Source organism: Ixodes scapularis, unplaced genomic scaffold (genome assembly GCF_016920785.2).
Source record: "Ixodes scapularis isolate PalLabHiFi unplaced genomic scaffold, ASM1692078v2 PGA_scaffold5__190_contigs__length_132052651, whole genome shotgun sequence".
NCBI lineage: Eukaryota > Metazoa > Arthropoda > Arachnida > Ixodida > Ixodidae > Ixodes > Ixodes scapularis.
The window spans coordinates 116,444,914-116,517,002 of record NW_024609880.1 but is presented as its reverse complement, the minus strand read 5'-3'; the positions used below and the strand labels follow the sequence as shown (position 1 = coordinate 116,517,002).

Genomic DNA, 72,089 nt, shown 5'->3' with positions numbered 1-72,089 from the left:
TTGGAGAAACTGCCGGTAGAAGGAATTGATTTTTCCCGATTCTAAACCTAGTTTTTCTTAAAGTCACAAAATAAAACTGCGGACAAATGGAATACGTATCTTTCTGACAACCTTTTTTTACAATATTCATGATTTAATCGCTAGAGCTGACAGTGCCAGCGTTTCCAGAGTTGCAAAGTTCAATGTTAGGTTTAGTTAACCCTTGTCCCCAATACAAAAGACGATGAAGCTCGTTTTCTGCTACAGTAAACGCCCGCTGACACAGGTGAACCTGGACGGTTTTGTTATTACCATATTAAGAGGTATAGAAACATCTGCCAATCGCCATAAACACATTATTCTGTTCAACTTCAGACATAAGGGCGATTGTTCAAGAGAAGTCCATTTGACATTGTGATTTCTCACTACAGTCATCACATTTAAGATAGGGCAGCTAGACTGTCACGTGATTCTGATGCTGGGGTCAAGGTGTTAGGAAAGGACCATAGACCGTGGGGTGCATCCCTAATGGCTGTCTCTGCACATCGTTGCAGACTTCTCCGAGCTGTAACTGCAGCCATCGGTTCCGTGGACGCCTAGATCCCTGGATTACAAAACAGAGAAGATGGAGATTCGTGGGCACGTTGCAACAATGTCTGTATCAGAAGGTATACATAACGCGCTTAGTAGAGACCATTCCAACTGCAGGGACGTTAGAAATTCCCATTGCACAAGTTCGAAGTCCTAACTGAAATAATGGAAACTATCGGGTACGTTGAAAGTTGCTAATTGTCGGCAGATTTAGTGCATTACGAGTGCTAAATGGCAGACGAAATCAACGGACCAGACATTTCTGTCTTGCTTTAGCGAAGGGACCTGATGAACTTCGATATGCTACAAAACCTAGAGACGGTTCAAATATTTGCTTGTATCCGTCACTGAATATATATATATATATATATATATATATATATATATATATATATATATATATATATATATATATATATATATACATATATACATATACAGGGTGTCACAAAAGAAAATTTACACGCTAAAATGGCTCGCAAAAATCAAAAACTGGACGGATCTTGTTGCACTTTCCTCAAAAATGTCTTTAACTGGTCACATTGTTGTGCTAAAATTTCAAGTCGGAACTCCGAGTACAAAGAAAATAAAAAAAAAAAAATGATAACTGATTTTTTTCAACGGCGGAGCGGCAGCTGTCGGGTAGACACCGAACGACGGCCATGTTTCTTTGCCATATCCAGAGATGGCGCTACGGATTCACTGAACACTGAATGAACGGAAAAGCGCGCATTTATCCGAGTTTTGGGTTGCGTGGGATATTTGCCAAATTAAAGTCGTTTGGGTTTTCAGTTAAGTTTCACTGCGCAGAAAGTTTCATGCCACAAATACGAATAAATAAAACCGCCAATGTCTGCTGCAGAAATGACGTACCTTCGTCTCCTACGGTTCTTGTTTCGTGCATCGTCTGCTTTCGCAGCTTGACGTTCGTGCTCCTGCCTCAGTGCTTTAACTTTATTTGTTATCGCTGTTTTTTCTTTTCTTTTTTTGTTCAACGCATCACCATGCGACAACTGAGCTCCAAGGAGAGGTTCCAAGTGGTTCTCTGGTATACAACAACTGGAAGCTTCAAGCAAGTCCGAACAAAGTGCCGGGCCGCCTTCAACAGAAGACCACCCTCTCGGCCAACCATGATCAAGTGGGTGACAAGCTTTGCCCAAGACGGGAACATGGCAAAAGACTCCGAACCTTGTTGAAACGTCGCCGAAACGAAGAGAGTAGCAAGCCGTTCTCGACGCTTTCGACGCGCAGCCCCACCTCTTGATCAGGCGTGCTGCTCGTCAGCTCAACCTTAGCCGGGGCTTCGTGTGGCGGGTGCTTCGATGGCGAATGTACCCGTTCAGAGCGCAGCTCCTGCACGAACTGAAGCCGGAGGACTACGCACGGCGAGTGCAGTTTTGTAAAGACGAGCTGGCGCGGATTCGGGCCAACCCCAGCCACCTGCAATTCCTCGTGTTTACAGACGAGTCTGTTTTTCATCTCGACGGCCGCGTCAACAAGCAAAACTGCAGGTTGTGGTCTGCCACGAACCCGCACTGGTCGACCGAACATGCAGTTCAGTCGCCAAAAGTCGTCGTGTGGTGCGGCATTTGGCGAGAGGGTGTCGTCGGCCCGTTTTCGGTCGATTCGACGGTGACCGGTGACACGTACCTCAAGATGCTGGAGGAACAGATTTTGCCGGAGCTCGAAACAGCACATATGCAACGCGAAGTTTGCATCTTCCAGCAGGATGGGGCCCCTCCCCACTATGCGAGCAACGTGAGAGCCTGGCTCAACAACACGTTTCCCGGGAGATGGATGGGCCGCAGCTCTCCGTCCATGGCTTGGCCCCCTCGGTCTCCAGACCTCACTCCTTGCGATTTTTTTGTCTGGGGGTACGTAAAGGCCCAAGTCTACGCCTGGCGATCGAGGACCATCCCTGAGCTGAGAGAACAGATCATCGACGCATTCGAGACGATCAGTGACGACATGCGGGAGGCCGTCTTCCAGGACTACGAGAGGAGGCCTGAAAAATGCATCGAAGTTCGCGACGGGCACGTCGAGCTGCGAGTCTAACCGTTTTAGAGCGCAGCTCTTAGGGGCCCGTTCCCGACTTGAGCGGCGTCGGCGTCGGCGTAACCAAGGTCGCCCCAAGGTCACGCGACCCCCAAGGTCATCCCAAGGTCACGTGACCCCCAAGGTCACGTGACCCCCAAGGTCACGTGGCCCCCAGAGGTCACGTGCCCCCAAGGTCACGTGACACCCAAAGTCACGTGACCCCCCGAGGTCACATGACCCCCCCCTCAGGTCACGTGACCACACCCCAGGGTCATGTGACCCCCTCGCCGAGGTCACGTGACCTCCCCGATGACGTCATCGTCACTGATGACGTCACCGGCATCCGCATCGTCATCGTCATCATCACTGGTGACGTCATCAGTTACGTCACTGATGACCTCACCGGCACCCGCATCGTCATCGTCATAATCACTGATGACGTCATCAGTGACGTCACTGATGACGCCACCGGCATCCTCATCGTCATCGTCATCATCACGGCCGACGTCATCAGTGACGTCCCTGATGACGTCACCGACATCCGCATCGTCATCATCGCTGATGATGTCATCGGAGTCCGCATCGTCATCGTAACTGATGGCGTCATCAGTGACGTCACTGATGACATCATCGGCATCGTCACGTGACCCCCCAAGGTCACTTCACCCCCCCCCCCCAGTACCCTTCCCTCCTCCTCCTCAAGAGCTGCGCTCTAATTCGGTGTTACAGGGAGTTGTAAACGGCTCTCACTTTTTGTTTTGTTCTTCCGAGTGCATGTGCGCGTGAATGAGGCTTTTGACCAGAACTAGGGAGACTGCGGTTCCGATTTCAACGGCTCTTTTCAGAGCCACGAAATCGCTGCCTTATCGGGCGCACTCCTGGCGACCTCTCGTGTCTCATTCAAACGTCAAACTGCGAAAGCAGACGATGCACCAGACAAGAACCGTCGGAGACGAAGGTACGTCATTTCTGCAGCAGACATTGGCGGTTTTATTTATTCGTATTTGTGGCATGACACTTTCTGCACAGTGAAACTTAACTGAAAACCCAAACAACTTTATTTTGGCAAATATCCCACGCAACCAAAAACTCGGATAAAAGAGCGCTTTTCCTTTCATTCAGCGTCCAGTGAATCCGTAGCGCCATCTCTGGATAAGGCAAAGAAACATGGCCGTCGTTCGGTGTCTCCCCGACAGCTGCCGCTCCGCCGTTGAAAAAATCAGTTATTTTTTTTATTTTCTTTGTACTCAGAGTTCCGACTTGAAATTTTAGCACAACAATGTGATCAGTTAGACATTTTTGAGGAAAGTTGCAACAACACCCGTCCAGTTTTTGATTTTTGCGAGCCATTTTAGCGTGTAAATTTTCTTTTATGACACCCTGTATATATATTATTATTATAATTATTATTAATTATTACTAATACTAGACGAAAAACGGATTCTTAACTTCCGCTGTTTGAAGGCTTTGGTGGATATTAAGCGATTTTTTTTTAATATTCAGTCATAATCCACGAGGGCTTGCTTCCGCTGCCCAAGCGCCCGCGGTACAATGAGGGCTTTTCGGGCATCGCATACGCGCTTCAACAAGGTAATGCAAGGGGAGTCCGCGTGCGGATTTCTAGGCATCTTTTTCACCTTAAATACAATAAAACAATTTACTGAATATTTAAAACCTGTTCACAGTATACTTCCCCCATTTATAAGATATAAAAGAAAAACGTGCGAGGCATGTTTTTGCAATCAAGAAACGAACGAACAAAAGGCATTCAATGGGTCTCAAGCGTCACTCAGTCTCTTGTCATTTTTCAAACGACCTTTACAATAACGAGGCGAGAAAACAACGTAATAATGCAAATTCACTCGTGGCATGTCACAAATCACCCGAAGGTGCGAGGTCACCGAAAACAAACTTTTAATACAGTAAGAAAATTGCTGTCACTATCACGCGGTATGTCGTTTTTTCTCACCCCAAGCTTTATACATTTAATCGATTTACTCTCAGTGGTCAGAACAGATGCAGAAAGTGTAAAACCCTTGAAGCGGCCGAGGTACAACTGTTAAGCAAAGGAGGCGACTTGAACATAGATTCGTGCGGTGGTGCTAAATTAAACTGGTCTATCCCTTACTATTTAAAACCCATAGGCTTCTGTAAATCACTGCCTACGAAAATTATAGAAAAGTAAATAAATCGATAAAAATAAAGCATAAGCTACAAAAAACAGTACAGCAGCGTACCGAGTGCAACCCCAACCTGACCGCGAAAAACTTTATACTCCGTGTTTTCCTTCGAGCCCGGAATTCTGGAGAATCCGTGTAACGCTCCGTTTAACCGTGCACTTCCGCCGGTTGGAAGGCGTGCTCTTTTGCTCTGCTCGGTGACCTCGGCGGTGGAAAAGGTATACGAGACGTTAAGAGGAGCCCTCGAGCAATCCTGCTCTGATAGCGAACCTCAGTCATGTGCGGACGTTGCCTCTAGTGGGTCAACAGGGCGCCTTCAGCGATGACTTACCCCGGTTCGTGGTGTCGGTTGCGGGACTATGGAGTGCGAACAAGGCGAGACGTGTGGCTCTTACAATGCCACTTCTATGAATGAGCGGGCTCGTGTATGGAGCATCCCTCGCCCTTTTCTTGTGGATTGTCACGGGTTTCCGAAGTGTTTTTTAGACGTGGCAGACGGATATGTTATACGTGCATAATTAAATTTAGGCAGTGGTTCTCAAACTGATGGGTGCCACCCTCATCTCTTTGAAAGGTAGTAGTAGTTATTCCTTTGGGAGCGTAATTATACAGATAAGGTATTTTTGCAGAATATTTCGGCGGTCGATGTTAGCTATAGGACAAGTGATGTTCGCGGGGAAATGTCCAAAGAGACTGAGTTTGTACGTCATAAAAATAAAGTCACATTAAGTAAAAATAATGCCTAATAATTGTTCGTCATTCTTTTTGACAGTGCCAGGCATAATTCTTCTTGACAGTATTTCCAGGCATAATACTTGTGCCTGCGGTAATTTTTATGTAGTCGCTACGAGTGACACACTCCTTCATGCTGTTTACATGCTGTCTTTGACAATGAAAATACATCGACGTAATACAAACCTTCAGACCCCACCTAAACATGCAAAGAAATCAGTATTTTTGAGGAAAAAAAAGCAAAACATTTTTGTCTGTGCAAAGAATATGGTAATTTAGCGGCAGGTCTCTGGGCGATGGGTTTTCGCATTAAGTATAAATGGCTCGTGCGACAGCAACCATACACCGGAAATAGTCTGAATTGTTTATAAAAAAGCTTGTCTGTCCTTTTCGTTTGTTTCTTCTAATATATATTCATGTTTTCTTTCCTGTCTCTCGGTTTAAACACCATGATTAAATCAAACCAGTAATCGTAATTTTATTGTCTAGGGAGAACACTAATGTAACCTGACGACAATATCGTGCGTAGCGGCGAATGGCCACTTCAAGCAGAGCTCGCGTGTCCTGAGGCGGTTCAAGAATGAATTGGATTCCTTCGATGGCCTGATCCATTTCTAAGGACCTTTGTGCTTAAGTGTGAGCCTCCTGTCTCTTCTAGCAGGTAGAGCGTACACTTTTTATGATTCATGTTGGGAGAACGAACATGAACGAAATATACATTTACATATTTTTTTCAGTGAACTTCAAGAGACGCAAGCCAAAAGAAAGAATCAACGGTGTGGGGGCGCTTTCTCGAATGCCAACTGCGTGGAAACGTCTTAATAATTGAAAACAAAATTGTGCTGAACTGAAGAGATATTGTCTTAAGATGTTAGAGGTCGTCTAGGTTCTCGTGCTCTTCTTGACATTCCAGTTTGTGGGCTACGCCAGGCACGTAGCCAAGATTTTGTTTCGGGGGGGGGGGGGGGGGGGGGGGGCCGCCCATGACAAAATGCTGTATGAGGGGAGGGGGGGGAGAGGAGACCCCAGAAAAATGGAAGATTTCGGGGAGGGGGGGGGGGGGGCCCGGGGCCCCCCTGGCTACGCGCCTGGGCTACACCATAGTCACTGTCAACTTTAAAAGCGCAGGGTGCTGCGAGTTCCACGAATGACGTTATCGCAAGGCAGCCAACGCGATTGCCGCCTTCGCCAATAAAACGACGAAGAGCGAATCGCGAAGCAGCACGCGTGAACATAATAGTCTTTGCCCTGCGCTTCCTTAATTAAGCTCTCAATTACTATAGTTTCGTTTACCTTACTCAAGCGTGGGATGTGTTTGAAGCAAACCTGCTGCAACGTTGCATGCTCCTATTTCCTGCATGATCTATCAGTATTTATTGTATAATTATTGATTCACAAACCAGATTTTGCCAAGATTGAAAAATTAAGATTTTGCAAATCAGATCATTTGTGAGTTTTTTTTAATAAAGGGCGAAGAAAACGAGAAAATTAAGGAAGGAGGAGCGATTTAGATTAGCAACGAAGAAAAGGTAGGTTGGCCATTTTCATTTGGGAAAAATAACTTTGGAAGGCGCAGTAGAATATAAGTCTAACAGAGCGAGACGCGAGTGCCAAAGAATAACTTATAAGTGGGATCGCTGTAATATGTAAAGTTCTCGGATTTCTTGAGAGTGCATAACACTGATACCTTTCACCCAACTAAAAATACTGTTATTCTGTGCTTATTTGGGTTGTTAAGTAGCTTGTTTTAGCGAGTTCTGCAAGCATTTTCTAAACTGGTTTTATCACTGAGATTCATTCATCGCTGCATATACGTATAGCTCAACATTGATAGAATTTACAGTCGGTTGTTTGAGTAAGGATTTCTGCGGTCTTTCCTTGTTATATAACTTCCACTGTCGAATGACCACAGCAATGGTTTGAATATGCAGACAGTGACATGTGTTGCCCTTATTTATATGTGTGCGTGGGCGCGCATAAACGTCGTGTTCTATAAGGATTCATACGATGGTGAAGACCTGCAAGATGAAGTTTCCAATGCCCCGGTGAGAGCTACACGGCAGCCCAATAAAACCTAGAAGGAGAAGACGTCTCACATTCATTCTATGATATACAGTGAATGCCATACAGAATCCAGGTAAGCGCGAGGTGTCGCCGTCACGTGGAATAAACATAAAAGGAAGAATATGGGATCCGGACAGTTCGGTGCAGGACATTTCATTGTAGGACAATTCGATGTGGACATTTCGGTGCACGGACTTTTCGGTGCACGGGTATCTCAGTTAACGAACTTTTCGGTGCACGGACATTTCGGTGTTTTTGCTCGCTGTGAGAAATGTGCGATAGGCTAAAACAAGTTGAGTTGTTACTTATCTGACCCGACAATTATATTTTCCTAGCAGGCGTATGGTCAATGCATAGTTCGGTGCAAACATGTGTTTGGATATTGACATTCGTATCTGGCGACTACCCGCCACGATGCTTTAAATTCTAAACAATGTGAATTTCATACAGCTTGTCGTAACTTTTAGTAGGTCACGATTGTATAAAATTGTTCACGTGTCTGGTTTCATTACTGAAGGTATGATCTTTTTCGAAAGTAGCTCGAGTTTATAGCCCGTCCAAATGCAATTGAAACACATAAAGCTGATTTCACACACTTCAAGATAATCCTAGTTTTCCTAATAAAGCAAAAGTTGGAAGCCAGTTAGTTGTCTTCAGAAGAAATAACATGGAAAATGTAATATGAAACCCTTTTATTCACAAAACGCGTGTGCCACGAGACCTAGAACGAGACGTTGCGGCAACACCCCTAACGAAGCGTCTAGCATCGGTCGTACTCCCCAGTTAGTGTCTGTAGGCGCTCAGTAGCCTTCGGATATTTCGATGCCTGGCTGAAGTGCTGGCTCATCTCGAGTTTCCCAAGCCGGTGAAGTTTTAGGGAATGTTCTGATTGTAGCCCCTGCAAAAATCTCCAAAGGGTTGAGTGCGAGCACTGAACATGGGCCTGGAATCCTCGGTGCCAGGCTTCCACTGAATTGGTCGTCTTGGAGTCGCCCCGGAGCACGGTGTCGTAGCGGTTCCACAGTTCAATCGGAAACTGCGCTCTTTTCTGCCCAGCGCCGTGGGCCGCTCCACGAAAACATCTTCAAAACAGTTCACCACCGGGAGCAGTTCTGTGTGGAGATTGAACACCAGCTCGGTGAAGAATTGTTCCACGTCGTCCTGGGGAACCATTGCCAGAGCTGGGATCACCCGTGCTTCCAAGTTGATATCGGGGTCGAAAGTATAAAATTACTGGAGACCTACCGACTGAACTCTGCGGTAGACACATTATGACAGACGAAAAAAAAAAAAAAAACTCCCACGCACGTTGGTCCTTGGGTAGACCTGCTCTGAATGCGTTGATGACCGCGAGTTCGTAATCCACTATCACAGTCTTTGGCTCGCAGACTCCCCCACACTCGGCGTTGAGAGCACTCAGAGCTCGCGTATACGTCCTACAGTCTTTCCGCGTTAGCAGCATGTATGCCGGAGGCAGGATGGAACCAGCCACCTCGCAGTGCAGGCTGTAGAGCTGGAAAAACAACTCCAAGGCCACCTTGAACGCGCCGTCGACGAACCACTAAAGGGGTGTCCAAACAGGACACTACGAAACCCGCGACTCCGGCAAATCGTGCCGCGCTCTGCCGCGATCCGCTTCCGGCCGTCGGAGGGAAATTTCCCTCCGTCAATTCTTCCCGGGGGGAAACTTCCCCCCGTCAAATCTGCCCCTCGCTTCCTCCACGGCGGCCTTGCTCTGCTCATCACGTGGGTCCGGAGAGCCACTCACACGCTCTGTTGGCTGTCGGTCAATCGCTCAAGGCCTCCGCTCACAATACGGAACCGCATCGGACGCCATCACGACGAAAGTGAATCTCGACAAAGAAAGCAGATCCGAGGCGGGCGAAACGCACCCTTCGACGCAGGAATGTCCCAAATCCACCCAAAGCCGGACCTCCTTGGCCTTCGAGCCGAGGCGGCGGCGGTACGCGAGGGCGTTGGCGAGGTGAGACAGACGCAGGTGGCGTGTGACGTCAATCTGAAGAGGAGAGCAGTCGTGATCGTAAACATTTTCACGACTCCTGCAAACATTTTCACGACTCCGACAAACCGTAAAAATAGAAGCCTCCGCTTCAATTTTCACGATTTGTCGGAGTCGCGGGTTTTGTAGTGTCCTGTTTGGACACCCCTTTAGTCGTTCGAAGAGCCTCCAGCATTTGCGGGCTGCAGAAAATAACAAAGCGGTCCTGTTCTTGCACATCGGAGTCGTACAACAGAAACCTCGACCCGTCGTTCTTCGATGCATACTTCGCAAGTATGACGACGTCGTCTAAGCGTAATGGCAGAGGCAATGGCCGTTGCTCCCTGCCCGAACCCTCTTGCACATAAAAAGGTGGCAATATTACGGTTATAGCACGCTTCCTCCGGTGTCGTTTCCCCCGTCCCGAATACCACGCATTGCTTCCCCCAAGTATCAGAACCCCCATCGTCTATATACAAAATAAACATTTTGTATATTGCAACTTAATTAAAGTTATGAAGAGCCTACATAATAATCTCAGTACTAATAAGAAAGACTACGCTTGAATCGAAAACACACTGAACGAGGACAGCTCGATATACTAATGGAGACTGCGTATCACCGTTGTAAACACGTGCATGAGCTATGGACGCTTTACACACGCGCCAGATTAAAGCCGCCATTGCTGACCTTTTGTGTTATGGAGATACCGAGCCACTGAAACGGGTGTTGACGGGCCTCCAGAAAGGCCAATACTGGGTAGAAGGACGGAATAGAATTTAAGATTGCCATAACTTGGCCTGCGATGGTAATGATAAAGTGAAGAAAATTCAATCAGAGGAAACAAAAACTGAAGGTCAGTTATGGCGCCGCCCACGCACAGCTGCTGCAAAGCGTCTATAAGCGGCGGATGGGTGCACATAATGGCCATTCGCAAGTTAATAAGCTAGAACTTTTGTCCCTGACGCCACTTACGAAAACAAAAGCTTAAAAAATATGCGCATATTTCTTGCTGATTTTCGTCAAATGATCTGTATTCACATTTAGGTTTATGACAAAATTTCTGAATCTGATTATCCCAAGCTCAAAGATTTGCGTGACTATAGTTTGGCACGGCTTCTGACATATAGAGGTTGTTTATTAGTCGACCAGAGCTCACGTAGGCTTTTACCACTGAAGCTAGCACAATATCGCTGTACTGCAAAAATAGAAAAGATGAGACTTTTCTTATTTCTTGCTACAAACCAAAATTTGCATTTAAATATTTATGAGACGTTTTTTGACAGTCTGTTTTATAACTGTAAGAGCCTTAGGATATTTCAAGATTGACGCAAAAACAGTCACCTTTTTTATTGCAACGCTCCTTGGCATACTCAGATCCCTCGTACAGAAGTTTCAGCCCACCACGGTTGCTTTGCAAGTATACGGCCATCTCAGGAAAGCGACGATCCAGTCTCAACCAAAATCGGTAAGTATATGACAAGGTGACAAGCAAATATCATTTGCTTATACATCCCCAGAAATCTGTGCCATCGCATGCTAGCGCCATCTCTTGGCGGATTATGGCAACGCTCCCATAGAAGCAATGTATTAAATATAGAAATACGGCAATATTTGCTCAACATCACATTTTTTCAGATTTGCCATGCTACCCGTCCAATCTCTGACACGATCCAATCCTTCCGCAAAAAAGTCAAGATTACAGCGCATAAACTGCAGGTTCCTCATTCGAGCAAATTATTTGATGCATAGCCACTATGGGTGGTATCAGGTTTGATCGGTTTTTAAAATATATTATTAGGTGAGTGAAATAAATTTTAATTTTATATTATAAATACAACCCTCCCCCAATCATATGACAAAGTTTCGTGATTTATATGATATTTTGTAATGCGTAGAAAAAACATCCTTCTGGGGCACCTCTCCCAAACGTGCCACACAAAGTGATTTTCAAACCTCCCTAATTTAAAAATACAGAAAGATACGAGATTTGCCATATAACTGCGACAAGGCAAAAACATCCAGGAAGCGTAGTGTACGCTCTGTCTTCTCTCAAACTAATTTGCTCGGGTTCCTGAGACCAGTTTGTCGAACCAGGCGCATAATCGATCAGCCAGCTGTTCAGAATCGTTTCCTGCATTCTGCTGCTGGGATCACTAAACTACCAAACAAAGAAAGCAACTATTCGTTTTTTCATTTAGAAATTTTATCATGGCTAAGAAAAGGTATAGAAATATTGTTATTATTCATTAAGAAATTATTGACCTTGGCGAAGCTACATTTAGGGCGAATAAAGTGGGAATATTGAGTGATTATTTGGCAAGGAAGCTGACTGTACTTGATGGTCTCTTCATGACACGTCATGCACATAAATTCAAAATATCAAATAAAAAACATGTCGGTCGATCCAGCGAGGAGAACATTTGAAAATGAGAACTACGTAACGTCCTCGCTCGAACGCCTTTCCCATCGAGGAGGTTTATTTTCAAGGATATGCAGTTGTACCATGATTGATTTGATGGACTTAAATTTTATCATTTTTCCCAGTTAAAGACCCGAATGTTCTAAACAAGTTCCTTGTGGATGAGCGGAGGCCCAAATTTGAAAAGTTGGACGAAGCCGTCAAAACGGAAAAACCAGGTCTAGTTTGAAGCGGTTTTTCTCAAGACAGATTTATTTCCAAGTATTTGCCATGGCACCAGCATGTAGTAGAGGGATGAAAATGATATATTTCGCCCAAAATCGGTGCATGAGCCGTGCTCCAAAAGTTCCCTGTGAAGGCGCGGGTGCTCAAACTTTAAAACTGGGACGAAACCGTCGAAACGGAAAAACCAGGTCCACTTCGGAGCGGTTTTTCTCAAGACAGATTTATTTCCAAGTATTTGCCATGGCACCAGCATGTAGTAGAGGGATGAAAATGATATATTTCGCCCAAAATCGGTGCATGAGCCGTGCTCCAAAAGTTCCCTGTGAAGGCGCGGGTGCTCAAACTTTAAAAATGGGACGAAACCGTCGAAACGGAAAAGCCAGGTCCACTTCGGAGCGGTTTTTCTCAAGACAGACTTATTTCCAAGTATTTGCCATGGCACTAGCATGTAGTAGAGGGATGAAAATTATATATTTCACCCAGAATGGGTGCATGAGCCGTGCTCCAAAAGTTCCCTGTGAAGGCGCGGGTGCTCAAACTTTAAAAATGGGACGAAACCGTCGAAACGGAAAAACCAGGTCCACTTCGGAGCGGTTTTTCTCAAGACAGATTTATTTCCAAGTATTTGCCATGGCACTAGCATGTAGTAGAGGGATGAAAGTTATATATTTCACCCAGAATGGGTGCATGAGCCGTGCTCCAAAAGTTCCCTGTGAAGGCGCGGGTGCTCAAACTTTAAAAATGGGACGAAACCGTCGAAACGGAAAAACCAGGTCCACTTCGGAGCGGTTTTTCTCAAGACAGACTTATTTCCAAGTATTTGCCATGGCACTAGCATGTAGTAGAGGGATGAAAATTATATATTTCGCCCAGAATGGGTGCATGAGCCGTGCTCCAAAAGTTCCCTGTGAAGGCGCGTGTGCTCAAATTTGAAATGTAGGGCGAAACCGTCAGTACTGAAAAACCAGGTCCACTTTGAAGCGTTTTCTTTTTTTCAAAATAGAGTTATTTTCAAGTATTTGCCATGATACCAGCATGTAGTAGAGGGATGAAAATTGTCTATTTCGCGTTGTCTACCACTTGAGTATAGAGAGACCAAGGTTCGAGGAGATATCATAGAAACAACATCTGAGCGGATGAACACTGAAACCTTTGAGACTCGCCAAACTGCTTGGCCCATGGACTACACGACAACGCCCAACGAGCCTTCAAAGCAATTCTAAAAGCGCAACGTGCGCGCGTGCGTGCATCGTGTATGCGGACGCGAAGTGATAAGCTATGTTTTTTCTTTAACACTAACTTTGATCTCCCCTTTCCTAACAAAGTAGCCAGACCCTCAGTCTTTGTTCAATAAAACGGTGGCCGGAAGCGTACTGCTGTAGAAAATTATGTTAGCCCTGGAATAAAGAGCATTGAGAAAGAAACGGGTATTACTCTGTCTCAGTCACAAATGAACAGAAAGGTACTTCACGAACCTCGGAACCAAACCAACACAGAGAGTGCGCCACGTGATCAGACGGTATTGCGCAGCAGTGCGAAAAATGTAAAGTCATGTGGCACGCTCACCGGGCTGGGTTGGCTGGGATGAATCGTAACGTTTGCTGCGGTTCATTGAAGAGAAAAATTAGATATAGCTATAAATAAGAAATTATAAACCAAATCGTGTAGGAGATTCTCATAGAACTCGCAGCATTTTGCACCGTCTTTTATGGCGTAAACGCTTCTTCGTTAAAGGAATCTGGAACTGTTATGGAACCTCCATGAATCTTTGTCGACTTCCGTGAGGTCCTTTATATGGCTTCTTCCGTGAGTGCTTTTTTGGAATTCTGAAGATGCTCCGGAAGGGTACTGCGGGGGGATCACGTAGTGGTCGACGGTCACGCGTGACCCCACGGATCATGGGCACTTGACCGTGCGACCAGCAGGTTCGTTATTTCTAGTGTGGCTACGTGGTGGACGAAAACCGATGGGCCATGGTCACGTGACCCCCACCCACAAAGAAACGACGCTTACGCATGAACATGTGGCCAGCAGAAGTGCGCTATTATCAGTATTGTCAGGTTGCTTCCGACTCAGTCACGCGACCATGTGTGGCCATCAAAGGTGCGCTATTTCTTATGTGGTCACGTGGTGGACGGGACCCCACGGACTATGGTCACGTGACCTCAGTGACGATGGACAGGTGATCCCTTATGATCATGATCACGTGTCCGTGCGACCACCGAAGGTGCGATATCTTATGTGGTTGCAACCACCACCCCCTCGACAGACCGACCGACGTGAAAACTGAGAAAGGTTTTTTAACTTTATGATGTGTGAGGGCAGACATTAACATAAGCTCACGACGTTTTTGTTAGAGTATTTGAAGGCCTTGAGGAACACAGGCTCTAATCATTGTAGTGAGGTCATGCTATATGATCAAATTTTAACGACTGTGTCTGTTTAAAGCAATTAACGGAATAGGACCAAAGAATTGCATACTTCAGGAATATATCGCATATTTACTCGAATTAGTTTTTATACTAGACCTCGGCGTTTGGACAAAATCAAAGATTCGGGAGTTCCGCTCGTTTCAGCTGAATTTACTGTGGAGTTATAAAGTCGTTCCTAAATCCTCCGATTTCCTCTTCTTACTAGCAGGAACCAATCTCGCTCGGTGGCCGCTGTGTCAGCGGAGTAGTACTCACGCATTAGAATAAGAACGGCGTTGCATTGCACTTTTGGAACTACCTTTCTGATAAGAGTATCAGAAAGTTAGGCTGGAATTATGCGGAAGTGAAAAAGGCAATATCATTCATGTTGTTGGCAGAACAACATTTGTATTTTTCCACACGTACGTGTTTTTGATTATATACAACGCACATGCGCAGCAGCCTGTTTCTTGAAATGTGAATAATCTTCACAATCTCGGTGCAGCAGTCCTCACTACTGCTCTTATGTCATGCTCCAAAAACGTGGTGGCGTGTGCGAATTTCTGATAAGTACTAAGAACTCCTGATATGGTCATAACGCCGTTTTGAGCTGAATTGTGGGAGTTTGTCACGTGGGCCTGAAAGCTGAGGTGAGGTATTACATAGCGAGCGAACGTCAAAACAAACGAAGTGTCTGGTTACTCGAAAAGGCAATCTCGAGTCCTCGACCACATATTTGTGTGAACTTCTCCCCGCTATTTAAATATTAATACCCCAAGGCGAACTGTAGGTAATAAATAAACAAAAATAATAATGCCCCAAGGGCGAACTGTAGGTAATTAATAAACAAAAATGAACACTAAACAAATGTATTTCATGCATTTCCTGATTTTCTCACGGAAAGCGTAGCCACAACTTTATTTATTCTTGAGCGCTGAAAACGTCTGCCGCGGAAGAGGTATGTAGCACTAATGTAAAAAGTGATGACATGTGAATAAGCCCAATAGTGACACACAAAAAACAAAGATACAGTTTAGAATATTCCTTCGACGGCAGACGAACGTTTTGTGATAATCGGAATAAACGTGCTTTGATAAGTAAGCCCTTGGGAGCAAGAACACTATGTAAGGGTTACAATAGCTCAACAACAGAAGAAAAAACTCAGTTTGTTGAGTGCCAGCCTGGTGGAAAGAAACTGTTAACCAGTGCACCGCGCAACTTTTTGCGATCTGATATGGTGTCAATTATTGTCGGAAAGATCGTTTGAGTTCTGGATGGCACGAGGAAGTGCTGAGGCTTTAAAAGGATGGATGCTGAACGAAATATTCGCTGGAAGCTTTCGCTGCTTTTTACGAAAAGAATCCGGTGGTTCTTAATAAAATAGAAAGAAAGAGAGGCAGAGAGAGAGAGAGACAGACAGAGAGAGGGGGGGGGGAGCAACGCTATAAAAAATATCAGGACGGACTTAGCCTTGCCGTTGGAGCTGGCATTGCCCCGCTTGGCAGTGGTTCCAAAAGAGGTGAACTGGACTGACCGAAGTTTTGAAGGAACCGATGAAGTAAGCAAAAGAGCGAGATTAGTCGACGAGTCTGGAGAGGATGAATGAACTTACATTGCCTAAGATCTGACACGCTAATAAATCGAGAATGAGACTATATGAATAGCGCGGTACAGTTTTAGACGGGTTCTGAATGCGTAATTCTGTACGTTTGGTGATATCATTAAGTATTGTAGACTAAGAAAAAGAAGGTGCAAGCTTCCGGAGACTAAATAGACACGGAAGAAACTAAGAAAGAGGAAGGAGAGAGCGCCCGCACTGAAAGGATCGAGATGACGGTCGGGTACAGTTCAACGATACCTCCAAAATAAATAATTCATTATTTCCTTCTATTTTAACACAGTTCGCATAATTAAACCGGCTTTTTTATTTTTATCGTCACCGTGGAGATCCTTCCTCCATTTACTTAATAAAGGCTTCTAAATATATTAGGCGTATTCCGGTTTCTGGGACGGACGTGAGTACTATAAGTATGCTTCTGGGTTTTCGGACAAATTCGATAAAATCGAAAAAATACTTCCGGTAAAATATTTTAATATTTATATTTACCCAAAAAACTCAGATTTTTCAGGACCGCCAGCTGCTATGAATCCTACTGGTCTTAATATTTTCCAGGGATCTTCGAACAAGTTTTGCTCTACTTCTCTTTATCGAATATTTATTTATTTATTTGAAAAACTGCAGGCCTTTTTCAGGCCCTCGCAGTATCAACTTTCGTTTGTATGATCACAAAGAACTTCCGTTTAGCTTCTATTTTAAAAAAAGGGGAATCGTCGAACACGTTTCTCATTGAAAAGCGCGTTAATATTAATACCCTCGAGCACTTTCGAACCGCGATACGTGCCATCAGTTGGGATGACGTGCTATCCCTACAAGACGCTGACAGCGCATATGATGCTCTAATGTTAGAAGTGAAATCAGCTTATGCAAAATGCTTTCCCATTATATGCTATCGTAAACGCAAAAATAAAAAACCGTGGATCACGCCCGAGCTCGTCAGAAAAATAAAAGCAAAGGATAAACTATATGCGAAATTCATCAAATCTCGAGATTCTGCGAAATTATGTACATATAAAAAATATCGCAATCGGCTGAATCGAGAGCTGAAGAATGCAAAACATCAATACTTTTGCAGTCTATTTTCTTTTACCTCAAGTAAAAGTGCACGTGATCAGTGGAACCAATTAAACCAAGTCTTGAACTTAAGCTCCAGGGTACCGGTCACGTCAATAGTAAAGGATGGTTATGAAATTACCGGAAAAGAGCTATGTAATGAGTTCAATCAGTTTTTATTGACGTCACAAAGAACCTATGTAGCCCACCTAACACGCCTGGTGACTACACATGCCACGCACCAGGTGTCCGAGAGTCCCTATATCTATTCCCAACGTCAGAAAACGAAGTAATTGCCACATTTACAAGTCTCAGGTACAATAAAGCAAAAGATAAAGATGGGTTTCAAATCAAGCCATTCATATACGTCATCGATCTATTGGCCCCAGTGTTAACTCATATATACAACCTTTCATTTTCCACTGGCGTATTCCCAGAACAAATGCAAGTCGCGAAAGTCGTCGTTATACATAAAGGCGGTCCTACTTCTGATTTGTCAAATTACAGGCCAATTTCCATTCTTCCAGTGTTGTCAAAAGGATTAGAAAAAATCATATATCAAAGAATTAACTCTTTTTTAACCAAACATGCTGTCTTGTCAGAGAACCAGTTTGGTTTCCGACAAAATCGATCCGCGGAAATGGCACTCGGTCAGCAAAAATAAATAATAATCAACGCATTTGAAGAAAAACATTTAGTGCTTGGAATATATGTAGATTTCTCTAAAGCATTTGACTTACTCAACCATAACGTGCTAATATATAAGCTTAATCATTATGGGATCAGGGGCGTAAGTTTATCACTTCTTCACTCCTACCTAATGCACCGTAATCAGATGGTGTCACATAATTACTTCTCATCAGAGCTAAAGAAACTGTCATCTGGTGTACCGCAAGGTAGTATTTTAGGCCCTCTGTTATTTTTGATATATGTTAATGATATTTTTTATGCTCCCCTTTCAGTAAATATTATTGCCTATGCTGATGATCTTACAGTGCTCGTAACAGGAAAAACGGTTGGCGAGTTGTCTGCATGTGGCAATCAATTCCTTTCATACTTGCACCAATGGTCCGAAAAAAATCACCTGAAGGTTAATACTAACAAAACTAAAGCTATAATATTTCGAACTAAGAATAAAGTAATATCTGAAGATATCCAACTTCTACTAGGACAAAGCAGGATCAATATCGTACCAACGATGAAATGCTTAGGCGTTGTGTTTTCCGAGACGCTTAACTGGGATGCACAGATTCAACATACACGCATGAAAATGAACAAGATAATTGGTGTACTGTGTCGCCATAGATACTCGCTTCCGACAAGTGTTAAAATCCTCATTTATAATGCCTTTTTACTACCTATTATTACTTACTGTCATATCATCTGGGGAACAACCACAAAACAAAATAAACTCAAATTATTTCTTGCGCAAAAAAGGGCAGTAAGGCTGATTGCGAATGTCTCATGGTGCACGCATACCGAACAATATTTTTTCAAGTTCAGTATTATTAAGTCAACCTCTCTTTATGCTTTCAAATTGTTGTGTTTGTATAAGAGTGCTGTTGCGACTAACAATGATGTCCTGTTAAGTATGTTTAAACTCAATCGCCACACACCCGCATATAACATACGTCACAACATTGCTTGGTCATTGCCATTTTGCCGCACATCTTATCGCGCCCAATCATTATGTTATAACTTACCGCTTTATCTCAACATTCTTTTGCATAATAATATTTCTATAGAAACAACCCCCAAGAAAAAATTGATCGATGTCCTTCATCTGTTAGATCTACATTTTGTGTAAGAATTGTGTAACTGTTCCTTTCACTGAAATGTGCATAGTGCCCCATTACGTTAAATGTGTCAGTGTACTTTTTTTTTTTTTTTGAAATGTTCTGTTCCTGCCCACTGCTGTCGTGTGTAGGGGCGCAGGGGGCCCTCAAGCTGCGCCACGCAGCTTTTTCCCTTGCGTCCCATCTCACAATGTAAAGTTGAGAGATAAATAAATTCAAATTCAAATTCAAATTCAAAAGGATACTTTTACTAAATTCACAAACTGCTGTTTTCAACCTTTCGTTCACTTCACCGAAAAAGCCGAAAAACTCTGTACGATGAAAGAAAGCTCCAAAGAACTCCGAATTTATGGTAAAAAATAAGCACTAAACAACACTCCACGATTTTAAGCAGAAATAAACTCCGAAAACGCAGAATCCTAATTATAAGCTGGATTTCGTATATGTTGGTGCAGCTTTTAGATTTCGTTATAACTTATAGGTAGGGTTCCGTATTTTTGTGTATTCTTTTTTTAAATTTAAGGGTGTCTTTGGGTGTTCATTTTTTCAAAGTTTTCTGTTTTCGGTATCTATTTCTGGTGTCGACCAGAAATCAGGGTTTATCAGGGCTTACGTCGTAAAAGCTATTGCACATCTATCGCATTTTTACAACACACAATGCTATTCGCGCCAGTTATCACTAAGTGGCCCATGCAGAAACAATAATTGCAGCAGAAGGAAGCAGCCTCGCGGAAAAGGGCGGTTTGTTTTCGGGGTCAACAGAAATAAAGCAATTTTTCCAGTTAACCTGGGGTTTCATTTAATTCAAAAATTTCAGTTCGGAGTTTTTCAGTTTTACCAATTTCAAGAAAAATCCCAAGAAAAAGGAAGCCAGACATCAGCACAGCGAGTGGTCATACCAAAGAGAATATTTCGCTCCTGATGACTTCAGCGGAGGCAGTGTAGCGATACGATGGTTGTGGAGTTCATGAAAGCCTAATTTAGGCAGCACAAAATATGGATCCTTTTTGTTGTAGTTTACTCGACACACTCGCCAATCTGCAAACAACTTTCCAAAAATATCGCATATGTATTGTCGGGTAGTTTTTCGAATACTTGTTCGGAATTCTTCCGCAGATCTGACTTTTTTGCTTCCATATCGCTAGATATGAAAACGCGGAATGATAGTGTTATCGACTTCTTGCAACTGGGAGGCGCTGATACGGCGTGCTCGTCCGCTCTTTGCGCCCGTCTTGCGTTTGTTTGCCTCAAAATGCGCTCACAGGCTGCTTTTACACTCTCCCCCACCACACGCACACACACACGCCCGCGCGTTCACACGCACACGCGCACGCACGGACGCACGCACACACTGACACACACAAACAACCCGTCTCGTCGAATTAACCACCAACACTGGCGCGGGTTTTACTGCCGCGTCAGCACGCTCTCTGCGTGTTCTTTGTGCTGTCCATCAATTGATCTTCCCCCTTTCTGTAGTACTGTTTGAGAAGCTCTGATAACGTAGCTCTATTTTCTATTTTTCACAATTTTATTTATTGCACGCGGAACGCATTTCGGTTTGGCGGGAATTTGCACACGACGTAAAAGTTAAAGGTGAATACGCCACGTGTCGGTAAATAAGTGAACTAGAACAGCTTGTCACAAATTTCTGGCCATGAAATAAAACCCCGCGACCTGAGAAAGCTAATCTAAAATAAAGCATAAGAAAAAAAAATCTGGCGTTTTTGACCCTTCCTGCGACATCCCCTAATCCCAGCTTCAGAAAAGGCGTTACAGACGTGTGCGAGTTCATAACCTGACAAGACAGCGGCTGATCCAGTGTCTAAAAGAATGGATATCTTTCAAAAAAGAGAGGTGGAGAATCCGACACGTTCAGTCACTATTCTGTGGAATACGAACAATGAACGAAGAAAAGCGGCGAGTTCTTTGATTCTGTTGACTGCGACATGGAGACATTTCATTTCTCAAAGACGTGCTCTATGAGCAGCATCAAGGTGACCTCGTAACTGCACCCGACGACCGCAGATAAAAAAAAAACAAAAAAAAACGCACGCCTGTGTTTCTACTTTTCTCAGCTGCTGCTGAGAAATGCTGCCAAAAATAAAGTTGCCAAAAAAGAAAAAGAAAAAAAAAGAAAGACACTCAGAACAAAACGTTCTGCTTTGTGTCGTTAGAGACTTATCGTACAATGGGGACCAAAATGAATCTTTGGGTCCTTTCTGTGTTTACCGACCATGCACCTGAAAGTCCGTGTACCGAAAAGTCCATGCACCAAAAAGTCTGTACACTAAAACGCCCCGCACCGAGAAGTCCGTACACCGAAAGGTCCGTGCGCCGAAATGTCCGTACACCGAAAAGTCCGTGCACCGAAATGTCCGTGCATCGAAAAGTCCGCACCAAAAAGTCCTACACCGAAACGTCCTACAGGGTCGAGCGCCCTTTACTGTTGTCGTGCTGCGTCGGCCCTCCGTCAACCCTGCTCAGCGCGGCGGGCCATGCCTTTCTCGTTTATTAGACGGCGAGTGAATCTGGCATTATTTGGTCAAATACTTTACTAGGGAATGCATTTTGCTCCGCGAATATCCAGTGGCCCTGGAGCCGACAGACTTTGCGTAGAGGACGGCTGGATGCATTGAATTTGGAAGGGCGTCTGCCACCGTCTATCGTCGTGGCATGGATATATCTGGGGATAAGGGGGGTGGGGGGGGGCTGAAAAGGAGAGGAAGGGGAGACTTTTAAAAAGATGTGGGAAAATAGTAGAAAGGGGGGGGGCGATTAAGTGAAATATTGCATGGCCTCTTCTTTCCGCAATTTTGATAGAACGATCGAGAAGTGCAAATTGGTTTGCCGCTTTGGAATTCTGAGACGCATTTTTAGACACGTGTGGCACATTGAAGCTAAATATTGATCGAACTGAAAACTTACCTCGCGTGCATGCTGGTATTTCGCAAATACGGAATCGTTTTCGATGGGTATCTTCTCCGTAGGTTAATGTCCGCATACGCAAACAAGGATGCGCGTTGCGCATACAGGAAACATTTCTTTTTTGCTTTTCAATACAATACAAAAATATTGTATCAGATGATAGCCAACGCTGCCTCATTTATCTTCTATGGTCTCCTGAACTTATCCGACAACAGTAACATAACGTCCGCATAGAAGTTTGACCAGCTGTGTCCTATTCTTTTCAAGAGAGGCCACGTGGTTTGACGTCACTTCTCGCATAATAACGTGTTCTTTCTAATATTTTATCTTCAAGGCAAAAACACACACACACGCGCAAGTTAGATCCTTATCTAATGAAACAACACTCGGTAATATAAACTCCTTCTTCCAAATGTCAGGTTTCCTAGCACGCCTTTTTATTTCTAGTGAAAAATAAGCAGATTATGAAGTAGTTCATTGTTCGATATTATTATAGTGTCATAGCCTCCTCTATACTAAAAAAGTCTGGCAATTCGACGGCGGAGCCATAGAGTGCCCGGTCGCAAATTTGGAGCGCGATGATCTGGTAGCACAGAGCATCAAAGAGCCATTTCTCGAGTAACCTGGACATCAGCGCACAGCTTTTGCAGCGGCGAGGACCCGAAACACAAATGTCCGCTCAGGAGGAGTGTGTTTCGGCGTCTCGCCGCAGCGGGGCGCCAGTCACGTGGCTCTCCTCTATCCGTTGTCTGCCACCTTTTCCATTTCAGCGGCCGCTTCTCGTGGCGTTCTGCCAGGCTTTGTAAGTATATAGAAGGCTATGATACTGTCTACTAGGCCATTTTTTTCGGTCTTTAATTCCCATGCCACGGGGGCAAGTCGAATGCCATTTACAACGAATAACATTCGTGTGATCGACGAAGGGCTCGCGATTTGTCGCGCGTGGAACGCCCCACGCTCGGAGTGTCGCGCGCTGATTGGCGGACCGTTGCAAGGTCATTCGTTGTAAATGACATTCGAGTTGCCCGTGTGGCACGGGTATAAGATTTCAAACGCAACTTGTTTTAGAAAAAAGCTCCTACATCTTCTAGACTGTGCTTGACATAAACTAAAATGGATAGAAATGCGAATGCTGCAGTCACCTAAGTGCTCCTGAGTTGATCATCCTTCTTCTTTGTGTTTTGTTTCTTTTTTTTTTATTTTCGCTGCTGCGTTGATGAGTAAACATTTAAATGGTGGCATCGTCGTAGCGCTGTTCCGGCATTTTGCTACGCGCTTGTGCATACCGCAGCTCTCTTTTTTTTATTTGGCGAATGATAGTTTAATTCGGATCCGGATAAAATGTGATCGCTGACGGCGTGTACGATGTTCTAATCACGCAGCTGCACACAAGAACACGCTGTCGAAGAAAGTTCAGTCGGCAGAGAAAAAGGTCAGCACAAGGAAGCGATATCCGGTTCGGGTAAAGGTCAATGCGCGGCATTGCAGCCCCGCAAAACACCTGGCAAACACATCTGGGGACAGACCGCTTCGCTTGGGCAACCTTTGCGGCTTGGGGAAGTTATACAGTTGAAGCAGCGCGTTTTTAAAAAGTCCCAGAGGTGGCAGTGTCTATGTTTTCTTTTCTCGCTTTCATCTTGAGAACATCAATTCATGTTATCTTAGTTACGACTGAGATCAAGCTTACAACACCCCCAACAGTTTGGCAGGTAAAGTCGCTGGCAACTTAGGAAATCGAGGGTGTGGCTTAAAAATTTTATTCTTCTAGCTTAGTGATTCGTTCTTCGGCATTCCTATGCGCCGAGAAACTGGGGGAGAGGAGGAGACAAGAGCGAGCCGGGACGTCAGAACGCCGAGCTCTGATCGGAGGGAATAGTGGGTAGACCGAAAGCTGGCTACCTTTGCCTCCACTGCACTCGTCGAACGCGAGAGCCAAGCGCCGGACGCCGGCGTCCGCGTCCTAAAGTGCTCGACGAATGCTTTTTGTTTTTTCGTTTTGTGTTGCTGCGTGCTAATAAACCATTTTGGTAAACAAAATTTGCGTAACTGTATAATTCTGTTTGTCACAGACGTCGATACAATTTACGCAATGCGGAAGTAGCTTCAAAAGCAATTGAATTACATATCGAAGTATTTTTACTCTACCCCAGATACTTTGCAGTGAAAGTAACTTTAGTAGTATTTTAAATGCTTTATGAAGCAGGTATTTAGCAGGGTTGGGCAGTATCGCGATACAAATGTATCGCGATAGTATTTCAGAAATACATTTCGTATCTGTATTTCTGTATCGCGATACATTTTTTTCGCCAGTATCTGTATTCCTGTATCGAAATACATTTGGAATGTTTCTTTGTATCGCGATACAATCAGGATGAAATCTATTTCGTTACATCTCTTGAGAAATACTCCCCCCCCCTTCTCCCCCCCCCCCCCCCCCTGAAAAAAGAAGAAACAGGTCCGAACGCATTTTATTTTTTTTTTTAGTTCTGAGTGTACCAGAGTCAAGGAGATGCTGGGGCATTGTTACTATGCCGACCAAGGTTCCTTTTGATTCTGCAAACTATTTTCTTATGCGTCCTCTTCTCTCTTCCGAGAAGTGTTGCGTAGGTGGCGAGCCAGGAGTGGAGTCAGAGCATCTTCTGTCGCAGGTCCTTAGGTAGGGATTTCTTGAGTCATTGTTTGCTGGCATCCAATGCCCGCTGCTAACCGCCTCTCTCGCCTTGGCGTACATAGTACACCCAGCCGGCAAAGCTGAGTCACATTCCGTTGCAGCACCAGCGTGGCGGTGGTTGACTTGAAATAGTAGGAAAACTCACGCTGTGAAGTTCAACACATATTCCAATGCACCTGCGGCTGTGCCCGTAACATTGCACGGCTCAAGGGTACGTCATCAGCCGACGTGAACGTGACCTGTTGCTCTGGTGATCCGAAACCCAGGAGGAGGCCAGAAGTTGCCTCGCTGTGCCGACCCAGACTTCGTACACCTGCGACTCGTCTCGAGACCGCTGTTTCTCGGACAGCTCGCACCTGTGCCGGCAATATCAGCTCGCAATCCACAAGGTCTCTGTTCGAATAATGCTAGGCAAAACTTGAGGACTGCAATCCGTGCGTCGCTGGCGGAGGGCTGGTAGTAAGGACCTTCAGAACAGGGATGCCACCGTATCGTTTTTTCAACCACAACAAAAAATAAGACATGTATTCCAAGATGCTTCAGGTGGTCAACTATTCTCAAAAATTGCAAATGACACTGCATGCACGATCTTCAGCGGGGTAACCTACAACGTATTGTCCTTTCATACAGTAGCGTGGTAAAGTTTCATGTTAAGGACACCACCTACAGAAAAAGAATACTAGTTCATTTCACCGTGATATCATGTGATCATATGTTGACAGGATTCCCCCGTCAGAGAGACAGGATGTCATGGAAGTGACCGCGGCCAGCACTTGATGGAACGTTTTTTTTTGGGGCCCATTGAAGACTCCTTGTCGTCCGAAACCACTACCTTCAAGGCAAAGTGCCAGGCCTCCAGGAAAGTAATTTCGGGATCGAAAACATGCACTTCAAACTTCAAGCTTCATCTCAGTTGGCGTCTCAAAAAATTTGGAAAATGTATTGCACTATCAGTATTTCTGTATTTGTATTTCTGCCCTCCCTAAAATGTATTCCTGTATTTGTATTTCCAAATACTTTTTGCCTCTTTTTAAAATGTATTTCCGATACGTATCGCGATACATTTTTGCAGATGTATCTTAGTATCGGTATTTTAGCTACTATTTTAATGTATCCCAGTATTTGTATTTCCAAATACATTTTTGAGTATTTCTGCACAACCCTGGTATTTAGTAACTTAACTTAAATTCTTTTATCGAGTATTTTGTCCAACACCCCTATAACGTAACGACTGGTTGAAGGTTTTTCGTGTTTTCTGGCGTTACATAACATCTTCGGGGAAAACGTTATCTTCAGATTCACGGAAAACAAATACTCTGAAATTCACCTCTAACTTGTTTTCGTTTTTTGCAAGGGCCATTTCAGCTTCCTTTTAAACAGATGACAGGAAAAAGGGGACAATCATTCAGAAGAAAGTTCGTACTTTTTTCTACTCTAAACTTGGCATCAAAGACATAATACGGGCAAGAAAGGCAGCTATGTTATGGTGGACGTTAGATGTTCTTCATAAGATATGTCTGAATTCCCTCAGGTGTGCGTTTCAGAATGCATCGTACATAAATATCATGCTGGTCAGCAGTATATTATTTATATGGTGCGAGCGATAAAGAGTACGAGCAATAAAGAGCAACTGGCAAGATATCTAAAATAAAATATTAGGAAGTAAGGTGTCCGTTTGCAAGTGCCCTGCAATACTGAGATTTAAAACGTACACATCAAAGATTGAGGCTCTAAAATGGTCACACGAACTCATTATTACAACTCTAGCATTATTCGTTATAAAGCCCTTCAATAAATTACTGCAAAATATATGCAAATGAGAAATGTAGCTTAAAAAAAAAAAGATTTCAAACTTACAAAGTTTTCCCACCACTTGTGTATTTGAATATGTGCAGACTATCACTTCAAAATTAAATATTACATTCATAAAGCCACCAGTGACTGCATTTCCTCGCGCGAGAGATGTGGGCAGGGGTTCGGTTTGCATGGCGGGGCCTTGGTTGGTTTGTAGGTAGCGCTCAAAGACAAAGAAAACGCTTATTTTAGATCGGGAATACAGGGGTTACTTCTATAATATATAAATGACTCAAACTTTTAATTTTATTTCTTTATTACTGCGTACAGACACATGCAGACTCCAAGTAATATATACAGAGCAGTTTCAACACTGAAGAGGACGTTCTTTGTGACAGGTGCTTTTATATGGAGATTTTGCCAAAGTCACATTACAGTTTTCTTCGTAAATAGTTTCACAATTTTGATGGCATTTTTCGCAAGTTGCATTTTGTTCTCGAATAAATAAAACACAACCTGTAAAAATAGAGAATGTGTTTTTAGAAATAATATTGAAGCCGAAACATCAAAATCGACTGGAACAAAACTTTTTATTTTGAAACTTCACAGAACTCAAGAGTCATTATGTTCTAAAATAGGCTACGACCGATGTTTAAATAAGTGCCTAGCTCTCTATTATGGCGTCTGGTATAGGTTTTAATGTTTGCTTTGTCAACTAACAATGTTCGTCGGTTAAAGTCACTGTGGCCACACCGAAATAAATTTCATGCAAACACCTTATAGACGAGGCACAGTGTGTATGCCATAACTAAAACATTAGATCAAAGAATAAGCGACAAAACAATTCCAAGAAATTATACTACGTTAACAGCCAATACAAATGACGACGAGAAGAAAACACAGGCGCGTAGTTGTAACACTGACTGAACTCAACCTATTTCGAAACAAAATAGTGAGTTTATTAAAAATCCCACTAACAACCTCATATAAATTTTTTTTAAACAGTTGACGAAACATGGCTTCAAGACATCATTATCAAAATCTAGAGATTAAACGCTTGGTTACAAACACGAAAATAATGCTCTTTTCAAATTTTTATTTTAATGCCAGTGTCAGACTGCACCGTGAAAAGTTTGTGAAGATTAAACTCTAATATTACATGGTTTCTTATATTAACTCTAGCTCGCGAATGAATTGCAAACTCTTTTTATTGACTAAAGGGTGGTATTAGAAAATGTCGCGTCCTCGTGTTTAATGACAAAACTTAAATAGAGACATTTATTTTGTTATGTCGCGTTTGATTTGAAGGAGCTGTAGTGTAATCGAGGATTACACTTGAAGCGTGCGAAATTCGCGCAATGAAAATGCGCTATTTGTTTTGACTACGACTTTTGAAAAGATAGCAACCGAATCGATTATTAGTACTTCCTTTATTACTCAGTCCCAAGCAACCAACGCGCATTCTAACAGCTGTTCAACTTTACTCAATACTGATTGTACTCACCGTTGTTGATTTTTGGAACTCGAACAACGAAACACACTTGTGTCTCGTCTAAATACATTAAGGGGAATTTGGAAAGTTCAGTGTCATCTGCAATAGGTCATTGGGACATTGAATTGCGACACAAAACAAGAATAACCCAGTAGACAAATTATGTATTTGTCTTCGCTTTATTAAGACGCACTAAGTTAAAAACTTCAATTGCACCTAATAAATTAATTTAATGATTATAAAGTGTTCAATATATGACACGCACGTGACGTCACACTAGGGAAGGGCGGGGCTCCGCACCGTGGTTGACTTCACACCGCGCGGATGCTCTTAGGCGTAGAATGACCGCTCGGAAAATCGTTGACATGCCAAGCATTTTCGTCAAAGGCACCTAGTTTTTTGACATGCGAATTTGAAAGAAATGTTTCGAGTTTACGATGACTACGTTCAGCCAGTACGTACAAAATGTTAGGGGCGTTTGTGTGATTGCGCTACAACCAGTAACTTTCAGCATGCCGCCGACGAAGTTTTGACGCGAAGGGCTGTCGTGTTGGCAAAACAAGCTTCGTTACGCGTCCCAAGATTATTTAACGAGGGGCTCTAAAAGCCGCTCGTAGTACAGTTGTCACGACTTCGCGAAGTACTGGTAAACAGCGCTAGTGTATCGTGTGGCGGATAGCACAACCCGATGCCCCGGCGGCGGCGTCTCGACGAGCCTGCACTCGGGAGCCGCCGCCGACCAATCGCCGCCCGGACGGGCTCGCGGTGGGACTACTCGCCCGTACTCACAAAGGACGCCCCGAAGGTGCGCTCAAAGCATGGAAACAACGTGATGAAAAAAAAAAAAAAAAAAGCAAGGGGAATATAGATTACGGAAGAACGGGCTAAGCAAGGACAAAACCGATGCAAAAGCGTTTCCTGTCATAGACAACTTTTGAAAAGTGCCGTCCCTTGCCGCTACGAAATGCGTCCCGCAAAGTCAACAATGTGCGGCCGCCTCTCTTCCGTGCCACGCATTCTTTCTCTAACTTGACAGATACTCTGTCGAGAGGCATGCCAATGAATCGATCATTCGGACCCCTAGCAACAGACCCGTTTCGAAAGCCACGTGCGGATTATTCCGCTGCACAATGGCGGAACAACTGGCACCGAGAACGTGCAAGTTATCCCATGGGTCATAAAGTACAGGGAAGGCCGAAGCGTCACCAACGATACGAGCCGACGAGCCAATCAAACAGCGCCGAAACTGCAACGTCACTGCTCTTATCACTTTTTTTTTTTGGGGGGGGGTGTGTGTTTGCTTTTGACTCTAACTACACGCATAAACTGCCGTGACGTTACGATTTTGGTCCGTCATGGTGCAGGGATCGAAGAGCTGCCAACAGGGGGTAGTGTTGCTACAGCCGAGCGCGGCGGAATTTACCATGGCTCTCGTTGCGAACGGCCGTCCACTCCACCACCATGCATGGTGATTGCCGGCGTTCGACATAATGTGTCGTAGGTGCAAAACATGTGTACTGTTTAAATTCGCAGAGCATCGAAAACAATTACAATATGAACCCCTTTCGAAATACTGTCGTCTGTTGGCAGCTGTGAACGCCCTGCACAATGGCGGACAAAAACCGCCACGTCACAGCAAATTTTATGCCTTTGTTTGGTCTAGAAGGCAAAAACACACTCCCACCCCCACAAATAAAAAAAAAAAGGTAATGATCGCAGCGAGCCAATCATATAGCGCTTTCGGCGCTATATGATTGGCTCGTCGGCTCCTAGCGTTGGCCGCCCTCCGGCGTTCGCTATCTTATGGAATGACTTGCACGTTCTACGATATCAGTTGTTCGCCATTGTACAGGGGTCGGCACGCGAACTTCGAAAGAGGTCGATAACAGCATCGCTGAAGGCCTGAAAAATACTTTATTATCAACCCTAAAAAAAAAAATTGTAAAAATTGTCAAAAGCTTGATTGGTAAGATGAATTTGTTGGCTTTTCACATGCTTTGTGAGGACGTCGGCAAAAAAGCCTTTTTTTCTCTGTCATACCATTTTTTTATTTTAGACGCTTAGTCCTCCAACAGAGACCGTGAGACTAGGCCGCACTATCTCCTTTTCTGAATAGTTGCAACAGTTGAGTAATATCGAAGAAGCCCACTATGAAGAGCTTCGTGGAATAGTTTCAAAGGCATGCGGGAAAATAGGTTTACATATGACCACCAAATGATAAAACAGAATCAGGCAGGGCATTGGCCACGTACTTTCAGTGCAACTGCAATCTTAGCGACCGCGGGGTGCCTTGGCAACCTGTGATAGCGATCATTATCAGGGGAGACGATGTTTCCCATGTGAATATAATATGCGTAAATAGATACATACTTGGCAGGAGTTTATGCAAGATTATGTTCGGCTTGGAGCGTCCTTTGCTGGTTTCAAACCGGAGTGGTGAGTCAAATTTACGGCTGCGCAATACAAGAGCATTTATAAGCAGACCTGAGATATATCAGCATCGGTAGGCCCTTCTATGTCACTGACAACCTAAAAACGTCTGGACGTGACCAGTCGCAATTATCTCGCTACATGTTAGCAGCCTGTAGGATGTCAACATCACCAAGTGCGTTTTATGAGGAGCCAATCGCGGGAAGCGACGGAAGCTGTGACAACTGGTCATGTACTGTTTTTAAGTGATCGGTGATTTTAAGAGTAATAAAGTGGGCATTACGCTGTTCCATTGATTCGCATCCAAAGGTGAAGCGCATATGAGCCATTCTCGCATGTGATAGTGTTCCAAAAGCAATCCGCCACGGGTAAAGGATGATATGTAGCATATTTTACAAAAAGTTTTTCATCAGGATTAGGAAACTAGAAAACAAAACAAAAAGACAGCACATTAACACTTTTGTTTGCACTAACGACACACAAAAATATACTCCGGCCCATTGGCAGACTGTTCTTTGCAGAGAGATGGAGAGAGAGAAACAACTTTATTGGGGAATACCAAAACAGAGAGCCGCAGGATAGGCGTTCACCTACCGCGGCTTCCTGAAAAAAAAACAAAAAAAACAAATTAAGGTTGTGTTAAAAAAAAAAAAAAGGAATGCATGCGAGGCAGCTTTTCTCAGTTCTGAAAGGGATGCACGTGCACATATGTTCACGCCTGGTCGGACGCCGGACGCTTGTTCGCTTCTTGCGGGGTCGTCGTGGTTTCCGTTGCGATCTTAACCGCTCGGGAGACCACGTCAGCTTGGATGTCTGGGTCCGAACTTCGGAGAAGCACGGTTTAAGTAGGATCAAGCGGGTACTTTTTTCCTTCTCGAAGGTGAACGACGAAGTCACGCATAGTAGGTGAGGGTGGGTCGAAGGGACAATCCCAAAACAAGTGTGCCATGGTGGCCTTAGTCAGGCTAGTCCCCCGTTCGCGGGGTCCGGTGGCGGGCAGCGGGCGCAACTCCCGTCGAAGACGGTGGGATAGGTATGCCGCAGGAGGGCCAAACAGGGGATGGTATTCGTCTTCAGCTGTCTCCACCTCAGGGCCTGGAATTGGGAGATACTTTTGTCGGGTGGTGGATACACTCTGCTTTAAGCGGTAGTGTTGCAAGATGTCTTGAAACACCGTCAGGCAGTCCTTGGACATCGAAAGGTGGTGGGACTCCGCTTGGTCGAGGCCGCTAAGGGAACATGGTACATTACCGGTCGGCTTTCGGAAGGATGTTGCTCGAGCAGCCGATGCGTTTGCCGTCTCTCTTCCCCTCGCGAGTCGAGTGAGTGGGAACCCACACCAGACGGTGTCTGGTGCGGTCAGAGGCGGGCCTTAAGGATTCGTTCTGTTACCGCGCCCACCCTGCCTTTGGCGAAGATGCGGACTGTCGTCTTGCAGTCGCTGGTGATCGTCGTTGAGAGGGGGCCCGCGTGGATCAGGCCGCCTCTTCCGCCACTGCAGTGGCTTTGGTGGTCACGGAGGCGTGGGAGGCCGTGGAGCCGCCGCTGTCTACTAGGGCGATCAACTGGCGTTACGAGATGAGCCACCCGGATACTCTGCGGCGTCCACGTGACGGACGCCGGAGTTGTTACGATGCTGCTTCTTGAGCTCTCTTCTTTCTCCGCTCCCCACGATTCCGAGGGTAAAAGTGCTAAAAAACAGCGGACAAGTGAAAGAGACGAGCAACACTTGCCCGTTGTTTTTAGCGCTTTTACCCTCGGAACTATGAATCACCAACTAGCCCGAGTGGATACCCTTCTATCCTCCTCATGATGTTGAGGGTGCATATTCTCCGGTAAAGGGCGGACTTCCAACATTTTCCTAATCGTCTTCGGAAGGTCGACCGGGGCCTGTTGCAAAGGTTCCGGCTCGATCCCCAGCCTGTCCAGGACGGCGCGCCCGGTGGGCGTCTTGGAGAGGCGCACGATTTGAGAGCTCCGGTGCGCCTCGACGAGGTCGGACACCGTGTTGTGTATACCGAGTTGCATGAGGCGGTCCGTAGACGTGGACACTGGGAGTCTGAGGGCCAGTTTGTAAACTTGTCTTATGATGGAATCCAGGTTCTTCTTGTCGGTGGTCGTGAGTCGCATGTAAAGTACTGTGTAGAGGACGCGGCTGACGACGAACGCGTGCATTATGCGGCAAACGTTACCCTCGTTGACCCTGCCTCGCCTGTTGGCGATGTGTCTATACTTCGTTCCAGTTTCGGTCCAGACGCAGCCGATGCTACAAGCGCGAGTATGTGGCCCAGAACAGTGCTTGCACTGCACGAGCGCGCGTGCTTGGCAGGGATGCTGAAAGCCCGGAGCTCGCACTTGTAGCTTTGGCTGCGTCTGGACCTAAGCTGAAACGAAGTATAATGAGACGCGCCGTGCTCTTGGCCGTCTTTACAATTCGAAGAATGGCGTCTGATTTTTAACGGATCCTTTCTGAGGTGCATGTCGAGAACTCTTACCAGGTCGCTTTCAGAGGTGCGATTGCCGTCGACCAGGACTTGGACTTCGTCCCAGAAAATGCGCTCGTGGTAGCCCCTCTTCACACGAAATTCCGACTTGGTGTGGGAGCACTCGAGGCCGACGGATCTGGCATGGTCCACTACGACATCAGCGGCCGTCTGTAGCGAGCATTGCACTTGTAATACGTGACCCTCAGTACAAAGAGTAACGTTATCTGCGTATTGTGAATGATGTAGGCCGGGGATAACGGCCAGCTTTTCTGGAAGGTCCATCATTGCGAAGTTGAAGAGGATCGGGCGAGAGCACTGCCCCTTGGGGCGTACCTCGTCCCAAGCAGGCTCGAAAGGTCGGCGAGACGTGCTCTCCCAGCTAACCAGCCGAATTTCTGCCGTGCGTCTTGTGAGAAAGGACTTCACGTATGCAAAGGTGCGGATCCTGGGGTGCAGGCGAAAAATCGGACTAAGAACGGCTTGGTGCTTCACGTTGTCAAACGATTTCTGGAGGTCGAGGGCCAGCAAGGCTTGCATTTCCCTCTTCTTCTCGACGATGTCCTCCGAGAGTTTTTAGAACACGTCCTGAGGTGCGCTCGGAAACCAAACGAGGTGTGCGGTAGAAGGTCGCGGATTTCCACGTAGGCTTGGAGTCTGTTGAGTATGACGTGCTCGAGAAACTTGCCCAGGCAAGACGTTAGGTAAATCGGCCTGAGATTGGAGACCGAAAGCTCGTTTCCGGGCTTCGGAACGAGATGGCGCACAGGGGCGGGCACTCGCAGTGCGGGCCATCTTCGTTTTGCGACGGGTGTTGGGACACACATCGGCACGATGACCAGTTCGTCTACAGTTGACGCACGCCTCGTTTCTATCTCTGTACGGCCAACAGGAGAAAGTGAACCCATTAAAGTAGAACTATGTCGGGGTCCTCTTGCCTCGTATGGTAACTAGTAGCGCTCGTGACTTCCCCATGCGTCGAGCTGAAGTATCTGCCATTGCGGGTTCTGCTCTATGCAGTTGAGCAGGTTGTCTTACGCATGCTCGGTTCCATCGAAGGAGGGGGCCTTCGGTACGACTATTCGCGTCGAGTCGCTTGGAGTGGCCAAGTCAGCCGTGACCTCGTGCGTCTTACCACTGATCACCAAAGACCGAATATGCGGATAGGCTAGCTGCCTGACCTCGTCCGGCCTGCTGACCGCAGTCGTGTTACTGCGCGGATTGATGCGAAACTTGCCGAGGGAGCACACATCACGCGGCGAGAGGCTGAGCTGCGAAACGACTGCTGATAAGACGTCGGCTGCCGAAACTTGAGCAAAGTCGAGTCCCCGTGGTCGGAACGGGACTGTATACCCGATGGGGAGAGGAGGAAGAGGGATCGTCTTCTTACCCTTGCGTCGCTTGGCTGCGGTGGGCCGCTCCTTGGCGGCGAGAGCCGAGGCAGCGTCGCCTTCCTGTTTCTTCGGTACTGCGACTTCGGTCTTCACAGCTTGGGCCACCATGAATTCTTTAACGGTGCGGTTAATATTACCCCGGACGATCGTCGTCCATCCTTCTTCGGCACGCTGGCTCTTGGCGATCCCAGGGCCCACAGTGTCACTCATCGTAGCTGTGTCCATGAAAGCACCCGGCGGATGGGGAGCGCTCGCATGCACGCCGTCGATGCGTCCCCGACGAAACTTCGTCTCTGTCCTCTTCTTCGTCCTTGCTTATTCGGCGCTTTCCATTCAGTGATGTACCAACGAGCCCATTTATTCATTCTCTTATATATATATAGATGCGTGATCCGTAGGGTGACCATATTCCTCAAGGTAGAAAACGGGACATCCCAGCGGGCAGTTGGAAGGCGGGGGGGGGGGGGGGGGGGGGGGGGGGGGGGGCTCGGCTCGTTGAGGGGCTTTTCAAATATTGAGATTGGGATAAAAACTTTAATGAAATAACTGCTCCCATTTCAAAACGTTACCGTATTGCAATAAGCCCTAGGGCCTATAGGGAACAGTCCCACTCATGATTCAGTCGCATGCACTCATTTGGAAGGGGTTGCTTTGGTTCCTTCGTTGGTGTGAGCGTATTTTGTCGTCGATTGAAGTTTCCTAAGTGGGACTTTATCCTGCAAGATTGGGCTGTAAAATTATGGTCTCATATATAACAAAAAATCATGTCCCGAAAACGGGACATGATTTCTTATTGGGACAAAAATAGGGGCGGCAGAAGCGGACCTCGAAAACGGGACTGTCCCGGCCAAAACGGGACGTCTGGTCACCCTAGTGATCTGCCATTTGGTAAATAGTGTTTTGATATGTCAGATAAATTTAACAATATAGCCTATTTTGTGTCACCTATATTCGCGTAAAAAATTGTGTTCTGTGTGGGTCGTTCGCTTAAAGCCGGGTTCACACTGCTCATACACCATACGAAAAACAGTCTGCAGACACGAGTCACCGCAATGTCCGTGGTTCGAATGCCGCGTGCCCAAGTTTCCTCTTTGAACTATATTGTCACGCGCCATTCGAAGCACGGATCTCGCAGTGCCTCGCGTGTATGATGGACAAGCAGTGTGACCCCGGCTTAATACATAACGCGGCAAACACCGGTTAATTCGCCATACCTGCAGCTACCATAGTAAATCAACCTAAACATTTTTAGCTACGTCTATACAAAAACCTAAAATTTCAAGATATTGTCTTAGCGACAATATCTTGAAAACAATATCTCATAATTATATAATTTGTATTGCACTCTCATAGTATCGCGCATATAAGGCCACCTTTTGACGTTTTTCAAGGCGAACTAACCGCGCCTGATGAAGTGCCTCACATTGCATCAAGTCACGCTTCTGTTTGGCTAATGCTGAAGGAGCATAAAATAGGGCCCTGTTGTGAAAAGCATGAAATTATCCCGAATAATCCAGTTAAATATATGAACGGTAAAAGGAACTAAAAACGTACAACAACCACGTGCTGGAATGTTTCATAGTCAGGATCATCTTCGATGGGCGTCTTCGTAGATTGTCCATATACAAGGATGCATAATGCGCATACGACCGATGTGCGTAACATTATGTATCTTTCGGTACGACAGAGGAAAACGAAAGTGGGCAGAAGGTAACAGAGGTTGCTTTCTTTATATTGTATCGTCTCTAAAATAAAATCAGGTTCGCTGACAAGAAAACAACATCTGCTACGAATATTGTGCAGATGTTTACTGCTGTTTCTGACGCACAGCTAGCGTGTTTTGATCCCGGGATAGTGCGCAAGGACGTGATCTTTAGAGTATTCACTGTTATCTTTCTTTGGTCTTGGTTCAGATCGAAAGGTTGAAAGAGGTTACGCACATTGGTAAAAAGAAGCTAAAAGGCACGTTTAATACTTTGTGCAATTGGGGGTGGCCACATAGGCTGAGGTTCCGTTCTTCTGTTGCCACACAGGCGTTACGGCGCAGCGAGGTGCACGCTGGGCCGTAGTGGAGGCCCCTGGTAACGGCCGTCTCCGTGTAACTTCATCCGTGGGAGCGGCCTCGGTGCCACAGTCGGCGGTTGGACTTCGCACGAAAGTTCTTACACGCGTAGTCGCGGTATATTATGGCTGCGCTCGCCGCCGGATACTAGCAATATATGGAGTCGCTTACTTATGGGAAAGGTCCACAGTACGCACAAAGAAAAACGGTGTGTTCATATAAGGACGGTGATGGTGGTGTCATGCCTATTTTTTGTATTTAACTAAATGTTTTGTAGGATGTTGCGAAACTTGTCGACACAATGGGACAGACCTTACTTTTGCAAGATACTTCCTTGTATTCGTGAGAAAAATCGCATTCGAGAGAAGGTTGAAACAACGATTTTCCCAACTGCGTGATGACGCAACTTTGAAGGCCGGAGGAATAAAGAATGCAGCTATCTACACCGTCAAAGTTTTTACGTTTAGTGCACGCATACTTTTCTCCTAGAATTGGTTAAAAGTAAGTTATATGAACATATATTTCAAGCGAAATAAGTGCCGAACTTGGCTCCTGGGGCCTATCTTTCATAATGAGGCATTTTTCGGCGAATTTTTAAGTCGCTTAAAATGTATATTCTAAAGCTGAAACGTATTGTGTCGAGTGTTTCATAGTTTGTGAACGTCTAACAAATAATTGGCGTTCTACTTTCGAAAGTGTTATCCGCATTGCGCCCGGAAATTTTGTCAAAATCGGAAAAGCCAAATAATTACAATAGTTTATTTTTCTACTTTTGGCGAGCAATATTTGATCGCAATATTTTGCCATCATGGGGAGAGGCAGAACGGCGCATGCGCATCATTCTCCTGCAAGAATGAGGATCGCTTCCCGCAATGCTTGGCTAGAAAATGGTGTACCATTGCGAATCACACGATTACCAGCGACCCCCGTGCTTCCTCGTGACCCTTTGTTTGGCAGCAACATGAGTTCAAAAGTGAATTTTACGACAGTGTGAAATGCGGGAAATTTTGAAGATTCGGGAATTTGTTGCGGGACGCGGGACACGAGCCCTCAATGCGGGACAGTCCCGCGAGGCGCGGGACGGGTGATCATCCTACACCATGACGCTCTCCCAACAAAATCATCCTCCGGATGCCAGAACCTACCGTGCGCCGTCATTCACCGGGAGACTGATGTCGAAAGTAAGACAATAACTGATTAGACAAGCCTTTGTCAAGAGGTTGTCGTAAATGCCGTCTTTACGCATTCAGATATGATTGGCAGCGAAGGCGTGACTGTAGAGCTACAGACGAGAGTATGCACGGGCGGCGAAAGTACTATCGTGGGTATTTGGGGCCTGGCCAGTGTGTTTTCGGCGGTGTGGAGCGTGGCAGGGGGTGCTACTTTCCTGTTCCCGTGGAGAACCGTGACGCTAAAACCCTCCAAGGGCTAATAGCCCAGTGGGTCCGCCCTGGAAAAAGAATAATCACAGATTGTTGGGCTGGCTATCGCAAGCTTGCAGATGACGCTCGCTTTACGCACCTCACCGCCAACCTTAAGCTGCACTTTGTCGACCCGAACACTGGTGCGCACACCAACACGGTGGAGGGCACTTGGGCCCACGTCAAAAACTCTCTTTCATCTGGACGGCTCGAGAGGCACCATTTCACTGGTCACAGGGTTGGGCAGAAATACTCAAAAATGCATTTGGAAATACAAATACTGGGATACATTAAAATAGTAGCTAAAATACTGATACTAAGATACATCTGCAAAAATGTATCGCGATACGTATCGGAAATACATTTTAAAAAGAGGCAAAAAGTATTTGGAAATACAAGTACAGGAATACATTTTAGGGAGGGCAGAAATACAAATACAGAAATACTGATAGTGCAATACATTTTCCAAATTTTTTAAGACGCCAACTGAGATGAAGCTTGAAGTTTGAAGTGCATGTTTTCGATCCCGAAATTACTTTCCTGGAGGCCTGGCACTTTGCCTTGAAGGTAGTGGTTTCGGACGACAAGGAGTCTTCAATGGGCCCCCCCCCCAAAAAAAAAAAAAAAAAAAACGTTCCATCAAGGGCTGACCGCGGTCCCTTCCATGACATCCTGTCTCTCTGACGGGGGAATCCTGTCAACATTGATCACATGATGTCATGGTGGAATGAACTAGTATTCTTTTTCTGTAGGTGGTGGCCTTGAACATGAAACTTTACCACGCTACTGTATGAAAGGACAATACGTTGTAGGTTACCCCGCTGAAGATCGTGCATGCAGTGTCATTTGCAATTTTTGAGAATAGTTGACCACCTGAAGCATCTTGGAATACATGTCTTATCTTCTGTTGTGGTTGAAAAAACGATACGGTAGCATCCCTGTTCTGAAGGTCCTTACTACCAACCCTCCGCCAGCGACGCACGGATTGCAGTCCTCAAGTTTTGCCTAGCATTATTCAAACAGAGACCTTGTGGATTGCGAGCTGATATTGCCGGCACAGGTGCGAGCTGTCCGAGAAACAGCGGTCTCGAGACGAGTCGCAGGTGTACGAAGTCTGGGTCGGCACAGCGAGGCAACTTCTGGCCTCCTCCTGGGTTTCGGATCACCAGAGCAACAGGTCACGTTCACGTCGGCTGATGACGTACCCTTGAGCCGTGCAATGTTACGGGCACAGCCGCAGGTGCATTGGAATATGTGTTGAACTTCACAGCGTGAGTTTTCCTACTATTTCAAGTCAACCACCGCCACGCTGGTGCTGCAACGGAATGTGACTCAGCTTTGCCGGCTGGGTGTACTATGTACGCCAAGGCGAGAGAGGCGGTTAGCAGCGGGCATTGGATGCCAGCAAACAATGACTCAAGAAATCCCTACCTAAGGACCTGCGACAGAAGATGCTCTGACTCCACTCCTGGCTCGCCACCTACCCAACACTTCTCAGAAGAGAGAAGAGGACGCATAAGAAAATAGTTTGCAGAATCAAAAGGAACCTTGGTCGGCATAGTAACAATGCCCCAGCATCTCCTTGACTCTGGCACCCTCAGAACTAAAGAAAAAAAAATGCGTTCGGACCTGTTTCTTCTTTTTTCAGGGGGGGGGGGGGGGGGGAGGGGGGGGAGTATTTCTCAAGAAATGTAACGAAATACATTTCATCCTGGTTGTATCGCGATATAAAGAAACATTCCAAATGTATTTCGATACAGGAATACAGATAATGGCGAAAAAAATGTATCGCGATACAGAAATACAGATACGAAATGTATTTCTGAAATACTATCGCGATACATTTGTATCGCGATACTGCCCAACCCTGACTGGTCACCTTGCAAAGTTCATGTTTTAGTGGAAAGAGAAGGCGCGCGGAAATACCGATAGATTTCAGTCATTCGTCACGCGGCCGCCAAAATCTACAGCCGCGACGTAGACAGTGGCCTTCCCTATAGTGCGGAGGACGAGGATTCTGACGGCCCCGGTGACTTCGGGTGATCCGCTGCGCTGAGCCCGTCGCCCGCCTGCGTGCATAAAGACGACTTATGCACCAACCGCTCGTCAAGTGCTCGTTACGTCAGTTATATGTTCTGGTAGCGGTCTAAACGGCCCTTTTCAGGGCCCCCATATTTTGCAAACGGAGCTGTGTCCTGAATGCGGCACCCCGTGTTGCTGTAAAACGTTCACAGGATAGACCCCAGAAGTATCTGGTCCCCAACTTGGATATATCGCGCGTTATGATTCAATAAAAAATAGTTTTTGCTTATTTCGCGCGTTTGATCCCAATAAATGCCCCTGTTGCAGTCGACCCGCTGTGCTCTGGGTTGCTCAATCGCCGTCGGCGTGTCTCAGCTTCGTTGTTGTTGCCAGCGGCGCATTCGCGTAGGCGTCCGATCTGACACACCGCGTACGGCTTTGGCTAACAAACTGCGTTCGTAAAATGGCGTCAGCTGTTGCTGGCTTCAAGCTGCGGTGCCGTGCGTGCTTCCATTCATTCGGCGTTCGTTGCCTTGGTGACGACGATTAAAGCAGACGAACTTCATGTCATGGAAGAATACTGCGGCGCAGCGATACGAGGTGCGTGCTGGGGCCCTCCCCACATGCTTTTTAATGGGCGGAACGCGAACAAAAAGAGTTGGAAATAATGACTTCACGCAGAGGGCTGCATTTCTCCAGTGCCTCGTAATTTGACGAAAAACGTGTTTTTTACCCATCCCGCGCCCTGTTTCTTTTTTTGTCCGTAGCTTGGGTCTAAAGTATCAAACTGCTGTTTTCTCTTTGCACAAAAATAAAGAAAGAAACGTACGTTTTTGTCATAAACCACACAAAAAAAAAAAAAAAGGAGGAGTGGTTGGCCTTAACTGGATTACCAGTTCGAAACCAAAAGTACCGAAGTTTACGCACTCGTCACGTCGAGAAAGCCTTCATATAGATAAAAACGCATTTTTATTTTGATATATGATGGCACAATATTAATTAAACCTTTCATGAGCGTGCGTACAAAACTGCACCCTGAATTTCGTCAGTGTCTATGGCTGACATCCATAGCTGCTGCGAAAACGTTACATAATGCGAAGGATTGTTGAATGGTCGGGATAACAAGCGTTTGTCAATGTATGTATTCCATATTGTTTTAATTATATATTCTCCTAGGCTGTGCCCTACTAAAAAAACAAATTGGTCGTTAGTTGTTTATACAGCAGGAGTTTAGTCTGCCAGAACATGGCGACATTGTTACCCACTGTAGATGAGCAATTTAGCCAGTGCGGTACAACCGCTAGCCTGGGGTCTTTAACGTGCACCACGCAGTAGTGATACACGACCGCACGCCGGTACGATGCTCATCCAGATCGAAACGGGCAGGGGTGGGGCTCGAGCCCAGGATCCCTCGGTTCTGCAGCGCGAGCTTTCGCTCCACGCGCGTCGAGCTGGGTGTGCGCTTTAGTCCACTCGGCCACCGATCCCCCCATGTGCCCTACTGAGATGTGTTTCTCGTAATGCCGTTCCCAGGCGTGTACAAAGAAGAGAAAGAAAGAGTAAAGAAAGACCGATCGCAACGAGACTAATGACACAACAAAATTATTATTGGAGATTTGTCTCAATGGCCTTTGCGCTTAACTCATGTTGGATTGGCTTGGAAAGCTTGGCCGTCAGTTGTATTCAATTACAATCATAATCATCGTTTACATAAAAACTAAGGAAGGATGATCACAATCTATTCGATAAAGAATATTCTATTAGCATAGTAACGTTAATAAAAACAAAACTCAATGGGTTGGTTTACAAACCTTTGTTTTACGCGAGTCTTAGTGTCTGAAAATGCCGCTAGTGACGTAGCGTTCGCTCTCGTAACACTGCAATCTGTAGCGGGTTGCGAGCATGCTACAAAAACGTGAAATGGTCGTTCCGCTACGCTGCATATAGCGGATTGCGGATAGCCTTGTGGGAGTGACAACGATCTACGAGTACACTCTAATATTATGGTGCCTGCAGGACGCCTTGGACTGGTGTGTTTAGCGTCCTATGCTGTCCATAGATCAAAAGCGGTGCCGAAGTGGCAACAAGTGACGTCACAGAATCCGAAGTGTCATGCTGTTGCATGTCGCGATCCTGGCAGTTGGTCGTAGAAATGCTAACGAGAAGCTGCGACTAGCACCCGCGAACTCGAGTGTCGCTGTCGTCACGGCGTCCCAACTTCTGGCTGCCGAAGCTTCCCTGGACTGCCACACTGGAGAGCGACCTACAGCAGAACAGGCGTCTGCCACAAACACCGCAGCTGTTGGGACGCCGCCAGGATGGTGACCAGAAACAGCATGACATATGTTTGACGTCATGAGGCGGAAATCGAGGAGCACTTTTTTTGGACGCGGTAAATATGCCAGACGGAGATGCGTTCAAGGCACTATACTAATAGCTGGACCGACCAGATCGGAGTGGCGTCGTGCCGCGGGGCGCGTACGTCACAGTGACACAGAGACGCCTGCACCGGTTGCTATTGGCAACAATATGATTCGGTGGCGCTACCTCGCGGGCGCCCTATTGTTACACAGCTGGGAGGATGCGAGCAGACGACGCGCTATGTTAAAGCTGGGAGTGGCTATGTTAGTTCGCATCTATGCCGATTTAAAACGGTTTATTTATTAAGCGTATGACATTCTTCTGGGTGATCTTTCTAGGAAATAGCAACGCCTCAAAGTTTTTTTTTTTTTATAATTGAAAAGTTTTAAAATGTTCAAAAACAAGCCTCGAGATTCACATTATTCAGCTTGCGCGGCGTGCGTCCGGGCTATTCACAGCCTCCCTAATTCTTGTGTTTTTTTGTTGTTGTTTTTACCGTTGGAGGCTGCTGTAGAGAAAGGTTGTACATTCAATAGAGTAAATGATGTGCAGTTGTCATAGCAGTGCACGCGTGCACAGTTGTGTTGCAAAGCGCCGCACACCTGTTTGAGCTGCACTGAGCTTGTCGATACCGACGCCATGTGCGCCTCGACAGTTGCTGCGGAGCAAATGCTCCTCAGCAACGGAAGGTTAGCTCCTCCCGAATCGAATACGTGGCAAAAGAATTTGTCGAATCTTGGCTTCCGCGCTTAAAAGAAAAGTAGAAATGTTCCTAAGTTCTTAAATTTTCGGCTATGGCCCAGCAAGTTCAGGCGATTGATTAACTTGTTCTATCCAAATTTTGCTAAAAATTGTTTATAAATTTAGCATCGCCCGCTCAGAAGCGCATCACGCATCATGCGCATTTCCGTCCGCAAAAATTAAACATACAAACGGTAGTAATTCCATTGCAGGTTTATTCCTCATTTTTTGGGGGACGCTGAATTGTCATTGACTTTCTTGATTTAGGAATTCGATCACGAAGGGGTCTAGCACTTTTCGCGTCGACCGGGTGAATATGAAGAAATTTAGTCGAAATAACTCCGGAAGCCAGCCCCAGCTTCTACCCACCAATTAGGTTTTGGGAAAATGTTCATTTACTGATTTACAAAATCCGAAAAGGAATAAACTCGTAACTACTAAGAGACCAGCTCTTGCACCACACATTGGAACGGGTCCATATCACAAGACCGAATGACATTTTAGCGAACGGCGACATTTGAGCGAATGGTCGTTTTAGCGAATAATGGGGGCGCGCGTTAACCCATTCGTCGTGCTGCGCTTTACGCCGCTTCGCGGCGACAGTCTGCGGCATCTCATTACAAAAATATGAACTCATTTGTCCCACCCAAAACGCCGCTTCGCGGCGTCCGACTATTCGCTAAAGTGTCGTTCGATGAAACGTGGGCGTTCGCTAAAACGTCATTCGATCAAGTGAGTGCCTCCCCATTGGAACCAACAGGATACACACAGTCGCTTTCACTGAAGTAGTCACTAGACACGCGAGAGGTTTCCGAATTTCGCTGACACCTATTTTCAATTTGATGATTCATCCCTTTCATAGCTGTATTCCGTCCGAATCATATTAACAAACACACCCTACTCGCCGTGGTAGATGTTGGAGTGGAGAAAAGTTCAAATTGGACGTTTAGTGTTTATACAACGTGAGGTCGGTCTGCCAGGATAGGGCGACACTGGTTCACACTGTAGATGAGCAATTTCGCCAATGCAGCACGACCGCTAACCTGGGGTCTTTATCGTGCACCAGGCAGTAGTGATACACGATCGCACGCCGACACGATGCTCATCCAGATCGAAACGCGCGGGGGTGGGGATCGAACGCGCGAGCTTCCGCTCCACGTGCGTCGAGCTGGGTGTGGGGTTTAGCTTTAGCCCACTCGGCCACCGATCCCCGTGTTGTAATGGAATAAAGCGCTGGTTATTCTATTTTCATTACCCAGATTTTTGGACTGTGCGTGGCAGAGAACAGCACACCGCCATCTGAGTGCTTCGACACCTCAGCGCCAAAAATGTTTATTGGCACGACTAAGTGTTCCACGTGCGGTTTCAAACTTTGGTAGAATGTCCTGTATACGACATTTTACCGAATAAACATTTTACCAAATAAACATAGCACGTGAAACAGGCTTTACCGCGCGTTAACCAAACAGCACAGGAAGCGAGCTGCTCAGCCGACGCTTCCAACATCTCCGCGGTCGGTCCCAGTCTGTCCTACCCGTGACGTCACAAACGATGATGAAGATACCTAGAGAAGCGCCCCTGTAGTTCGCACACGCCGCCCGCCCGTTTTCATCGCTTATGTGTCCCGTGCTTTACGACACCTATGTGGCGCTGCCTTCAAGATGTTTTTCTTCACGCCTGCCGCTCCTTCACCAAGTTTTACAACAACCTGGCTGTCTATCCATGAGTGCAGATTTCTTCATTTATAGGAGGTTTCGAACGCGCGCTCCTGACGCGCAAGCTAACATGCCCGCGGCGGAGGATGGGCAGGTATCGCGTGCGGAAGGTGCGTTCATAATTTTCCTCCTCCCTCGTCACCCGTCAGACTGCCTGGTCGGTACTGTCTTGTCGCCACTCACGCATTTTAGCCCATATCGGTGGCCACCTACATGCACAATAAAGGGTTTCTGTTTGTTTGTTTTTTCACTCGGTGGAAGAACTCTATCAGTAACCTGAACAGCTGGTAGATTTTCATCACACTTACGTTGCTGGACGGATATTGCATAGCATGGATGTGTGCCACAATTAAGTAAATTTGAAGATACCAGATTCATAAGTCGTATTTTAGTCACTATCTACCGGGGGAAAACAAATTGTTCGATGCTCGAACAGGTGAAGCAATTTTCTGCTGTGTAAATTTTCTTTAGCATAGATGTTTTACTTCCCAGAGCGTCGAAATAAAATTTAATTTCGTTAAAATACGCGGGAATATCAGAGAGTTTAGTATGTAAGACTTATGTGGCAAGGACGGATTGTGCTAATATAACTCGTATAACCCTTAATTAGAAATTAATCACTGAAAGCATACCGACGTTGCACTTGTATGAAACACCTCGCGAAGTAGGTGTCAGCAAAATATTTTTTTATTATTTCTATGCTGAATTAAACATTCATTTTAGCATATACAGCTTAGTTGCCAGAGGGGGTCGACGCTCGGACCGCGGGGATAAAATAGGGTATACACTAAAGTTATATTAATAATTGATTTCAGATATAGAAAGTATAGGCACATTATACGGTGGGTATTTTTAGTAAAATTGCAAAATTAGTATGCTTAACTTGTATTGGATTTCAACACCACGGGAAGTCATATTTATAATTTCAACAGACGTTGCAAGACGTGGGTTGAAGGGAAGCCACAGCACATTTAAAACATAATTTATTGCCGTGACGTTTTGTCTCTTTACCCTATCAGGTTGCAAATAAACGGATTCGTAGTACAATATGATAGGAATAACTACTACGAACAAATTACGACTACAAAAGAAACACTTACGACAGGAAAGCAGCTTTATTCACAACTGAAATTTATTGCTTGAAAAGGAAGAAAAGAAAAAGCACATAACCCGCCACCTACAGATTACATAACTTGCTCACAGCAAAACTCCCCACACGTTGGCCTTATAGTCGAGAGATGCTAGGCTCTATTTGTGCCACTCATGGTTCGTATTCATTTTACGTAAGCTATATCGTCGAGGGGCATACAGGAGTGGCGACCCCCTTACAGCCAGAAGTACTGGACATTGTATATGATGTGCCAATCAAAGTTGAATATCGTATGTCGCAACTCGAATTGGTAGACTCAAGAGTTGTACTGAACACCGTCCACACTGTCCAGTTTCTTCCCCCTGCAAAGAGATCAATCTTTAATCACTGTAATAAATTATGAAGGTGTACGCATTCCCAATTAGTGAAGAGGGTGTGAAAAAAAGAATATATGTACACTTAAGAATGGAGTGTATTGGTATCCCAGTGAGCGTGAAAAACGGTATATGTGTACACCTAAGAATGGGGTATATTGGTATTCCCAGTGAGTGAGGAGTGTGTAAAACGGAATACATGTACACCCCGGGGGTGGGGTGTTTCTGTACACCCGGTGAGTATGGGGGCGTACGGAAAGGTGTCAAAATGAGGTGCTTATGTGCACCCCTTTCTGGGGTGTAGCATATTGCCGCCCGCAGAGCCGAGAAGGCAACGCTTGGTCACGGTCTCCTAAAAGATTACCGGCCATTCTCGCAGCAGACGTAACTTTCCCTCTGCTTTGTTATTCTCGAAAGTGCCACTTCACCCTCGCCCGAGCGCGCGACGCTCGAACCTTCTTTGCCGAACTTGCGAGGGGCGCTGAGAGCGGTGGTCGGAGGCGGACGTGTGTCGCGTTGGCTCCGCGTTACTGTGCTCATTTGTGCGGTGTTTCTGGCTCTATTTTCTTGAAAGTGGTGTCAAAGTGTCCGGCTCGTCGAGAGGAACTCATCGATATCGGTGGTGAGTCATTCCATCGATTTATTGGGACTTTACGGACTTGGAAAGGTGGTGACGGCGAGGCGGGGGCAGTTAGGCCTAACGGAGTACGGGAAGGTAGGCCTAACACCGGCGTGGTGGCGACGGAGGTGCAAGGGGACGGCATGGAGGCTGATGTCGGCCGGAATGCTGGGAATATGGTCGTGGAAGTGCCCGGAGAAGAATTGGATCCGGAGGATTGTGCGGGTTGGATGAAAGTGCGCACGAATGGAAGATCGGACGGCTCTGCGGAGGCTAGACCTAATTCCCATGTGGCCAGGCGGGTGATAGAGAGAATAGAGAGGGGAGCCAAGATGCCGAGGGTATTGCCCCGGGAGGCCATTAAGGTGATCATGAGGCCAAGAGGAGGTCTGGATCTGTCCAGGGTGTCTATCGTGAAAGTGATGTGTGCGATTGGCAAGGCGGCGCGTGTGGAGATGGAGGATATGGGCAAGGATACGTTATGCCCGAATGTTCAACAGAACATTGTGGTGGTGTGCACTGAGGATGAACAGCGGGTTAGGAGATATGCGAACGTGGAGGTGTTGGTGGTGGAAGGGAAGAGCTTCGAGACGAAGGCGTACGTGGCGGCTCCGTATGGGACGACGAAGGGAGTCATCAGAGGTGTGCCGTTGGAGCATTCGGCGGAGGACATTGACAGGAACGTGGTGGGCCCGAGGAATCCGACTGCGAGGGCGACACAGCGCATTGGATCGTCGGCTACGGTCATTGTGGTCTTTGAAGGTGAAGTGGTGCCAAGACAAGTGTATTATGGTGGAGGAGTTTTGAGATGTTCTTTGTATAGGAAGCATTTTGAGGTCTGTTTTGTGTGTGGGAGGGTAGGACATCGCTCGGATGTCTGCCCTACCCCGGAGATGAAGCGGTGTATGGGGTGTGGGGTTAGTGGGCAACAGGAGCACGAGTGCACCCCTAGGTGCAAGCTATGTGGGGGACAACACGTGACCGGGGATAGGGTGTGTAGGAATAGGTTCCGCACACCGTATATTGTACGGAAAAGGTTTTGGGAACGTAAAGAGTTGGATCATAAGTCGAGAGGGGGCTCCCTTTCCGGTGCAGGGGCTGTGAGGGGAGAAGATTTTCCGGACTTGGGAGGGTCCAGGTCGGTTTCGACGGAAAGGGGGGATAGTAGGTCGAGGAGTAGGAGCAGAGGGGAGGAAAGACAGGTGTCATGGGCACAGGTGGTGAAGTCGGGTGATGAGGAGATGGAAAAGCTCAGGGAGGATAATAGGCGGCAGGCCGGGGAGATCATGGAGCTGAGGAAGGAGAACAAAGAGCTGATGGAGAAGGTTGAGATGCTCACCGGGGTTATTAAGCAATTGGCGGCTAAGGTGGAGAAGATTGCGGCGGAGGGGGAGCCTTCTCATCTGGGGGCGCCACCGGCTAAGAGAAAGAGTGCGGGGGGTGGAGGTGGTAGTGATGTGTCGGGAATGGAGAAGCAGATAATAGATTTGAATGAGAGGGTGGTGCGGCAGGAGGGAGGGTTGAGGAAGGTGAATGAGAAGTTGGATGAGGTGGCAAGGGTTGTCATGGGGATTGAGTCGTTCTTAACACAATGGAAGAAGTAGTTAAGGTTTGGGTTTGGAATTGCAATGGATACAAGGGCAGGAAGGCGGTGCTTCAGCAATATGTGCAGGCGGCAGAGGAGAAACCGGATGTCATTATGTTACAGGAGGTGGGGCCGAATGATGTGTGGCTTTCGGGATACGTGGCCTATGGGGTGAAGGTAGTGTCAAAGGGGGGTAGGAGGGGTGTTTGTACGTTGGTTAGACGGGGGTTGCCGGTGGTGGAAGGGAAGTTGGAGGGGGAGAAGAATGTGGAGTTTCTGGCCTTGGAGGTGGTGTTTGGCAAGAGTGGTGTTTGTTTGTGTAATGTGTACAACAGCCCAAAGTATGGGAGGCAGAGGTTTGGGAAACTTTTCAGGGAATGTGTGAGATGGGCTGGGGATGGGGGCCTGGTGGTGGCTGGGGATTTCAATGCGAGACATGAGGAGTTTGGATATGTGGACAACACGGCTAAGGGGAGGAATTTGTTGAGGGACTCAGAGGATGTAGGCTTGATTTTGGTGTCGGATTCTCGGCATCCCACGTTGATGGCTAAGACGGCGGTGCAGAGAGAGACGATGCCGGATTTGGCTTTTGTTAGGGGGGTAGATGTGGAGTGGAGAAATACGGGCATGGATTTGGGCAGTGATCACAGGGTAGTAGAGGTTTTGGTACATTTGGAGGGCAGAAGAAAGGGGAAGAGGAGGCACAAGGTGGTGGATTGGGGCGCCTTTAGGAGGGGTGGTGATATGGGGGGGGTTGTCGATGTGAAGGGGTGGTCTGAGGCAGTTGTAAAAGCGGCGAGGGAAGCGAGTAGAGAGGTGGAGGTGGATGCAGAGTTGGGGGGGAATTGGATAGCAGGTTGGTAGGTTTGATGGAGGCGAAGGAGGCGTTGTATCGCAGGTGGAGGGAACATAGGGGTAATAGGAGGTTGCGGAAGAGGGTAGCGGAGATGAATAGAGAAATTGCAAGGTACAGTGAAGAACTGGCGAGGCAGCAGTGGGACGATGTGTGCGTAAGGGCGGGAGGTAGGTTGCAGATGGGGGAAACATGGAGGTTGTTAAGGCATTTATTGGATGGGACGCGGACTCGTAGTTATCAAAGGGGAAGGTTAGGTGAGGCTCTGTATGGAGCTAGGAAGGAATTGGGGGAGGAGGGGTTTAGGAGGGCTCTGATGGACAAGTACCTTCCTAGGGTGGGGGGAATGAATTTTCCGGGCTATAAGGGGGAGGTGAATGAGGATCTGGATAGGGCTGTGGAGACGTGGGAAGTGAGGGCGGCGTTGCAGAGGGTGAAAACGAGGTCTGCGTCAGGGCCGGATGGGGTTAGTAACAATATGCTGCGTAACTTGGGGGAAGAAGCTGTTGAGGTGCTCACGGGGCTGTTTAATAGGTGTTGGGAGAGCGGGGAAGTGCCTGAAGAATGGAAAACGGCTAGGATGGTGTTGTTGGCTAAGCCGAATAAACCGGTGGGGGTGCAGAATTTGAGACCGATTTCGCTTACGTCGTGTGTTGGTAAGGTTTTGGAGCACGTGGTATTGCGAAGGTGGAATAATTTTCTGGAAGGGAGGGGGGTGTTTAGTGATACTATGTTCGGATTTAGGGAGGGGTTGTGTGCACAGGATGCAATGTTGTTACTGAAGCATGAGGTTGTGCAGTCGAGGAAAGTGGGGGTTGTGTTGGGATTGGATCTCAAGAGTGCCTTTGATAGGGTGCAGCATTCGGCCATATTAGAAAGAATGTCGGAGTTGGGGTTGGGGAAGAGAAGCTATGAGTATGTGAGGAGCTTCTTGACTGGGAGGAGCGCGGAATTGGTTGCTGGGGAGTATGAGGTTGGGAAGAGGGGGTTGGGATGTATAGGTACGCCGCAAGGCGCGGTTATCTCGCGGATGTTGTTTAATTTGGTCATGGCAAAGGTGGGGAAGAGGTTAACGAGAGAAGGGATCGGTCACTCCATTTATGCGGATGACTTGACGTTGTGGTGTGTTGGTAAGGGCGTGGAGGAGACTAGAGATACGTTGCAACGAGGAATTGATGCTATTGAGGAAGAGTTGGCGGGTACAGGGTTGGAGTGCAATCATGAGAAGTCGGCGTATGTTGTGGTGGGGCCGAGGAGTAGGAGATGGCAGGATGTGGAGTTGAGGGCGAATGGGGGAATGATACCTAGAGTTAAGGAGCTGAGAGTGTTGGGACTGTGGTTACAGGAGGCTAGGGGTAATGGCGTGATGTTGGATAAGTTGCAAAGGAAGGTCGGGGCAGCGATGCAGATGGTTAGGAGGGTGGCTAGTAGGAGGAGGGGTATGAAGGAGGAGAGTGTTTTGAGGCTGGTGCAGGCTTTTGGGATGAGCCACATCGCGTATGTGGCTGGGTATCTGAAGTGGGGGGTGACGGAGAAAGGGAAGATTAATGCTCTGATACGTAGGATATATAAGGCGGCGATTGGGTTGCTGGCATGTACTAGCACGGAGATGATGGAGCGATTGGGTGTGCATAATACATTGGAAGAGGTGATAGAAGCGCAGAGGATCTCGCAGACGGAGAGGTTGAGGGGGTCTGCGGTGGGGCGTAGGGTGTTGAGCAGGGTGGGGGTGGGTGCTGAGGCTGGCAGGGGGGGATTGGAAAGGATTAAGGATGAGGACATGAGGAGGTTGAGGGTTAGGCCGGTGCCGAGGCACATGCATCCGGAACGGGATAAGGGGCGTAGGCAGGCAAGGGCGCAGGCGCTGTATAGGCTGTATGGGAAGGAGGAGGGTAGTGTTTATGTGGACGGAGCTTTTGATGGGGACCGGGGGGTGGCTGTGGTTGTGGCGGGTAAAGATGGTAGGGTGGTTACAGCGTCGGGATTGAGATGTGACAGTGCGGAAGAAGTTGAGGAGGTGGCGGTTGCAATGGCAATTTCTATCGAGGGTGTAAGGAAGGTATTTAGTGATGCAATGGGGGTTGTCAGGCGCTTCATGAATGGAACGGTGAGTGAGAGGGCTAAGAGGTTGATCAGTGTGAAGGGACAAGTGGAACTAATATGGAGCCCTGCACATGAGGTGGGGAATGATATGGCCGACTGCTGCGCCCGAGGACTCTTAGGCCGGGCTTCGCAGGAGGGGTCGTATGTGCCGGTGGGTTATGGAGAGTATCTTGATTGTTGCAGACGGGATAGGAGGAGGTTCCCGGAACCTCACAAGGATTTGTGTCGGGAGGATGCGGTGCTGTTTAGGCAGTTGCAGGTGATGTGTGTGTATACCCCGGTGTTGGGGAGACATGTGGACCCAGGGAATTTTGAGAGTGACTTGTGCAGGGTATGTAAGGACAGTCGGGCAACGCTGCAGCATATTGTGTGGGGCTGTGAACAACGGGGGCATGAGGCATCGGGGACCCAGGACTGGCCGGAGGACTTCAAGGATGGTGTGATGTGTGTGGACTTGGAGGGACAAAGGGGTTTCGTCCAGCGAACCCGGCGCTTGCTTCACCGGCAGACTGTGCGTAGGTGTGTTGGTGAAGGGGTGACGGAGGGGTAGGGGTTTTCGCAGGACCATAAAGAGGTTTTCCACCACCACCGAACTTGCGAGATAGTGACACACGGTAGATAAGCAGCTGCCCGCGACCTTGTCGAGTCAGTCTCAGTCTCGCTCGCGCTCTGTTTCGCCGCCGAATCGCCGCCTGCTTTTCAGCTGCCTCGGTGCTTTTTCGTTACTTATTTTTGGTTGGCACAAGTTCGCCCATTAAACCTTTATTTTCAGTTTACTCTTTGCCTTCTCGTCGCCTTAATTCGTGACATTTCTGGCGGAGGTGCGGGCTACAAAACCCGTGCAGCGTACCCCTAGAAGAACTCGGTCAACAAGCCCCATTTCCCGACGACCTTCCGTTGAAGACTCAGAGCATCGCGCCAGCCGCCGTCTTCAAGGGAAAGCTCCTGAACTCGGACCCCTGCCGCGGAAATCAAAGAAGACCGCGACGATGGCCGCTCCGCCCGTCGTTGTCCTGCCCGTCGCCCCCCGATCGCCGACCACTTTCCATGGCGAAATCTATGAAGACGTCGAGGACTGGATACTTCACTATGAGCGCGTCGCCCGCCACAACGGATGGAACGCCGAGCAACGCCTCCAGAACCTATACTTCTCGCTGGAAGGTACCGCAAGGCACTGGTTGGAAAACCACGAGCCTTCGCTTATATCGTGGGATATCTGCGCCGCCGAGTTGAGGCGAACATTCTTGAACCAACACCGGCGACAGAATGTGGAAGACCTGCTCCAGACGCGGACACAAGCCCCGACGAAAGCGTGACAAGCTACATTGAAGACGTGCTACGACTCTGTACACGCGCCGACCCTCAAGCCACCGAGGAGAAGTTGCGCTTCCTCATGAGGGGCGTCAAGAGTGAAATCTTCGGTGGACTTGTCCGCAGCCCCCCGACGACGGTAGATGGCTTCGTGGCCGAGGCAACCAACATCGAGCGAGCGCTGTTAGCCAGAGCTGTGAACTATTAACGACTCGCCGGTGTGTCAACGGTACCGGCTGTCTCGCCACCTCGCTCCGATGTCAATGGTGTCGGCATCGAACACCTGCGGCAGATAATCCGCGACGTCGTTCGAGAAGAAATCAGGAAGGTTCTGCTCACTGCCGATCGCCCTGCCTCGCTTTCTATGGCGGAAGTAGTGCGTGAGGAGGTGCAGCGAGCCTTCCAGCAGGAGGCTCCCGTCGACCTGCCACCACCGGAACAACCAACGGTGAGCTACGCCGCCATGGCTGGACGACCGCCAGTTGCTGCCCGTCAACCTCCTGCGCCGCAACGACAAGACACACCAGCACCGCCGTACCCCCGACGTCTTGACCACCGGCCTCAGTGCGTCCGGCGAGAACAACCGGCGCCCAGGAAGACTGACGTGTGGCGGACGGCTGATCGACGCCACCTGTGCTACCATTGTGGTGAAGCGGACCACATCTACCGACGATGCCCCTACCGCCAGCTGGGCCTACGAGGGTTTGCGCCCAATGACCCTCGACCAGGTTTTGGAGAGCGACTTCGGGACATCGAGGACTACCTCCGCCGACCTTCATCTCCTGAGTCGTCTCGCCGCCGAGGATTCTATTCACCATCTCCCCGACGCTCGCCATCGCCCTTCCGGCGGTCCCGCTGAGAAAGCCTGTCCCCCCTGCCTCGCCGGGAAAATTGAGTACGGCAATACCGGGACGTGGTATTGCCGGTGACGAACGACTCCAATACCCTCCACAAACGTCGGAGGGCTCCCACACTAGCGACGAAACGGATAGGAACGACGCTTCTGTGACGGTATCAAATAACCTCGGCGTTACCATCGACGGCCACGACGCGAAGGCACTCGTCGACACCGGAGCAGACTATTCCGTTTTAAGTGGTAAGCTCTCTCGCCGCCTTCGGAAAGTGATGACGCCGTGGGATGGCCCGAAAATACGAACCGCCGGCGGACGTCATCACACGAGTGGGAAGGTGTACTGCGCGTGTGGACATCCACGGAGAGTCCTGCCCCGTCGAATTCGTCGTCCTCAAAGACTGTTCGAGAGACGTCATCCTTGGCATGGACTTCCTTTGTGAGTACGGTGCCGTGATCGACCTTGAAGCAAACAGGCTGACGCTGCGAAAGCCCGTGCTACCTCCGGAGGGATCCAAAACTTCGCCAGCCGCCGTCCGAGTCATTGCGGACCACGTGAACCTGCCGCCACGGTCCAGTGTTCTTGTGCCCATCGTGACCGATGCAGTTGCCAGCGGGAAAGTCCTTCCGGAAGGCATCGTCAAACTGCTTCTCGGAAGAGGAATAGGCGTCGCGAGGGGCGTAGCGGAGCTGCGGGATGGACGTTCTGTGGTCCTCGTGACGAACTTTCGACCGGGGGCGCAGCACCTCACGAAAGGTGCCACTATTGGACACGTCGAGGAACTCCGGGCTGACGCCGAAATCGCCGTGATCTCCGACGAGCCCTCGCCATGTCAGCCGTACAGTAAACCGCCGCCACATATCGACGTTAACCCCAAGCTCAGCGCCACGGAACGACGACAGCTCGGAGACCTCCTCGCCGAGTTCGGCGACTGCTTTGCGACGACGTTGAGGGTGCGCCAGACAACAGTTGGTAAACACCTTATCATTACCAACGAGGACGCGCTCCGTGTGCATCGGCCGCCGTACCGGGTCTCCCCAAAGGAACGAGAGGCCATTCATAAACAAGTACAGGAGATGCCCACCGACGACACCATTCAGCCTTCGAGCAGCCCGTGGGCCTCTCCAGTCGTGCTGGTAAAGAAGACGGAACGCTTCGATTCTGCGTTGACTACCGGCGGCTCAACGCGGTCACAAAGAAAAACGTGTATCCGCTCCCCCGCATCGACGACACGCTGGACCGGCTGCGCCACTCCCGATACTTTTCGTCGATGGACCTTAAGAGTGGCTACTGGCAGATCGAAGTCGACGAACGGGACCGAGAAAAGACTGCCTTCGTCACGCCCGACGGACTGTTTGAGTTCAAGGTGATGCCCTTCGGACTGTGCACGGCGCCGGCAACGTTCCAACGTGGACACCGTCCTGGCAGGCCTCAAGTGGCAGAGCTGTCTCGTTTACCTCGACGACGACGTCGTGGTATTCTCGGCCAACGTCGACGAGCGTTTACGACGCCTTCGGGTCGTTTTAGAGGCAATCAGGACCGCAGGACTCACCCTCAAGCCGACAAAGTGCCGGTTTGCCTACGGCCAACTGAAGTTCCTGAGCCACGTTGTGAACAACGAAGGTGTAAGTCCTGACCCTGAGAAGACTCGCGCCGTAGCGGCCTTTCCACCGCCCACCGACAAAACGGCCGTCCGAAGATTCCTTGGACTTTGCGCATAATACCGGCGATTCGTTCAGGATTTCGCCAAGCTTTCTGCGCCGCTAACGCACCTTACGAAAGACGCCGTGAACTTCGACTGGGGTGGAGAACAACAACAGGCATTCGACGAACTAAAGCGACGGCTCCAGTCACCACCGATTCTCGGCCACTTCGACCAATCAGCCGAAACGGAGGTCCAGAGGGACGCCAGTAATACAGGACTCGGAGCGGTACTGGTCCAACGACAAGACGGCGCGGAGCGCGTGATCGCAATCGCTAGCCGGACGCTCTCGAACACAGAACGCAATTACTCGACGACCGAGAAGGAATGTCTGGCCGTCGTTTTGGCCCCCATCACGAAATTCCGGCCATACTTGTACGGGACTCCTTTTCGGGTAGTCACCGACCACCATTCGCTGTGTTGGCTAGCGAGCTTGAAGGACCCATTGGGACGCCTCGCTCGGTGGAGCCTACGACTGCAAGAGTACGACGTGACCGTGGTCTACAAGTCAGGCCGAAAACACAGCGACGCCGACTGCCGGTCCAGAGCCCCTGTCGAGTCAGATACCGTATGTGCCAAAGACGACGACGACGACCACCACCACTTTCTTGGCGCGGTAAGCCTTTACGGCATGGCAGCGCTCCAGCGGGACGATCCTGAGTTGCGTGCACTGATCCACCACTTGGAGGGACGAGGGGGTACAATTCCCCGAGCCTTCTCGCGTGACCTGCCAAGATTCGCCGCCTGGAGAGGCCTCCTCTATAAAGAGAACTTCGGTTACAACAACTCGACGTGGCTCCTGGTCATACCTGCTAGTCTTCAAGAAGAGATCTTTCAAGCCTGCCACGACGACCCAACATCTGGTCACCTTCGCTACAGTAGGACTCTTGCACGGATCCGAGAAAAATACTACTGGCCCAAGCTCCCGAAGGCTGTCCACCTCTACGTCCGTTCGTGCCACGAATGCCAACGACGCAAGAAACCACCGACGAAGCCGGCAGGTCTCCTGCAACCGATCGCGCCCCCGACTGCATCATTCCAGCAGGTTGGAATGGATCTTCTCGGACCTTTCCCAACGTCGACGCAGGGAAACCGGTGGATAATCGTGGCAACTGAATATCTCACCAGGTACGCCGAGACAAAAGCACTCCCGTCGGGGACCGCCGTGGAAGTAGCCAAGTTCTTTGTGGAGTCCATCGTCCTCTGACACGGCGCTCCCCAAGACCTGATTACGGACCGAAGATCCTCGTTCATGGCGCAACTGACACAAGAGATACTCCGCCTAAGCCACGCCGACCACCGCCGGACCGCGGCATACCACCCGCAGACCAACGGGCTGACGGAGCGATTAAACAAGACCATCGCAGACATGATGTCGATGTACGTGGACGTGGAACACAAGACGTGGGATGAAGTGTTGCCCTACGTCACGTTTGCGTACAACACGGCGATTCAAGAGTCTACCGGCATTACACCCTTTCAGCTGGTGCACGGCAGAAAGGTGACGACGATGCTCGAAGCCATGCTGCCCCACGACCCGACGGACGACGGCACTGACGGCGACGCCCAGCTGGTCACCCAACGAGCAGAAGAAGTACGCCAGCTAGCCCGTCTTCAAATAAAGGACCAGCAACGTGTGGACACTGGCCGGTACAACCTTCGCCGCCGCGACGTGGAGTTCCAGCCCGGAGACAGGGTATGGGTGTGGACGCCCATTCGCCGCCGCGGCCTCAGCGAGAAACTGTTAAGACGCTACTTCGGACCCTACAAGGTCATCCGCCGCCTTGGGGACTTGAACTACGAGGTGCTCCCCGATGGAACTCGCCCATCAGGACGCCGCCAGCCACGACCCGAAGTCGTCCACGTAGTTCGACTCAAGCCGTTCTATGCGCGTTAGGATTGTGACACTGCATGTTTGTTTTGTTTCGCCGTAATTGTTTTAGCCATTTCCGTTTTCCTTTCGTTTTGCATCGTGGCGATGCACTTTTAAAAGGGGGATAATGCCGCCCGCAGAGCCGAGAAAGCAACGCTTGGTCACGGTCTTCTAGGAGATTCCCGGTCATTCTCGCAGCAGACGTAACTTTCCCTCTGCTTTGTTACTCTCGAAAGTGCCAGTTCATCCTCGCCCTGAGCGCGCGACGCTCGAACCTCCTTTGCCGAACTTTCGAGATAGTGACGCACGGTAGATAAGCAGCTGCCCGCGACCTTGTCGAGTCAGTTTCAGTCTCGCTCGCGCTCTGTTTCGCCACCGAATCGCCACCTGCTTTTCTGCTGCCTCGACGCTCTTTCGTTACTTATTTTTGGTTGGCACAAGATCGCCCATTAAACCTTTATTTTCAGTTTACTCTTTGCCTTCTCGTCACCTTAATTCGTCAGAATATATACCCAAGGGGGGGGGGGGGGGGTTGTATATGTGACAAGTCACATACACCCCAATGGGTGTAAGTACTACACCCTCTTTTTTTAGAGTGTGTGGGGTACAGTATGACACTGCTTGTAGTCACTATGAAAAACTAAGAATGCTATCGTCTCAGGAATTCCTGCTCTCGAAGCGTCCACAGTTCATTCTCAGGTGGTCCGCTATCTTCTTCCGCAATGTGCGAAGCATAGGGAACATGAGCCTAAAACGGCGACGATGAATCTCGGCCCTACATTGTAATCCCACAGGACTTGGCGTGCTAGTATCACTATCAGTTTTTGAAAGCGATTGTATGTACGCCTTTGGCAATGGACGTGCATCCCAAACACTCGAGACACGAGTGAGCAATGTACGATCAACTATACAAGGGGTGAAAATATGCAAATTCTTTTCTGGGCAAGCACAGTTGGGGCAGATGTCTGTCGCGGTAACGCCCCAATGTGATAATCTGTCCCTGTTGGGCAACAGCACCCTCCCCCCCCCCCCCCCCCCCACAGTTCCTTTGCACCTTTGCACCACGCCAGTATCGGCAGCGTCCGCTGGTACGTCTGCGGTTAACATGTCATCCCAACTCCGGGCTTGGTGCCGAACAGACACCTCAGCCGCACAATGTGCTTCACAAATTTGCGATACTGGAGTCTCCTGAAAGTGTACACTTGGTATCCCTTCGGTCGCCCGGAGCTGTATCGTGACGACGAGACGAGACGACGAGACACGGCGACTCCGCCAGGACTATGCGCCTAAACAACCCTTTCGCTCTTTTCGTCCAGGTACTGGCGGTGCAAGTGGCTTTTGCGATTCTCGCAACTGGGTGAGGAACAGTCATCGAACGACCTGCGACGAACAGGGACTGCGTATCGCTTTGGACCACGCCAGTACGCGCTGGCAAAGCAACAATCAACAATCCCACGGCGGGCAATTTTTTGCATCGACAACTTCGGGAAGCCCCATCGATAACTTCATCGCAGTCAACGCTTGATACAAAACAACGCCCACACTTGGGACTCGTCAGTGGGCACGGCGACTAAACCAGGACTATGCGCCTAAACAACCCTTTCGCTCTTTTCGTCCAGATACTGGCGGTGCAAGTGGCTTTTGTGATTCTCGCAACTGGGCGAGGAACAGTCATCGAACGACCTGCGACGAACCGGGACTGCGTATCGCTTTGCACTACGCCAGAACGCGCTGACAAAGCAACATTGAACAATCCCACGGCGGGCAATTTTTTGCATCGACAACTTCGGCAAGCCACATCGATAACTTCATCGCAGTCAACGCTGGATACAAAACAACGCCCACACTTGGGACTCGTCAGTGGGCACGGCGACTCCGCCAGGACTATGCGCCTAAACAACCCTTTCGCTTTTTTCGTCCCGATACTGGCGGTGCAAGTGGCTTTTGCGATTCTCGCAACTGGGCGAGGAACAGTCATCGAACGACCTGCGACGAACCGGGACTGCGTATCGCTTTGGACCACGCCAGTACGTGCTGACAAAGCAACAATCAACAATCCCAAGGCGGGCAATTTTTTGCATCGACAACTTCGGTAAGCCCCATCGATAACTTCATCGCAGTCAACGCTGGATACAAAACAACGCCCACACTTGCGACTCGTCAGTGGGCACGGCGACTCCACCAGGACTATGTGCCTAAACAACCCTTTCGCTCTTTTCGTCCAGATACTGGCGGTGCAAGTGGCTTTTGCGATTCTCGCAACTGGGCGAGGAACAGTCATCGAACGACCTGCGACGAACCGGGACTGGGTATCGCTTTGGACCACGCCAGTACGCGCTGAAAAAGCAACATTCAACAATCCCACGGCGGGCAATTTTTTGCATCGACAACTTCGGCAAGCCCCATCGATAACTTCACCGCAGTCAACGCTGGATACAAAACAACGCCCACAATTGGGACTCGTCAGTGGGCACGGCGACTCCACCAGGACTATGCGCCTAAACAACCCTTTCGCTCTTTTCGTCCAGGTAAGAGACGAACGTTACGAACACTGCTATAGTAGCAATGATGTTTGTCTGTTCGATTTGCCGTGCCCACGGCCATTGTGCGATGTTATTGGCCTTTGTAGGAGTGTATTTAGTATGCTTCTCATGTTGAGCGGTCACGTCGAGTCTAGTCCTGGGCCCGACATGGCTCAGCTAATGGAACAGCTGCAGATAATCGCCAGGCACGTTCAAGATATCAAAGAAGGGAAGGCTGTGACGGACTCACTAATTGCAGAAACGAACGGGAGACTGACCACAATCGAACAAAGAGTGGACAGCCTGACCAAGCTGACAGCAACTGTGACGGCCTTCCAGGATAAGATCTTGTCTCTCGAAAGGAATGTCGACTTTCCAATGGCTAAAATTGACGACTTAGAAGACCGGAGCAGACGTAATAATTTGATTGTGTACGGAATTCACGAAACAACGGATGAGGATAGCATCTTTCTTGAAAACCTTGTGAAGAAATATGTGTTTGAACGTATCCTGAAAGTTCAAACAGCTGGAATAGAAATAATACATCGACTGGGCAGGAAAAACCCAAACTAAACCAGGCCAATCATTCTTATACTACTCGATAGTAGGGACAAAACTAAAATTTTGAGCAGTTGCCGACTATTGAAGGGGTTCGGCTTATAGCATTTCGGAAGATTTTTCCCCACGAGTGCAACAAATTCGACAAAAGCTATGGGAAAGTGCCAAAGACCTACGAAAAAATGGCGATAAAGTTATCTTTCGACATAATAAAAGTAAATGGCAAGGCTTTTCGCTGGGATGACAGTGCGACCAAATGAGTGCCACTAAACTATACCAGGCACGAAGATACTAATTGACTACGGGCCAGTATCCCCCCAGTTCTAGACCGGTGTCCGTCAACTGCTTCCGAAAATAATCCTTGTACTGTAACTAATAATCCCCGCATCGTAACTAATAAACCGCTTAGATTAATTAACTTAAACGCTAGAAGCATTGTAAATAAAACGGTTGAATTCGAAGATATAATTCTCAGTTATGACACCGATGTAATAGTAGTTAGAGACTTGGCTCACGGATGGTATATCTGATATCGAGATTGTTCTGCAGTCTTATAAAATTGTTCGTAAGTACCGTTCCTTTCGGGGAGGGGGGTCGCAATCGTTATCAAAAATAGCATTGATTTTTTCCAGCTAAATACGAAGTTCACAGCTGAGGCTCTATGGGTGAAACTTTTTTTCTGTGACTCATTTCTTCTTGTTGGAGCTGTTTACAGGCCACCAAGTGCTGGCATAGCTGTGATGTATGAAGTTCAAGACTTCTTACAAGAGCAATCTAAGAGTTTCATGAATATAATTATGGGGGGTGACTTCAACCTCCCAAACATCGATTGGCCTTCGATGACCACAGTGGCCACCTGTAAACATTCCGATGCTTTAATTGATATTGCCTTCGCATATAATCTAACACAAATAGTGTCAATTCCCACTCGCATCACAGATTCTACTAGTTCGATTCTTGATCTTGTTTTTGTTTCTCAGAATTTGTATGTTGCCGATGATCACTGTGTGGTGACAGAGGGTTTATCCGACCACCATATGGTTGTTTTTGATTGTCCGGGACTTGTCCCCAAGCGTTGTCTTGATAAGAAAGCGAAGTTTAAGGACTATAATAGAGCACAAGACGAAAGTATAATAGATTACCTCGAGCTATCGTTCGACAGATTTGCTGATAGGGCTTCAGTTCCGGGATGCGATGTAGACGAACTATGGTGCACTTTTCAAAATGCGGTGCACACGTGTATAGAAATTTTTGTGCCATCTCGCAGGAAGCGAACTAAAAAGAAGAAACCATGGATCACGAGGGAGATTTTACAAATCCAAAGGAAGGCCAATAGGCTGAGGAAACAAAATAGAATTGACTGCCTTACGTCATAAATTGAGAACATTCATTAAGAATTCCAAGTATGAGTATTTCAACGTTAAAATGTCGAACTTCCTTCGTAAGGATCCCCAGAAGTTTTGGAGGCATATATCGGGTTCAAGACACTCGGTTAACAAGATCATTCAACATGGGAGAGAATTCGTTGATAATAGTTCAATCGCGAAGATATTTAACGACTACTTGGTTTCTGTGTACACCACAAGTGACAACTTCGTTCCTGAGTTCTCGATTAAACTCGCTCACGTACCAGACATACACTATCAGAGGAGGGAATCTTCTCTGCGTCACTAAATTTGAATACAAAAAAGTCTTGCGGCCCAGATAAAATTCCTAATGTGTTTTTAAAAAGGTACCCTGAGTAGTGTTCTAACTTTCTTTTTCTAATTTATAGCAGATCGCTAGAGAGAGGGGTGGTACCTAATCAGTAGAAAGTGGCAAAAGTTATACCCATTCATAAGAAAGGGGATAAACATGACGCGTCGAATTATAGGCCCGTTTCCTTGCTCTGCTCGTGCAGCAAGGTTCTATAGCATTTTTTATTTAGTAATCTCATGTCACATTTTGAATCGAATATTTTTTATCAGAGAGACAGCATGGTTTCCGGCGTGACTACTCTACGGTAACTCAGCTCCTTTATATAGTAACTGAACTTGCAAAAGTCGTTGACAAGGGGGGGGGGGGGGGCAAATGGATGTAATATTCCTAGATTTCGCCAAGGCTTTTGATCGCGTGCCACACAGCAAAATACTTATCAAGCTAAGACTGATTCTAGGAAACGATAATCTCTTGCGATGGTTGGATTCATACTTGAGCAACCGTAATCAGTTCGTTGAAGTAGGTGGGGCTTGTTCCCCAATTGTATCAGTTATCTCGGGCGTTTGACGGTTGATGAGCGTATACACTGCCGGTTTTTTTGCAGATGACTGTGCTTTTTACTGAAATAGCGTCAAACAATGACCAACTTAATTTAAACAAGTGCCTGTGTTCAATTTCTCAATGGTGTAACGAATGGCAAATGTTGCTAAACAACTCGAAAAGTGTACAAATGAGAGTAATGCGCAAGAGGTCACCCTTGGAATTTAACTACTGTATACAAAACTCCCCTTTACAAGTTATGCATGAATTCTATGCTATGGTCATTAAAGAGGCGGCTGAAGCACTGTGCCACTGAAACCAAGCTAGCAATCTACACGACAGTGATACGACCTGTCTTAGAATACGGGGATGTTGTTTGGGACCCTGCGACTAAACTTAATATTAATCGACTCGAGGGGGTACAGAAGAAAGCACTGCGCTTCATTTACAACGAGTACAGAAGAATGAGTTCTATCACTAGTTTGTACAATAGGTCGAAAATTGAGCTTCTTTCAACCCGGCACAAAATTAATTGTCCAAAGCTTTTGTATACCATCGTACATGACTCATCTCGCCTTTCATTCGACAGATTTATGCAATTCAACACATACGACACAAGCACTCCAACACAATTGTGGTACCTTACAGCAGAACCCAATGTCTTCCTGCCAACGTTACCAATGTCTCGTCCGTTCAAGAATTCGCCTATTCATTGCAGCGTTATTTCTTAGATGTGAGGTCCTAGATGCTTTTTCTTTCACTAGCGTGCAATGTGGTTTTCTTCTTGTGTGTTGCCCTGTGTGCCCTTTCCTGCCTTGGCTGCCAAATGGCAGCCGGCAGTATGTCTAAATAAAATATATTAATAAATAATATAGAGGAGTCTCCGCCGCAGAACACATTTTGCCAAGCTCTCTGGACACGGGAGTTCGGTGCAGGTAACCCAACCAATACAATACAGGGGGGCGACGAACATACTCTCTGTCGTCTAAAAGATTGAGCATGCATTTTAAAGCCAATGAGCGCGTAAACGTTCGCAGGCGCGAAATGCTCCAACCACCACGGCATCCAGGCAGGCGTAGGGCCGGCCTGGCCACAAGTTCAGGTTTCCCCATCCCCCCAAAAAATGAAAGCTGTTTACAACTCCCTGTAACACCGAATTGGAGCGCAGCTCTTGAGGGGGAGGAGGGAAGGGTACTGAGGGTTACCTGTTCTCGGGGCGGGGCGGGGGGGGGGGGGGGGGTCATGTGACCTTGGCGGGTCACGTGACCCCCCAGAAAAAATTTTCGGCTAGATTTAGCGGGGAATTTTTTCCGCTAGATTTAGCGGGGAAATGTTTCTGCTAGGTTTAACGGGAAAATTTTTCCGCTAGACAGCGGGGAATTTTTTCCGCTAAATCTAGCGGGAAAATTTTTCCGCTAGATTTAGCGCGGAATTTTTTCCGCTAGATTTAGCGGGGAAATTTTTCCGCTAGATTTACAGGATTAATCTTTCCGCTAGATTTAGCGGGGCATTTTCCCGCTAGATTTAGCGGAGAAATTTTTCCGCTAAATTCAGCGGAGAAATTTTTCTGCTAGATTTAGCGAGGAAATTTTTCCGCTAGATTTAGCGGGGAATTTTTCCCGCTAGTTTACGCTAGATTTAGCGGAGAAATTTTTCCGCTAGATTTAGCGGGGAAACTTTTGCTCTACATTTAGCTGGGGAATTTTTCCCGCTAGATTTAGCGGAGAATTTTTTCCGCTAAATCTAGCGGGGAAAATTTTTCCGCTAGATTTAGCGAGGAAATTTTTCCGCTAAATCCAGCGAGGAAATTTTTCCGCTAGATTTACCGGGGAAATTTTTCCGCTAGATTTAGCGGGGAAATTTTTCCGCTAGGTTTAGCGGGGACTCTTTTCCGCTAGATTTAGCGGGGACTCTTTTCCGCTAGATTTAGCGGGGAATTTTTCCCGCTATTGTCCGCTAGATTTAGCGGAGAAATTTTTCCGCTAAATCTAGCGGGGAAATTTTTTCGCTAGATTTAGCGAGGAAATTTACCCATAATGCACCGCGCGGTTACGCCGACGGCGACGGCGACGCCGACGCCGCTCAAGCCGGAAACGGGCCCCTAAGAGCTGCGCTCTAAAAAAAAGATGAGAGATGTCATTCACACGCCAAACCCTGCAGGTGGAAGTGCGACTTTAGTTACAAAGAACAGCTTCGCGCATCTTACAGTGTTTACCAAAAGATAAAGCGGTATTCACACGAGGGAGAAATCCCGGGGATTGCTCCACGGCAAGCGCGTCCGCGACGAAAACGTCAGGCTTTGCGATGTGGAAAAGCCTCGCGTTTTCGTCTCGTGATGCGCGCGTGCCGGGGAGAAATCCCCGGGATTTCTCCCTCGTGTGAATACCCCTTAAAGGAAAGTTCAAACACAGAAGCGAGCTGTACTTGACTCCTCGCCTGGTCAAAGATTTCTTCTCGGGCCAGAGGTGCGACGCCAATTCTCGAAAAATGTGCCCCAAGAACACGCACAGTTGAAAGAAAGGGAATGCTAATGGAATCGACAGAAAATAATCCAAACTGCAGCTCCGTACTTTTCTCACAATTCAACTGCGCTCCAGAAAGAGCGGCAGAGCCCGCAATAATACGCTCGACTGCCAATAAAACTGTTAGAGTCGCGCAAAAGCAAACACACGACGTCTGCATGGGCAGAAACAAACACTGTGCCCCGTCCGGGAAGTGAGAACCCTCGGACGAGTTCATTCTCGTGGATTTTGTGTAACAATGGGTCAATACTAATTGGAAATTGCAAAGGAGACAAATGGCAGCCCTGCCTTAGCCCTCTCGTAACTGAGAAAGCGGCCGTAGGACGAACATTATCAATACGTTCACTAGACAGACCCGTGTATAGGCAAATCAATAAAGGAATGAGAAAATCCACATGCCGCTAATACACTGTAAAGCAAAGGATGTTCTTCCTGTTCAGAGACCTTTGCTTGATCGAGTAATATGAAAGCGCCACTTAACTGCCGAGACGTAGCATACGCGAACAAGTCACGCGTCAGTGCTAAAGAAAACTAAAAAAATCGTACATCCTGGGACACCGCAAGTCTGAAAGGGGCTAACTTCCAAAGGCAAACTATAACTAATACAGTTGCGACAATCTTATAATCTGCATTGAGTAATGTAATGAACCGCCATGCACGAGGCTCGGATAAAACTTCGTCGTTCTTACGGAGCAGGGTCACAATGCCTAGTTTAAAAGAATCAGGGACGTATCCGGTTCTTAAAAAGGCATTGACAAGATTAAAAAAAAACTTCACCCAACCCAACCCAAAATTTTGAATAACATTCAGTGGGTAAACTATCTGGACCTGGGGCGGCACTGGTCCTCATGGAACGCGAGGCTTGCGACATCTTTACGCGAAATGCTGGACGTAAAATCCCGGCATTCACTTGAGCGGTGACGCCGGTCAGATCTCCACAGAACTGTCGTACAGCAGAAGCAAGACGACAAAAGTCACCATCTTCTTTGGAAGTATAAAAACCAGAAAAATGCGTGGCCTCTCATACTGGAATGCGGAGGTAACGCAACGCTTCGAGGTCAGACACGGGCGTACCCATCAAGAACTGGGCACAGGCCGTTCGCGAGCTGTACAGGGGCAAGCGGCTCTATCGCGCTTGCAGCACTTCAATGTGCATCGGGCTTATCGTGTACAACGCTTCACATGACAAGACACCAGTCATGCGCATTGAGCCCGGCGCTATTTGAGGAATACCGACGACGTCCAATAAACTACGTTCTTGTTGCTCTGAACACAAGCCTTTCGACTGCTTCTTTATCGTCTATGATACATGGTGTCAGCAGCGGCCGCTGCCAGCCCAAGCGTAATCGGACGACGTAGTGACGACGATGGATCTGCTCAAAACGCCGGAGCCCCTACTACTGTCGGGCTACCTTTTCAAAAACTGAAAGCACTTCAAGCGTAAGGTCGAGCTGTTCCTGAAGGCTACGGCATCGAAAGAACGTCCAAGAAGGGAAGCTGCGAAGGCTGCAGTCCTGCTGAGCGTTGCCGGCGACGAAGCACTCAACGTCTTCAACCACGTCAAGTTTGAGGACAGGGGAGACCAGGACAACTACGCAACCCTCGTCAGACAGTTTGAAGCGTACTTCGTCGAAGTGAGCAATTAAGTGCATGAACGCTACGTATTTCGCTCAAGAGCGCAAGCCGAGGGAGAACCCGCCGAAAAGTTTCTTCGAGACCTGAAAAAGCTAGCCGCCCAGTGCAATTTTTGAGAACTGCATGACTCAACGGTCAGAGACCAGATCGTGTTCGGCACAAATGATTCGAAGCTTCGCGGGAAAATGCTTCGCGAGCAGCAGGGTCTAACGTTGCTAAAGGCAGACGAAATGTGCAAAGTAGCGGAAAATTCTGGCGAAACGAAACCAAGTCTGGAACAAGGCGGCCGACCGTATTGATGCTTATTCACAACAAGCGGCACCGCAACGCAGCAAAGCGGAACAAAAAAAGCAATTACGCTGCGGAAAATGTAATCGGCGACACGAAGTCAGACGGGGTTCTAATCTACGGGAAAAAATGCACCTCGTGCCGGTAGCTCAATCACTTCGCGATTGGCTGTCCTAGCACGACCGTAGTTGGCAAAATGAGCAAACATAACGTCAGCGATGACGTCGACGATGACATTCGCGTTCTGGAGATAGGCGTCGAAAACGAAAAAACACTATTGAATAATCAAAGCGCAAGTTTCTGCTCGAGAAATCTTTTTTTAAAATTGACAAAGAATCTCAAGTCAGCGTGCTGCCGCTTTCTGTGTACAAAAAGCAGTGAGCGCCAGAACCCTTCTGTCTAGTTTTTTATTTGTATTATTTGATAACTCATTATCAAGTGGAAATTTACCAGGTGAATGTAAAACAGCTCACGTTGTTCCTGCCCACAACTGCGGTAAAAAAATAGGGCAAAAAAATAGGGCAGAAAATGTAAAAACAGCGGAAAAAAACACGGACGAAGGAGAAGAAACACAAAGACGGGACAAGTGCTGACTCGCAACTGAAACTTTATTACTTGAAAAAAGAAAAAGAAGAAAATAAGATAAAAACACACATACCAGGAAGACCCCAAATCAGTACTCTCACTCAGACATGTACAGTCGGGAGCAAAAGTTTGCGGGGCACCGGAGCGCGTGCCGAAATGCATCGCCGCGCCGTGCAGCGGCGCGCCGCCGCATTAAAAAGCCGCGCTATGCGCATGCGTGCCCTTCGTGCTGGCAGTCATATCTCTTTCGCTCGTTTCTGTCCGACTCTCTCCTGATAACCGGAGTCGGCGCCAGGGGCGCAAGTTGCCGTTTCGCTGGCGTCCTCTTCAGCCGCCACAGCAGCCGCGCTGGGTGACGGAGCGCCTGGTTAACCCCCTCCCCTTCCCTACGCGAGCTCCGTGACAAAGCGCGGCGGCTGAAGCAGACGCGCAGCATGAGAGCCAGCGAAGCGCTAACTCGCGCCCTGGCGCCGACTCCTGTTATCAGGAGTGCGTCGGAAAGAAACGAGCGAAAACGACATGATAGCGAGCACGAAAGGCGCGCATGCGCAAAGCGCGGATCCTTAATGCGGCGGCGCGCCGTCGGAGGGCGCGGCGATGCATTTCGGCACGCGCTCCCGTGCCCCGCAAACTTTTGCTCCCGACTGTACGTGTCAGCCCCTTCCCCTATCAGCACCATCACATCACTGCGTGGCCAACTTTCACCCTCTTGCGCATAAATTCAAATTGTTTTTGTGAAAGCGTTATTGAGGCCTCACTCACACACCGATCCCCCAGAGTGACAATGTGAAAGGCCTCGAGCCCTTCTCTCGCAAATCTATCCGATATAACATACCGGTGGTGTTTTCAGCCCCCCTCAGACTTAAACAGGTCTGCTCTAGGATTGAAGCAAGAGCGGAAGGGCACCCAAAACGAGAGTGCAGAAAGAAACATGCGAAACCGTTCGTGAGATGCTGTGAGGGGGTTGTTTATAAGATACCCCTCTCGTGTAACATGTGTTACGTCGGGCAGACAGGACGTTGCTTAAACGATCGGCTTAGAGAGCATAACTACTCCCTTAGTGCCACGGTTGGAGGGCATCTCTCGTTGCACTGCAACCTATGCAAGTGTAAACCGTCCTTCCCTGACACTGCAGTATTAGGACGAAACAAAGATAGATTGGCGAGAGAAGTGCTCGAGGCCTTTCACATTGTCGCTCTGGAGGATCGGTGTATGAGTGAGGCCTCAATAACGCTTTCACAAAAACAATTTGAATTTATGCGCGAGAGGGTGAAAGTTGGCGACGCGGTGATGTGATGTTGCTGATAGGGGAAGGGGCTGACACGTATATGTCTGAGTGAGAGTGCTGATTTGGGGTCTTCCTGGTGTTTGTGTTTTTATCTTATTTTCTTCTTTTTCCTTTTTCAAGTAATAAAGTTTCAGTTGCGAGTCAGCGCTTGTCCCGTCTGCGTGTTTCTTCTCCTTCGTCCATGTTTGTTTGCGCTGTTTTTACATTATGATCAACGAATACCAACTAGCCCAACTCTCGACATTAAGTCAAAATGTTCTTCGCGCCGAATCTTCTCCGTCGATTGTTCCAGAAGAGAACGCGTGTACATAAGAGGCTCCGCGTGGTGAGCCGGAGTCAGTTTCGCCCCAGCGTTCGACTCTGCTTTTTCGCCGACTTCGACGCCCGCGACGCTCTGCTGTTATCTTCTGTTTCCTTTTTATTTTTGGGCACAAGTTCGCGTCATTAAACGTTTGGTTTCTTCAGTTATCATCGCCTCATCATTTGTCATCCGTGACAATATAATCTACAGCCACTTGATAAAACATCTCGACAGAAAGAACTTTTACAGCGGAGCTGTTAAGGGCTAGGTTCCCCAGGATTGTGTCCGGTACCAAAGAAATGTCGACACAAACCTACACAAACCTCTGGACAGCTACCGCCATCTATAAGCGACGGCGGCAACCAGGCAACCTGTCTGGTTACCGCCGTCGCTCATAGAGTGCAGCAACCTTTCCAGCTATCATAGAAGAATGGATAGTAGGGCGAGTTGGTGTTAATTTTTCGTAGGACACAGCGCGAAAAACAGACGAGGACGAAGAAGAAACACACGTAACAAGCGTAGCGCACGTCACGTGTGTTTCTTCTTCGTCCTCGTCTGTTTTGCGCTGTTTCCTACGCTCTTATAAGTTTCGGTGCTGTAGTTTCGTTTTGGACTTTTGGACGTTTTGGCCGCGTGCCCTTTCTTCGGGGAAAGGGGACCGGTTTAGGAAGGAGTGGCGACGTAAACAGCAGCGCGGACGGGTCCGCAACCGCCCCGTGCCCCCGTCGAGCGCTTCATATTCTCTCGCAAAAGAAGTGCAGATCGCTCGCCTGAAAAGCCACCGCGACAACGGAAGCTACAGCTCCGCTGCTCTTCCTTCTTCACCAAAGCGGAAAGGCTGAAAGTCTTTTTTATTCCTTATCAACATGGCTTCCGAAGAGGTTTATCGTGTGATACCCAGCTGATCGACTTTTCTCACATTTCATCTTCGTTTTTGTTTTTTTGATAAAGGCGTTCAAGTAGATTTCGTTTTTTTAGACTTCCATCAAGCTTTAGAAAAGGTACCCCATAACTTGATACTATACAAAATACTTTTTTTAAATATCCCTAAAAATATTATTAACTGGCTTACTGATTATCTTGGAAATACAAGACAGGCTGTTTTAGTTAACGAGAAATCGTCGTTGTATTTAGAGGTAACATCAGGGGTCCCACAGGGATCACCTGCTAGGTTCGCTTTTTGTTCCTAATATATATAAATGACATTTCTACAGACATTTGGTCAAGCACTCTTCTTTATGCGAACGATTGTCTTACACCGCAGCAAAAAGACATATTCAGACGGTCTAGAGCTACTGGAACATATATATCGCTTATCAAGATGGTGCGAAATATGGAAAATAAATTTAAATATACCCAAATACAATTATATAGCATTTACCTGAAAACGACAACCTGTTTCTTTACTTGGAATGAAGAGCGTGCTGGTAGGGGTAAAATATACACAAGGGAAGAACACAAAAGACGACGCCTCATACAAAAAAGGTGAACAAGGTGAAATATTTAGGCGTTCAGTTTTCAGAAAAAGATTCGCGGAGCGCGCATGTAAACTACATGACGTTCAAAGGTGCGAAATTTTTTGATGAGGAATTTTGACAATTGTCCATTCAACTTAAAAAAAAAAAAAATCTTTTTTTTTTCTAACGTGAGGCCTATTTTAGAATACGCCTGCGTGCTCTGGGACCCTAAAGAACGCTATTTAGAACAAAAAAAAATTAACAAATTCAGTGCAAAGCCGCTAGGTTCATTACAAAGCTACAATCTCAAAACAAAGTGTTAGTGCCCTTAACAATTCGACTGGGAACCTATGAACTCTAGAAAACGCCGCCTCCATTTAACATTTTTACATAGGATATATCATGATCTAACAGGACTGGCAAACACTAAGTGCCTTGAACTACCAAACATTGTAACATGCAGTTTATATTATTCTCAAAAAATTAGAGAATTTTCTGTTAAAACCAATATATTGGTTTTAATTTTATCATTTTTCCCCAATACCATTAAACAACCGAACGAATAGCCCAAGGAAACTATTTCAATTCCAATATGTGATAATTTTTTTTTTAAAAACTGTCACATGATAGCTGGGAATAACGAAAGTAAATTTTCTCTTTGTAAATGTGTGTTTTCAGAATGTTTGTTCTGTAGCACTGCGCTTTTGTGTGATTATACCTTTACCTGTACGGAAATTATATTTTACCTGATGGATAAAACCTTAATACCATTGTGAATTTGTTTGTTAAAGTTTTATGATTTCAGCACAATTTGTTTGTAGTGTGAACTTGATTGTTTTTTTCCCTGTGTTTCTGTATTTGACGACTGTTCAGTTCAGCTTATTATACCTCAAAGGCATTTCACATGAAATGCATTACATGAGAGGGGATCAAATGAAATATAAAGAGAGCAGAAGAGTGGCGACGAGGTAAATTATAGGCAACCGCAAAAACTACCAAATAATAGAACGAACAGCAATACATAATATGTAGAAAAAGTAATTAACAAATAAACATGTTAAAGAACAACACCTTTCAGGTGTGCCTTGCAGACTTCATGGAATATCTTCGGGTTAGATTTCCGTACTATGGTTTCAGGAAGGGAATTCCACGTAATAATCCGACAGAAAGGGGGAATTTTGAAATGTATTAGTTCTTGCAGATAGAGGTTTAATTTTTAGGCTGTGGTCGTGACGCATGGGGATGTGAGGTGGCGGGTGACAGTTGGCGTTTCGAAAATCAGAAGAGGAAATGTAACGAGAAAAGAGTCAAAGTACAGGCTAGCTGGTGGAAGTCAACCATTTCGTCGTTTACCCAGAGACTGGGGGGTTTTTAGAAGAGCAGAAGCAACAGATTGAGACCTGTCTGTTTTTTCTGTTACTTCTGCTTTCTAAAACCCCCCCAGTCTCAGGGTAAACGACGAGATGGAGGAATAGTACGTTTTGTGAAAAAGGCCGAGACGAGCAAGTTGAGTTTTTTGAGATAGAGGGCATAGGTCGAGGTTGAATTTTGGTGCAGTTACGCTCGACGTTCGTGAGTAGTCATGTGTTTTAAAACGTGATGCCTTGTTTTGCACCGATTCCTTGTTCAAATGTATCCTCGCCAGCCCCCCCCCCCCCCCCCCCCTTGCTATAATGTCTCTTTAAGCTGCGGGGTAACATGCAATAAAACATA

The 72,089-nt window shown here is 47.4% G+C and overlaps 2 protein-coding genes and 1 pseudogene across 2 annotated transcripts; 2 read left to right on the top strand and 1 right to left on the bottom strand.

Annotated features, from left to right (window-relative positions):
• Positions 1 to 26,867: 26,867 nt before the first annotated feature.
• LOC115329359 lies at positions 26,868 to 35,964 on the bottom strand. Its single transcript, XM_029990921.2, has 5 exons — positions 35,854 to 35,964; positions 30,706 to 30,845; positions 30,363 to 30,445; positions 28,005 to 28,091; positions 26,868 to 27,016 (listed from the first exon to the last, which is right to left on the bottom strand). The coding sequence occupies exons 1-5, from the start codon at positions 35,962 to 35,964 to the stop codon at positions 26,868 to 26,870; spliced, it is 570 nt and encodes a 189-aa protein (XP_029846781.2).
• Positions 35,965 to 46,626: 10,662 nt separating this feature from the next.
• LOC120838716 lies at positions 46,627 to 48,379 on the top strand. Its single transcript, XM_040208756.3, has one exon. It carries the CDS (start codon positions 46,848 to 46,850, stop codon positions 48,306 to 48,308), a length of 1,461 nt encoding a protein of 486 aa, XP_040064690.1. The 5' UTR covers positions 46,627 to 46,847; the 3' UTR covers positions 48,309 to 48,379.
• Positions 48,380 to 59,453: 11,074 nt separating this feature from the next.
• Positions 59,454 to 60,322, top strand: LOC115323619 (annotated as a pseudogene).
• The last annotated feature ends 11,767 nt before the right edge of the window (positions 60,323 to 72,089 follow it).

Excerpts from the sequence above, each read along its gene's own strand:
- LOC115329359 (XM_029990921.2), bottom strand. The coding sequence starts at position 35,964 with ATGTTACGCACATCGGTCGTATGCGCATTATGCATCCTTGTATATGGA. Across the intron at positions 30,446-30,705 it reads ATGCGAATCAATGGAACAGC|CCGTAAATTTGACTCACCAC; the intron begins GTAATGCCCACT and ends TGTATTGCGCAG. Across the intron at positions 27,017-28,004 it reads AGTTCCAAAAATCAACAACG|GTTGTGTTTTATTTATTCGA; the intron begins GTGAGTACAATC and ends CTATTTTTACAG.
- LOC120838716 (XM_040208756.3), top strand. The coding sequence starts at position 46,848 with ATGGAGGCTGATGTCGGCCGGAATGCTGGGAATATGGTCGTGGAAGTG.